Source organism: Balaenoptera ricei, chromosome 12 (assembly GCF_028023285.1).
Source record: "Balaenoptera ricei isolate mBalRic1 chromosome 12, mBalRic1.hap2, whole genome shotgun sequence".
Classification (NCBI taxonomy): domain Eukaryota; kingdom Metazoa; phylum Chordata; class Mammalia; order Artiodactyla; family Balaenopteridae; genus Balaenoptera; species Balaenoptera ricei.
This window is the reverse complement of record NC_082650.1, coordinates 41,223,963-41,296,051: the sequence shown is the minus strand read 5'-3', so window position 1 is coordinate 41,296,051 and position 72,089 is coordinate 41,223,963.

Genomic DNA, 72,089 nt, shown 5'->3' with positions numbered 1-72,089 from the left:
GCCAAAAGGTATATGAAAGATGCTCAACATCATTAATCATCAGGGAAATGCACATCAAAACCACAATGAGATATCACCTCATACTTGACAGGATGGCTCTTATCAAAAAAGTAAACATAGCAAGTGTTGGCAAAGATGTGGAGAAAAGGAAACCCTTGTACATTGTTGGTGGAAATATAAAATGATGAAGCTGCTATAGAAAACAGTATAGACGGGCCTCAAAAATTAAAAATAGAACTATCATATCATCCTGAAATCCTACTTCTGGGTATATATACAAAAGAGTCAAAATCAGGATCTCAAATAGATATCTGCACACCCATATTCATTTCAGCATTATTCACAATAGCCAAGATCTGGAAATGACCTAAATGTCCTTCAGTGGATGAATGGATTAAGAAAAGTGGTATATATACACAATGGAATATTATTCAGCCTTAAAAAAAGGAGATCCTGCCATTTGCAACAACATGGATGAACCTGGAAGACATTATGCTAAATGAAATAAGCCAGTCACAGAAGGACAAATACATCATGATTCTACTTAGATGAGGTATCTAAAACAGTTAAACTCATAGAAATGGATAGTAGAATGGTCTTCTCCAGGGGGCTAGGGGGAAGAGGAAATGGGGAGTTGTTGTTCAACAGGTATAAAGTTTCAGCTTTGCACATGAAGAAATTCTAGAAATCTGCTGTACCACATTGTGCCTATAGTTAACAATTGTGTATTGTGCATTTAAAATTTTGTTAAGAGGGTAGATCTCATGTTAAGTGTTCTCGCAATAAAAAAAAAGTGAAATTGTGAAGATTAAAATACAGCGAAGTTCACCATGAAGTAATAGAGTTTAGGAACAAAGCTCAAAAAAGAGTATTCTACTTACTTTTTCTCTTATATTTTTGTTAAACGCTATAAATTTTATGGAAAAAAATTCTGTTAAGAAATAATTAATGGTAAAAGCTCTAATTGTAACTAATTACTAAAATTAAGGTAGTTTTCCACCAATATTTTCTTCCTTATAAGTCTTTCTTCAGTACTGGCAGATACAAGGGAAAAAACAAGCAATGATATTAAAATTCTATACTTAGAATACTCACTATTATAAACGGACAGGATAATTTCCTTTCTATTACCATTGGTTATCTAAGATCTCCAACTCAAACATGGAATTGGGATTTAATAACAGTCTGACATTGCTTAGTCCCACTTTCTTATAGTTATTTCTTGTTGACCTCAAATAACAAAAAGCGAGAGTATTGAATCTGCAGGCTTGCCCTATAAGTGAATGTGTGGAATAAAGCAACTTTTTTCAAGGGACCAAATGTATTCTTCATTTTCATGACAAGGTTTCTTGGAAATAAATCAGCATCATAAGACAAGGCAAAAAAGCAAAATAAAACTAAGATGAATGCTTTGCTGCGACAGCACTGACCTTAGATCTGGACAAGTAGCGCTCCTCCTGTGCCTCGCACTTCAGGATACCCCCATGTGGCAAAGACGAGACACCTAAAGACATTTTTATTCATCTCATAAGTGGATTTTTGTTTTGTATTGTTTGCTTTTCCAGGGTTGGTTTGTTTGGTTAAGTAACTGGCTAATAGATTGAGAGGGTTACTAGAGCTGAAGTGAGTCCCCAGGCCAGAGAATGCAAGGGCGAGCACCTGAATGCAAGGGTAAGGTGTGTGGGGAGAAAATCACAAGTTCTGCCCTGGAAAACTGGGGAATTTATATAAAGTTAGTCCTCAGAATCATCAAATTATGGGTCTCAGACTGGGTTCTGCCAACAACCAGACAATTGTGGCCCCCCAGTTTTCTCCTTTGATGGTCTAGTTTGGGGAGGACAACCTGGAAATCCTGAGCTAGAAAAGAGAAGTGAGTGGATGGTAAATACACTGACCTTGGCTTCTTGGGAAGTTTGCTCTATCTTGCAGCCAAAATTCAGGTGGGTTGAGATCTGAGTCTCAGCCCAGCTTTGCTTTGTCTTGTCCCAGCAGATCCAGTTCATTCAGACAGGGCAGGAAAGAGCACCTTTGGGCTCCTGGTTACAAGGACCATCACTAGGGAGTAGGCTGGGACTCCTGGGTAGGAACATGAACAGGGGCATTTATATAAATTGATGTACAGCATTCAAATATTTAGGAGTCTGATACAGTGGTCACAGACTCCTCTGTACTTTCACTGTGTACATGGATGAGCATATTCTGCATTCCGCTGGCAGTTTAAGGCAGATGCTGCAGTTTGTCTCTGTCCAACTGTTGTACTTTTCCTACATTCTGATTTCCCATAGTCTTTTTTCCCCCAAAATTAATGAATAGTTTTCTATTTTTTATTCTAATAACTTTTCCCAGCCTACTGTAAAATTTTCCCCACCAAAAAAAGAAAAAAATTATATATGTATTATATATATTTTTTATTTATATATATATATATATATTTCTTTTCCACTGTGCCCTTGGCAGTGTCCTGTTCCGTGCAAAAGGTACTAGTCTTCTGGAAATGCCTTTGAATTGTTGGAGATGCTGAGGAAGTCTCAACGGGACATGCCTAAGCTGCTTAGACTCCACTCCTCTGTGGGTACTAAACACATATCAGAAAGTCTCAGGCTATTTGTGAGTGGAAGGGTAAGAGCTGGCAGCCTCAATGCCTGTAGTCTCTGACTGGGCACTTCAACCACAGCCTCTCCCTCCATTGCATAGGAAATCTCATAGCAACTTATAGTTACTTCAACTTAGAAGACGCTGCTGACTCAGACTTTGTACTTTGGCTGATAGTATGTCACCATTTTATCCTTTCTTCCTTATCACATCCTTTTAGATATTTATTGTATTTCTACTTATTTCATTTTCAGTAAAAATGCAGGCAGGAAGCAACACTAAAAGCACTGTAAATTATGGGGATATGCAGTGAACTGGGAGCTCAGCAGAGAGATTAAACTTGAATTTTCTAAGAGAGAATTCTTGTCAAAATCCTGACTGACAGAAGAAATAGTTAACGTTTGCTTAATGGGAGTAAACACGTACCTATGTGACATTCTTCCATCAAATTAGGATAAGAACATGGCCTGCTTAGAGCTTATCAGCTTAATTTCTACAGAAACTCTTCAAATGGGTGTTTTTGTTTGTTTGTTTTTAATTGAAGTTTCAGTGTAATACAATATTATATTAGTTTCAGGAGTACAACATAGTGATTCAAAATTTTTATAGATTGTGCACCAAAGTTATTATAACATTACTGACTATATTCCTTGTGCTGTACATTACATCCTGTGACTTATTATATAACTGGTAGTTTGTACCTCTTAATCTCCTTTAACCATTTTGTCCATCCCCCCCACCCCCTTCCTCTCTGGCAACCACTAGTGTGTTCTCTGTATCTGTAAGTCTGTTTCTTTTTGCTATATTTTAAAATTCTAAGCTCCAAATAGGAAGCAGTCAGATGAATTAAAAAGTCCATATTTTCTGTAAAAATATGTTTGCAAGGATCAAGAAACACATTCTTCCATGAAGAAATGGCTGAGAATTTCCATATTCTTTTAACTTCTAGGAAGCACAGAAAAATACTTAAACTTAAACATTTAAAATTATATTAGTTTTGGTGGTAAGTGCATTTATTTTTATTATGTGATTAGCATATTTATCAATTTTAAATTGTTTTATATTATCTAAGTGGCTTTACTGATGAAACATATCAAATCACATTTAAAGGCATATGGGCTATAAATATTTAACTTATTTTAAATTGTTTTGAATAATAAATAATTTGTTAAAACTATAAGCTTCATATTTATTTTCCATTTATTTATTTCTTATGTTACTCATAATAAACCTGTCAGGTAGACATTTTCATAGATAAAGAAAGTCAAATTCAGAGGGTTTAAATGACTTGTCCTAGATTACTTAGTAATAGCAGATAATCAAATCTCCAACATCCAGTTTTCTTTAAATCTAGATTTCAAATAATAATACCATCAATATTAAAATCAAAAACAGAAGACATGGCTTTAGAATAAAATTTACCATCTGACATGTGTCAACGAACATGTCTGAGAGGTCAAGTTTTCTCAATTTTTTGCAAGTTTTTATTTTGTAGCCTAACAGAATCTAATTCAATGACTATATAACGTGTTTTATTTCTTATTTAATTAGTCCAACTAAAGAAATAAAATTAATAAAATACATTATGTGTATCTTGAATCTAGATGATGAAAATAATTATCATAATACTTTCCATTTTCTCAAATTTCTAAAATCCATGGTTTTAAAAAGCAACAAACTTTAAATTTTATTGTTTTATAAAGAAAAAGGTACTAATGACTTGCATATTATCATGTATACCGTATCTATTTATGTGTGGTAAATATGTGGTTCAGTAAAAGCAACCAGAACATGATTATTTTCTCTCATCAAGTAGTAAATATTTCTGGCTTTGGATAAACCTATCTTTAACCCCCAAGCAGTTACAGATGGCTGATTCTTGTTGAGACAAGTGAAAATCCTTTCTTTTTAGGAGAAAACTGACTTTTCTCCCTTCAGCATTTCCTAATCCAAAGCAAGTCATGGTGTTTATGCTCCCATACTACATATTAAATGAGATAAAAGAGGATTTATCTTCTTGTGTCACCTTTTTATGAAAACATATTTATAGTTTAGTAAGTGTTGTTAATATATCCTCATTAACCTAGTTGTGGAAGTTTTGATAACAATTTAAAAACTTTCATGAAGCTTTTTAAAAGTCTAATGTATCTGTTTACCCTTTATAACTTATCCTTTTCTTTCCTTCTTTTAAAAATTTTTTTCATGTATGTTTTATAATTTGCTAATATTTGACTTTATGACCATTCAAATACCACTTAGCCAAATCTTTTCATATAACTTACAAATATTTTTCAAACTCTTTAACTATATGTGTTTTGGTTTGGAATGCTATAATAAATATAAAATTCTGGAAAACATTTAATCATATAAAGACTTTCGACTTGTGAAATAGTATAGTTTTGCACCATCATAACATGAGCATCACTATTGACCAAATAAAGTTTGTTTCAAAACATGCATCATATGTATCTACGTGGAGGTGAACACATCAGACAATTTTATTTGGCTTAGAAACTGGATTCCAAGTATCTCGAAGAGAGAAGGTGAAAAAAATCTAATGCTGTTAAAATCCAACACTATGTTTCTGCTATGTGTCATTCACTTTCCTAACTACACGCATTGATATCAGTTGCAAGGGCAGGCCTTAGGCAAATAGAGAAGTGGCTGTTTTTTGATGTCGTTGCCCTCCCACATGCCCTCTCAGGCTGCTCCATTGCCTCAAATCTACTTCAGCTAGTCTCCATCTGGCGCCTTTATTTGCTCCCTTGTGTGGGAACTTACATGTCCTACAGCACACATTCAGGGTCTAAGAAGTCAGCTAGTAAATTAGCTTAATTCATTAGATTTTACTAAAGGTCATTTGGAGAAATATTCTCATGAATTATACATATATAAGCAGTATACTTTCATTTTAACTTGGTCTCCTACAGATACTATCCACATATTTAATATTTACTGACGACTAAAGATTTCAGCAACCTTAAAGAAAATCTAATTCTGGGTCTGGCAGTGGGAGCTTAACTTTGTTGTTCTGTACATTTCCTTTCAGTCTTTCCTCCCAAAAACTGCCCACAAAGGCTGAAAATTCTAAAGTGGGTTTATTTGCATTTGTACAAGCTATCATTTATGTATCTAAACATAATGAAAGTCAACAAAATGACCTGCAACTTGGTTACTTCCTGAAGCTAAAGACCATGTAACTTATCTCTGTAACCTCACTACCTAGCATAATACCTGAGGCACAATGGATGCTTGATATAGTTTTGTTGAATGAATGAATAAGTAAACGTACGAATGAGTAAATGAATAAATGAAGAGGCATTATAATCTATGGATATAGAAAGTATGTCTGTGGTCTATAATATATCCAATAGCTTACATTACTAGGAACTTATTTACCTACAGCTGAATATAATTTAAACCATATTTTTAAAAAAGGCCTTGGTCACACATATTTTTTGGATGGGGAAATGGCCCCTCAAATTTCATACACATTTTGAAGAGGTCATCAGAAAACACTGATGTGTTCAATCACCCTTGATCATATCTAATAAATATTTTGCCAATTATCTACCCTCATTGCAGTGTTTAAACACTGAGAAAAAAATAATTTTTGTATAAATGCATATGCATTAAATCTTTATACATATATATATATATATATATATATATTCAAGGTACATATTCAATAATGCATATATTCTAATTACTCTGTTAGTAATTAGAGAAATGAAATGGAATATTAATATCTCTCATTTAAAAAAACTATATAACAATAAGAAACTAAAGCTTAATTCCTCTCTTTCTACAGATAAAGAAACAAGAATTTAAATGGGTGAAGTGATTTCCACAGAGCTACACAGGTGAGTAACAGAGATCAATATGTTCCCTATTATCCTGAATCCCAAATCAGTGCCCTCTTAATTAAAAGATGATACTTAGCTCTATAGCAGTGTTCTAAAATTATTATGTAAGATAATTTTATTTATTTAAGAGAGGGCATTTTGGGAGTGAAATCCACAAGATGTCAACATACTACACTAATGATAGAGCCTAAGTGTGACAATCTTGAGTAAGTTGCATTAAAATTGTACCATTCCAGATATTCAATAATTCATTCATTTTAGTAAACATTTATTGACCCTACTTTGAGTTAGGCATTCAATATGGAAATGAATATGAAACTATCTTTTGCTTTAAATAACTCACACTTTAGTGAGATGGACATGTGTATCAACAGATAAATCATAGAACAATGTCATAAGAAATGAATATGAGTTACGAGCAGAATGGGGGAACAAAAGGTAAAATCTTATAAGATATCTTTATAATTCAGAGACGCTCTGCTCTTACAGAACTTAGCTGGATTTGGCCAAATTAAGAGTGAAGAGTACAGTTCTCCATATTGTTAAATCTAACCAAGACTTCTGACTCCAACTGCAAAGAGTGAGGGTCCAACTACAAAGTTAGAGAAAAGAGTCTACCAAAGACAACTCTCACTTCTGACATCAAATGCAAGTTTGATGGTTTCCCCAAAACACCCATAGGTTTGATAATTCCCTAGAAAGGCTCACAGAACTCAGTGAAACCTATTATACTCATAGACTACATTTATTGCAGGGAAAAGATATAAATTGGAATCAGGCAAAAGAAGATATGCATAGGCCAGAATCTAGGAGGATTCCAACACAAAGCTTCTGTCGTCCTCAAGAAACATTACCCTCTCACACTGATACGTGATAATATGTATGAAGTATTACCAACTCAAGAAGCTCTGGATGTCAGTGCTTGGTTGTCCAGAGCCTATACTGACTGACTGATTCATGGGATTGGACTCATCTCTAGAACCACACTCCAACTCCTCCAGGAGACCCAGGCTAACCTCACATGGTCCAAATCCCCAAACCTCTAATCATGTGATTGGTGTTTCTGGAATAGCCAGCCCCCTAAGAATATTGGTTGTGTATGGCCCCACCCTGAGTCATCTCTCTACTAGGTGTGGTCCCATCATGAACAACAGGAATAACAAAGACACTTGGGATACTTCCCAGGAGCTGAAAACACTTTACCTCCCAGAAACTGAAAACAAAGGAAAGACCTCTCTTTAGGCAAGACTAAATTAATTATGACTCAGAACTGTATGTAATTTATAGATAATCCAAAGCATTTTTCATTCTATAATCTGTGAAATCTAATCTCTAATTAAACATTTTATTCGTGAATCTGAGTAGGTAAAATTATTTTCATGGTGTGAAAGGAAAATCAAAATGAGGTTGGTATTGCTAAGAGAGCCCTCTAAAATGGAGCCAGGAGGCTGTTGAGGAAGTGTGACTCGTGCACATCTCAGCCTGAATGGAATCTGACATTTGACCACTTATTGTCTTAATGCAGGCATCCAGAACATCTATCTGCCCAATGTTACAGAAACTCAAGATACTTATTGGACCCTTACCCCAAATAATTTGACAATCTATCTCTTAAAGACAAATATTTCTTTTCTTGCTTCAGAGTCAATCATAATTCTCATCAGACAACTTTAGCAGCCATGTGATTTTTGCCTTTATAAGCCCCTGACTCTTTCTCTCCCCTGAAATACTCTTTCGGTTTTACCTGAATCTGTCTCCTGAATTGCAATTCCTAAGACCTCAAATAAACCCTTTCTTATTTGCAGTCTTCAATGTTTTCTTGCTCAACAATGGGATTCTTCTCATTTCTTTCAAAACATCGTCAAACGAAGGTGTTTCCAAATAGAGAAAGATGCAAAAACAGGAATGTCATATTAAGAAAAAGGATTTCCTAAAGACTAAATATTCAACATCTGAAAAATTATATGTAACAATAAATTCATTTACTGACTATCTCCTATGGTCAAGGCACTGTCCTAAATACTGGAGAGAGATTCACATAGATGACATTCTCCACCCTCAAACAGCACCCATTCTACTAATGGAAACAAACATAAGCATAAGTAACCACGGCATAGAAAGAGCACATTAAAGCACTCTGGCACAAGTGCAAAGGGCTATGGGACAAAAATATGGAAGAAAAGGTTGCACTGAGGCAATAGCACAATGGCAGTTAAACTTGAGTGAGGTCTTGAAGGGTAAGTAGATTTTAATAGGAGGACTATGGGGATAAGTGCATTTCTGTAAAAGATACAGTGAGAAAACTACAGTGTGTACTAGATGAATAGAAATGTATATGGAAAGAAGGGAACAAAGGATAATAGATGGAATATGTGGGTTTGGAACATCATTTGGGAAAGAAATTTAAGGTTAGACTGTGTGGGACTTTGAATTCCATGACAATGACTGTTGAACCTTTTTTGTAAACAGTCAGGAGATGTTTTGCTTACTGCAATGGCTTATCTGTAAGTAGAGTGGTGGTAGATTAATACTTTTCCCTTGAAAAAAATGATACAGTAATATACTCATATACCAACTTATTAAAGTAAGGTTTATCCAAGTAATAAAAATAGTGAAGGAAACATGCTACATCATAGAACATGAATATATGTAGTATGTTTCCTTTGCTATTTTTATTACTTGGGTAAACCATACTTCAGTAAGTTATGGTATAATTCATATCAATTTTCCATAATTATAGAAGAATTACTGAAGTGCAGAAATACACAGGAAATTTGAGGATATTTGGTCAAATCATGTACAGAGTCAATCAAGCTGTGTAATGTTTAGAAGAGTGTGTTCATGGACTTCTTCAAGATAGCATTTTCTGTTTTTTATTCTCTCTTACTAAACATTCCTGGAGGAAAGGAGATAATTTACTTTCTATTTGTATGGACTATAAACATTAAGAAGATGAGCCTTATACACATAAAAGGAAAGTGTTTGAAACAAGTGTTTGTGCTGCTCATTCAGAGTCCCTAATGATTTTCTTTCACAGGCTTCTTGACCTCTACTTCTAGAACTATTTCTATCTGAAAAAAAACTCTTTTCTCTCACGTATTTTTTACTTGTGTTTTTTTTCCCTACAGTATTGGTGTTGAGGAGAGTTCTAATAATAAAAAATTTACTCTTTCAATACATATAGGTAATGAGTACTTTTCAAATGAAGCAAGTTCAAGCATTTGTCCTGGGATTAACACATTGTCATTTATAAAATATTTCCTTTTCTCTCCTAAAGCTACCTTCCACTTTCACAGTAATTTTCTCAAAACTTTTGGATTAGAAGATTAAAAAATACTGTTTCATTTTAATATTTCTTGTCTTTTCTATTATCTGTACCTTGCCAAATTTACATAGTATTTGATTTACAAATTTATATTCTGCCTCATGATTGATCTACTCAAATGGCACCTCATCTTCAGATTAACTATCTCTATCTTGACTTACCAACTAATGCAAAATTAAAACAGTTTAATTTAGTGTGTATGATTAGGTTGACTGGACTTTATTCTATATTGTGTGTCAGAAAGAATTGAATCGCAAATCCAAATGTTTTTAGAATACTTACAAGGTAAATTACAAATGGAGAAAAATGGATGTTGTGATTATATTTTAAGAGGTCTGGGTAGGTGGTAAGATTTATGGTAACATTTTATTATTTACTTATAAAATATTAAGTACATTGTAATATAACATGAACCTTCTTATGAGTCACAAATTAAATAGCTTAGACACACCAGCAGCCTCTCTTTCTTCTTCCCTCTCCTCATTCTTTCTTCTGTACTCCTCAGGAAGAGCAGTCAGACAGGCAGCATTTATGTGTCAAGAGGATGTGGCTGTCTATTCGACAGACCAAATTATTAATAGTTATTTATATTTAAACTTTAGATGTCTAGTCATTTTCTATTTACCTTATGCTGTCTAGTACTTATGATTGAGAACTTCACAAATAGCACCTGAGAATCACAAATAAAGAAATCTCTCTGAGAAAGGATACCTAAAAGAAAATATCCAAAACAAAAATGGCTAAGTGAACAAGTATATCTCGTGTATTCTGAGGCCACATGGAAATGTAAAGGAGTGAGGCTGACTTGTACTAAAGAAATAACATTAATTTCAATTTCCCACTAACTGATAGATCATGATGTCAAGGTCATGCGATATTCGATGAAACTATTACTGCAAGTGCCGTATGGAACATATCACATGAGTGTAGCTGCAGTCCTCTGTTATTACAGATATGATTTGGAGTTTGTAATGACAGAAGGATCAAAGTAGATATATGAATTAAAATGACATGCTCATAAATTTGCAAAATACAAAGCTCATTAGAGTGTATTAACTACTTAGCACTCACAGGTCCCTGGAGTAGAAGGGGCAAAATTATTACTCCTTCAATAGAAAGAAATCTGGAAAGTTCAAGTGATTTTATAATAAATAAAATACAAATCAATGACAAGCACCCAGGGTTCCAACATCCAGGTACTATGACCTTTCTTCACCCCCACCCCTAATTTCCCAGAAATAACTAAGGCAATAGACTGCCTGACCATTTTTTTAGGTCCAAACTCTAGACACTGTGAGGGAAGCTCACCCTCATAAGTGGTCTTTATAAGCAACATTAAAAAGTAGAAATAACATTCTCCCTGGCATTCAGTCTGCCTGGAATTGAACTCCAGCACAGCCCTCTAGCAGCTATGTAGCCTTTAGCAAATTGTTTAATCTCTCTGAGCCTCAGTTTTGTAAAATAGGCCTGCCTTCACAGGATTTTGGTAAGGATTTGAGGAGGTGTAATTATTTTTGTATATTTGTTTTCAATGCAACTGCTATTAATTTTAAATGATCATTTAATTAGCCCTTTGAACAACCAAAGGAAGCAAATGATATTCTCCTAATTTTAGTGATATAGACACTGAAGCTTAGAAATGCCAAGTAACTTGTTCAAGATTACACTACTGGGCAGTGACAGGGCCAGTGTGCAACCCCCATATGTATAACTTCAAATCTCTTATTATTTTTTGACTTTAACATGGAAATTTCAGTCCTAACCAGGGAAATATGAAGGTCAAGAATAAACAAAAAGCAAAATGAGACTGGCCTGTTAATTTTAGCTTTCTTTCTTGACTTAAAACAACATTGTTAAAGGTTAAACCAATAAAGGAAACATTGATGAGGAATGGTATTTTTCCATAGTGCTGGGGTCTTATATATTGCTTAATGTTTAAAAGAGGAAAATATAACTTTACATTGGAAGAACAGGGCTGATAACCGTTGAACTGTGTGCGCTCTCTCAATGGATCACTAGGCATCAGACAACCAGACTTTATGGGGTCCTAATGATCACAGTGTCACATACAAAGGAGCATTCTTGTCAAAATGTTTAATCTGTGGTGGCACCCCATAAACACCTCCTCCCAGTAAAAAATCTCAGCAAGCTTTTAGTAGAAATTGCTAGGCTGATTCTAAAATTTATCTGGAAATACAAAGGACCTAGGATAGCCAAAACAATCTTGAAAAGAAAGTTGGAGGGTTCACATTGGCTGATTTCAAGGTTTTTTATAAGGTAACTTTTTTCAAGGAAATGCAGTATCTGTGTAAACAAAGAGAAATAAATCAGTCAAACAGAATGGAGAGTCCAGAAGGAGACATGCATATATGATGACTAAATTTCTTAAAAGATGCAGAAGCAATTCTCTAGAGAAAGTATTGTCTTTTTAATAAATGGTGATGGAATTATTGGATATTCTTATGTAAAAATACAACTATAACTTAGATCCATACCTCACACTGTTTATAACTGTTAATGGACTATATTTCTACAAGTGAAACCTAAAACTATGAAACTAATAGAAGAATACACAGAAGAAAATCTTTATAATTTTAGGTTAGGGAAAGGCTTCATAGAGACAACACGAAACACAATTCACAAAAGAAAAAACAAAAGATAAATTAGACTTCCTCAAAATTAAAACTTATACTCCTCAAAAGACATCATTAATGAAATTTTAAAAAGAACAACACAGACTGAGGGAGAAAAACAGAGACTGAGGAAAGAAAGTTGAAAATTATATGTTATAGAATTTGTATCTAGAATATATAAAGAATTCTTAAAGTAAGAAAACAACCCAGTTAAAAATGAACAAGATTCATAAATAAGCCTCAAATCAGGATTGAGATAACCTATATTTGGAGTTGTCTGTGTACATGTTGTGTGTGTGTGTGTGTATGTGTGTTATTTTCCAAAGGTTATTTTTTTTTAAAAAGATCACTCAGGGTAAGGATGTATTTTTCCCCTACCTTACTGCAGTAACAACACCCAACTTGCATTCCTTACCTCAGTAAAAGTGTCCTTCCTTCCAGGTGCATTGACTCAAAAATAATCCTTATTTTGTTCCCTTCCCTCTTCCTTCATTGCTAGATTCATTTAGTCACCAAATTCTGCAAACTATATCATCAAACTCTCCTTATTATTTATATACTGCCCCATATTTCTACTACCGTTGCACAGTTTTGGAATCCCTCTCATAGTTTCATCTCCTTATCTATAGTTTCTCCCCTCTACAATTCCTTTGACCAACTGCAGCAATATTAGTGTTCTAAAATAGGTAGGTGATCATGTAATTACTCTCTGCCTCTGAAATTTCAGGTTGTCTTCAATGTAAAGGGAATGCCTGGTGTTTAAAGCTGTTCATAAATTTTTATTTTTCCTTCCAACTTAGTTTCCTATAACACCTCACTTATTAAATGTATGCGTTAGTCACACGTCAATCTCCTTACAATTGCCTGAATATCTCTTATATATGGATCCTTCATCCAAACTGTATTCTCCAACTATCCATATCTCCAATCTATTATTCCCCAAAATTCCAGTTCAGAGTTCAGCTGTTATTCTCGAATAAGCTTTTGCACATTTCCTCTATTGAAACAAATCTTTCCTTCACATATAATACATTATGTAATGGCCATTATTATGTTAATATTAATTTTTAACAATGTGTATCTCTCTCATTGAATTGTAAATTCCTAGAGTTTAGGAATAATGTCTTTTGAATCTACATAACCTCCAAATACCCAATATTATACTTAGTAAATATTAAGCACTACATATATTTGTGGTAAATGCAATAACAAAACTAGGTTAGAATCAGCTGTATCCTATTTCTGCCCATCCGTTGTTCTCAGAATAAGGTAAATCCTCTTTCTAATAAGAGGTCCTGGAAGTAGATAGAATAACGTAGGAGCAATATAGACAACAACAACTGCATTTTGAAACTGCTAGAGCACACAAATGTCATTATTAGTAAAGGTATTCATAATATGTGCAATGTCTTCTGAATGTTCATTGTATCTTTAGAAAATTAAGAATATTTTAATAAAAATTATTTTATTACTCAGTTTTGACCATAAAGATATTGCATTACAAAAAAACCTTGTTTTCCCAAATCACATTTACTCCTAAGTAACAGTTTTCTCCAATTCTGTGAATTTTTACTTGAAAATCCAAAATATTAAATGATATATTCATTATTAATTGAACACCGCTCTACCAATAATTTGAGAAAAAAATCAAGAGTGATTATTAGTTACCTTGTTGTGGTTTTACCTGTGTCCAGATCATGGGTGATCTACCAGGACATGAGCTGAACACTGGCTGAACAGAGTAAGAGTGAAATTTCCAGCACAAGTACCTAATGGAACTGTGAAATGTTTTCAAATTTATTTTTCTCTGAAACTCTGTCAACCCCAAACATCTACACATAACATCTTCAGTGCAGTTGTAGACGTAGATAACTGAATGAAGTGAGCTGCCATTAACTCAGGAAAGAAGAATCTCTCTTAACCTGTCTTCACTCTAGGTGGTATATACAGATCTTTAGGCATTGTTGCACCCTAACTGTACAGCCCACAGTTTATATGAATATATGGATTATCTTTTTGAAAAAGAAGAGACATTTTTTATTCACTTGCAAATTGGAATGCTCAAACTGTCTCTCTCTGGATCATTTTTTTTTTTAATCAGATGCTTTCAATATGTTCTCTAAGGACCACAATGCAATAGAATCCAAGGTTATTGTATTCTGGTGTTGCTAAATATTTCACTGGAGGGGAGTAAGAGATATTGGTGAGAAAAAATAGAACAACATGTCTTTTGGATGGTGTGGCAATTGATGTATCATCTTAAAACTGTGCACAAATAAGAGACACTATAAGGTTATAAATAATAAAGGAACATTATCATTACTCCTGTGGTGGAAACAATCACTCAGTTAAACACCAGTAAAGAACATTAGATTTAAAGTACTTTGCACTGTTTTAATGTAATAGATTCTTTATACATAAGGTAGTAAAGGAATCCAATTTGTAAATAAATATTTTTACTAATAGAAATATTTTCTGTATGGTCTACTGCTATAATGCCATAATTTTGTCATCATAATGCAGACTATAGTGTTAATATGGTGATTCTGTCAGCATAATGGGAAAAGAAAATACTAAGATGACAGTATAAATGGAGGAAATCTTCAAAACTTATAGACCTTCCATCTCTCTTTCAAAGACTGTGTTTATTAGAAAGGTAAATTATAAATACACCTTGTAAAATGCCACACACTGTTGTCACGTCACATCAATAATACTTGGTTCACAAAAAATTTCACAGAAACTACAGTGTTAAAAAGTGATGTTAAGAGTATCTAATGACAAAAATGTTCCTATCTTATCCAGTTCTCACTTTCTCTTTTTATTATTGAAATGTGAATGGCATAATTATGCTAGAAGTGGAGGGCTTACGTGAACAAAGCAGGTTATTTGTAAATTATAAAGTAAGTTTATACAATCCCCTAGTAACATTGCCAAATGCAAATCACCAGATATAATTGGATAGCTTTTCTTTACCTCTATCTCTCTGGGTAATGACTGTGTATGTCTAAGAAGTCTAAGAGAAATTACTAGGGAGCTGAACTACTATTATATGGAATTGAACTACCTGAATTATGAGTTTGAAGATCCTGCCTTCCGTCCCTTTGGCATCCGCACAGGTCAGAATATAAACACCAAATACTCATGAGACAAAAACCTCATTTCGGAGGTGTTATAAACCATTTTGGAAAAATAGAAATAAAAAAGAAGAAATACAACGTCATCCAGGTAGATTGGAGTTTTAGTATGAACAATCTGGCTGTACATGCAGTAGTTTTGATAAATCATACAGTATTCAAGCAGAATTCCCTGTAGCTTACTGAATGTTTCAGAGTGTAAAAGCTCTAATGTACATTTGATGAATTTCATTTTATCACCAGGAGAAAAGCTGTCAAACTGCCATTAAACTGAGTTCCTCTCTAAAGTACACAAAAACAACACTTGAAAAATTTAAAAACCAGGCAAAGTAAGTTTCTCTACCACTCATAACATGAAAATGATATGAAGGAAATACTCTCAAGAAGAAGTAATGCCGATGGAGTAGCACAACAAATGTAATTGACTTTTTTTTTGTATTGTTAAAATATGTGTGTATGTGTTCATGTGTGTATCACTACCAAATCACCAAGGAAGAAATTTAAATACTTTTATGTTATCACATTCACTGTAAATTTCTTGCAATGCATTTTAATGCATTTTAGACCAACCTTGGGAACACACTAGTCTCTATGAAGAACAAATAAAATCATCAATTTATTAAAATTGATGATTTGCTTTAGGACTAGAAACTAGGTAAGGCAATTATATTACACCTAATTTTTTTTCTACTTGGAAAAGGATTGATGTGTTTTTGATTTTTTTTTAAAATGTATTTTCCCTATAGAATTTATTCCCTCATGATTTTCTCAAGGAGAAATGCCAAGATAATTGCAATTTAAATAAAATCATGAGAATTATGAATTACCCTAACACCAGTTTGGCGGCCAATAATTAATTAAACAAATCTCTATTAAGTACCTATCATGTGTCAAAGCCGTGTTCAATGTGTTGGTGATACAGTTGTGAAAAAGATAAGTAACATGTATATATAAACATATCTACAAAAACAAACAAGTGAATAAATAAAGACAGAAAATTATTCCTGCTTTGAAGAAAATAAAACAGGGAAATAGGAGAGGGAAAATTACTTCACCAAGGTGCTCAGGTCTTCTCTGAAATCAAAGACAAAAATAATGATAGACAGCTATGTAAGTATCTGGTAGAAGAGTGTTCCTGGTAGAGTAGAGAAAAAACAAAGATCCTTGGCAGGTATAAGTTGGCTAAATGTGAGGAACAGAAAAATATGCCAATAGAGTATAATGAAGGATGGAAAGAGAAGACTAGATCAAAGACATGGGCAGAGGCTGATTCTATAAAGACTTGAAAGGTATGATATAGAGATTGAGTTTTATTCAAATGTCAATGGCAAATTGATATAATTCTGATTTTTAAAAGATCATTATGGCAAATAGACATGACCAAACTGTACTGGGGAATCAATGAAACCAATTAAGAAGCTGTTGTGTCAGTCAAAAGAAGAGATGATGGTAGTTTGGACTGGAGAGATAACAGAAAAATAATGTCATCAAAGTTGACACATATTTTGGAGACAGAGATGACATAACTTTCTTATAGATTATATGAGATGGTGTTCATGACCCAAAGGAAGAACTAAAACACAGTTTTTAGGTTTGGAGATTGAACTACTGGATAGATATGATGCCATACATAGAAATGTGAAAGTTCCACTCCTGATAATGGTGAAGTAGTTCATATTATGTCAACCCTCCTTTAGACAATAAATGTAACTCTGGATAAAATTAAGAAAAATCAAGTATGTGAAAGTACTGGAACATGAACAAAATCAGAAAGAAAGTACGGGGAAATTGATAACTGGAAGAAATGGAACAGAATGAATTTTCCACTTTTATGGCTTTTTGGAAGGGGATACTCCCCAGTCAGTATCTTATGGGGACAGCCAAAACTCAGGGAGAATACTGTTAAGTTACTGGTTGAGGAATCAGAGGACAGAGTTTCAGGACAATTCAGAAGCTGGGAATTGGGACATCCATAAAAGAGAGAGCCACAAAGAGAGAACCTCATATACTGGATATAAGTTCTGAACAAAAGTATAGCAAATTCCTGAATTATATGTTAATGAGGTGAACTCAAAGCATCCCACTAAGGCTAGAAGAGCTAAGAGAAGTTTCAGCTGGTGCCAAAAGGAAGAGAGTTTGAAGTCTGACTTCAACTAACTTAAATGCTAAATAAATAAAAATTTTAAGTCACAACAATATTTAGAGAAACACAAGAGAATATAGAATCTTTGTATGTATAATTCACAATGTCCAGGATAAAATCCAAAGCAAAATAGACAATTAAAGAAAAGAGGAAATATGACTTCAATCAAGGGGAAAAGAGCAATTTATGGAGACTTAGAGATGACTAAGACAAGATTTTTGAATTATTAGAGAGGTTTTAAAGATGTTATTGTAAGCATGCACAGGAACATAAAGGAAAACACACACACAACAAATGAATAGATAGGGAATCTCAGAGGAGAGTGAGAAACTACAAAAAGGACCAAATTGGAATTCTAGTATGAATAAAAATATATGTAATATATAAAAAATACTGAATGGGTTAAACAAAACATTGGAAATAGAAGAAAGAGTCGGGTTCCTTGATAAGAAATCAATAGAAATTTTAAAATGCAAAAAAGGAGAAAAATGCAGAATAAATAAAAAGTCTTGGTAGCTTATTAAAAATACCAAATATTTTAACTTACGTGTAACCAGAGCTCTAGGAGATGATAAAAGAGAAAGTGAGGCAGAAAAAAATAGTTAAAAGAACAATAGCAGATAATTTCCAAAGTTGGTGAAAGAAAATTAAAATATGATTATCACACAAACACCAAGAAGGTATAAATATAAAGAAAGCCATACTGAGGCACATCATACTGAAACCCCTAAAAAACAAAGATAAAGTGAAAAGCTTGAAAGCAACCCCCAAAATATGTTACATTAAGTGAAAAAAATGATATGAAGAACTTCAGACTGCTATGGAATGATGACCTAAAAGTGCTGAATTTAAAACAAAAACGAACTGTCAATATTGAATTCTATATTCAGTGAAGGCATCCTTCAAAAATGAGGGCAAGATATCTTCATATAAACAAAGCCCAGTAGAATTTGTTGCCAGCAGAGCTGTATCATAAAAAATGTCAAAAGAAATTTTTCAGGATAAAATAAGACCAAATGAAAACTCAGATTCTTAGGAAGGAATGGAAAGTGCCAGAAGTGGTGAATGTATGTGGAAACATAAAGTATTATTATCTCAATTTCTTTAAAAAACCTTTGAATTTAAGAAAAATATATAACTTTATATTGTGAGGTTTATAGATGTAATACTTTAGCCTAAAAGATGTTTAAGGACTATATAAAACTAGTCATAATATTCTTAAATTTCATGTGAAATGGTACAAAATTAAGTCTAAATTAGAACTATGGAAAGTTATGAAAGTATATTTTAATCCCTAGAGCAGCCAGTAAAAGGAATGCAAATAGGTATATGTTAAAAAGCTGATAGGGAAATTAAATGCTAAAAATAATATATACAATAAAACAGAAGAAAAAAACTATGGGACAATAAAAAACCCAGAACAAAATGATACAATTAAGTAGAATCTACTCAATAATTGAATATCAGGAATCAGACTCTGCCTCCAAATTTGCATCAATTGAACAAGACAGTCTCCATGTTGAGATACCTTCAGTCAACAAAACCCAGTCATGTTATAGTGCCTTGGACTCAAATATGACAGACAACTAAAAATAACTAGATACTTGAGGGAAACCTCTAATTTTAAAGATAGTAATCAAAAACAATCAAAACAACAGCAACAAAGAGAGGAAGAAATTTGGAGGAAATTCAGAGAATGTAAGGAGAAAAATAAAAGATAAGAGAAAATGCATTCAGAGCAGAAAAAGGAAAATTCAAGAGGCTAAAATAAAAGTTGTACTCAAAGATTTGAAAGATAAAGTTGAAAAATCTCATGAAAAGCAGAACCTATAGAGATAGAAAAAAAAAAAAAAATATATATATATATATATATATAATTTCCAGAATGAGGAGACATTGTGGAACTTGAGAGAGGAAATTGTTCAAAAATAATGCAATACGCCAAATTTTAAAATCCTAGGAATTAAGGGAACAATTGGCCACATTTTAAGGAATTACTGCTGCTTAGCCCAATCTTTGTAAAAAGATTCACAACTCAGGATAAGACCATGAAATTAAAAAAAAAAAAAAAAATTCCAGGTAAAAATAGTATCCAAAAACCTGCCAGAGAGAAAGAGTGGAGAGAAAGGTCACATGACAAGTATTAGTAATCAGAATGGTGCCTGATATCACCACAGCAACACCAAATTCTATTTTTTTTAATGAAGCAATATCTTGACAATCGTAAGGAAGAATACCCAGACGAACTGTCAATCAAGTCTAAGGGTAGACTTTTCATATATGTCAGGACTCAAAATAGTTTCTTCTCATGAACCATTTCTCTGGAAGCAGCTAGAGGACCTCTTTTCCCAAATTGGAGAAAAAAAAACAAAGGAAATCTACTGAATGCTAAGTCCCATGTCTTTAGTTGTGAAGCAGGAGAAGAAATCAACCACCGCAGAACAAAGCAGAGTGGGAAGGTGATGAAAGGAAAACCTCCAAAAAGGAAGAAAAAAGAAGAAAAAGGAGGAGGTGAGCAAACTGAGATGTCTTGACATATTTGACCATATTGAGAAACTTTAAGGTTCAAGGGGAAAATTGGCATTGAAGTCATTAAATTAACTATAGGAAAAACCAAAAAGTTGAATAATAAAGGAAATGTAATCATACTATACAATATATGTTACTAAAAGCAATATTTTATTATATTAATAACACAAACACTAAATATTGATTTAAGAAGTTTGTATATATATACGAGTATGTGTGAACTGGCAGTATGTGAGAGAGCCAGATACTTATTTTCTAGTTTAAGAAGTGAAAAGTCATGTCCAAATTGAAATGTCAATACAGATCAATACAGAGAAGCATAAAATAATATAGGAATGGAGAAGAAAATAAAAGGATGGAAGCTCTTTTTAGAGCTTAGGAAAGTGTGAGTTCAGGTAGAGAGTATGGGGGGCAATGAATTACTGTTTTTCATTGTAAACCCTAAAATACTGTCTTAAAATACTTTTCGAATACTTTAAAAAAATAAGCACATATAATGTTTTCTTAGAAATATAAATTTTAACATTATATTTGATTCAGCATTTCCACTTCTGGGAATTTATCCTAAAAAAGATTATTTCAAAGTAGAGTTAACTGTCTATAACAGGAAAATTTGGAGGGCAACTTACATTACTAATAAAGTTTCAGTAAAATGCATTTTATTCAGCCCTTAAAAATAATGTCAGAAGATAATATTTAATGACATGGAAAATTCTTTATAAATATATATTATCATCATTTAAAATTATATATATACATATCTATAGCATTTTAAATCTTATATAATTTTATATATATATATACATATGTGTATATACACTCTCACAAATCATCATTTTCAATGTTTCAGACCTGTTCCACTCTCTTCAAAAGTCTGACTCCCCCCTTTGTCACTGAATTTTTTACAGACAAATTTGACTTCTATTCCACAAAGATAGTAGAAAATGTAAAATAAGCTACACCACCACATTTCCCAGCAAGTTAAGTCATCTTGGATCCTACCCATCCTCCTTTCCTATTACAGTGAACAGAATACCTTTCTCCAATGGAAGATTAATTCCTCCTGTGTCATCTGAATCCCATATCTTGTCATCTTTCTGAATTTCTACTCCCTATTTGATATTTCTTCTCTTTCTACAACTTCTTTTTAATCTTTACTGTGTCCTTCCAATAAGCATTCATACATGCTCTAATCTTTTCCATCTTACACAAACAAAACACACACACACACATACATATACCTTTCTGGTGCGAATTGAGGTATCACATATGCACCTCAAATTAGGTACCTAATTTGAGGTGCATGTGTGTGCATTTTGTGCACCCCTATGAAACTTGGCTCATCCAAGTTAAGGTTTCTGCATTCATCCAGTGCTTTTTCTGAATGAGATGGCACATAAACAAGTGAACATTCAGTAATGCTTAATTTTTTTTCTAACATATCCATCCTGATGGAACAAATTCACATTTTCCAGACAAGCATGAATTGACTGTACATTGCAATTTTTCTGTTACGGAATACCATTCTAAGTTTTAGTTTCAAATAAAGCATCAAATCTTAAATGTGAGTTAAGCTTGAAATTCAAAAATAATACTAAGAGTTTAATCAAACTAGATTGATAAAGAGAGATACGTTCCAGATTTGCATGAATTGGTTGGATACAATGTGCTTGAAAGGAACAAAAAATCAACCAACCAAACAACAAATAAAAAACAATAAAAAATGTCTTCTGACAAATATAATCCTCAATTATATACATAGAGATAATGCTGAAGCCTTTTTCTGTGCTAAAATGAATGGTTTTGAATCAAATGGAACCACTAAAACTAAAATGTTCAGAGAAATCCCAGATTACCTATCTTACTTTTCAATAATAAAAAAAGCTTATTTTGCATAGAGAAATTTTATGCAACATAAACTTAAATTGCCTAGAATCTGTGCAACAGAAAAAATAGGTGGTGTACAGCATGAAGCTTCCTCAGTTATCAACATCTTTGGAAATGAAGCTCCTCCAAGCATGCTGTAAATACCTGTTTTGTGAAATGCTTCCTTGCTATACAGTCAAAATGTCAATGTTGATGCTCAACAATATTATGGTGTGTATTTACTGCCTCGTAAAGTTAAACTAACTATGCGTTGGCCATGGCGATGATGGAAACTTATCTTAATGCAATTTATAGTGGTGCTAATTCTGCTGGGGTCCCATGCCACAACAGGATGAGGTAGTAATGCAGTCATTAATTAGAAGGATGGAACAGACTTTTCACATGTGGCTCAGAGCCCAACTTTAATTACCCTTTGGCGTCAAGGCCTCTAGTAGGATTATTTCTCCAAGTAGTTTCTTAGGTTGCTGACAGTGTCTTATATACTTGACAGACTCCGATAAGGCAATGGCAATGGTTTCACTACTTGTATTCTTAAATTTCATCTTAAGATAATGAGGAGTACTTAGCTGGCTGGTTGGAAATGATTTAAACTTTCGTTGGCAGCCTTACATGAGACACTGCAAATTATTTATAGACTTATATGTAAAATCAATTCTATGCTGTTATATTTTCTTCTGTAGTTGTGATATTGGTAGCCATCCATATTTATAGCATGAAAGGCTGATTTCAGAATACTAACTATCAAGCCTCAGTACTCATAAATCCTCCACCAATAAAACCCCAATCTGGTAATAATATTACTAGTAAATCTAATAATATGAATGGACATGTACTGAGGACTCACTATGTGCTAGGCAGTGTTCTATGTGTTTTAATATATTATGTCATTTATATCTCTGCCAACATCTGTTGGGGTAAGTTTTATTATCATCTCTATTTTAGAGATTCCCAGAGGCACAAAGAGGTTCAGTAACTTTCCCAAACTCTCACACCAATGGAGTAACAGGTCTGGCAGGCTTGAATTAGTCTGCACTCTCTTTTTCTGCACCTTTGGATCAGTTTTAAAATGTCCACGGAGACCTATATTCAATATCCTATGATAAACCATAATGGAAAAGAATATAAAAAAAAGAATGTATATATATGTATAACTGAATCACTTTGCTGTACAGCAGAAATTGAACCATTGTTAATCAACTATATTTCAATTTTAAAAAATGAAAAAATAAATACACACTGCTCTAAGGTGTCATTTCTTTTATGATTAGTCAGTGGGAAGAAACACACACACATAGTCACAGATTCATAATGATATCTGCAATAAAAATTCAATGCCACAATTAAACACATAAGAAAACATAGGGGAAAACTTCATGGCATTGGATTTGGCAATGCTTTCTTGGATTTGACACCAAAAGCACAGGCAACAAAAACAAAGATAGATAAACTGGACAACATCAAAATTATTAATAGTCATTTCTCCAAAGAAGATATACAAATGGCAAATAAGCACATGAAAAGAAGCTAAACATTACTAATCATAGAGAAACGCAAATCAAAACCGAAATGAGATACCACCTCACACCCCATTAGGGTGGCTACTGTCAAAAAAAGAGAAAGGAAAGGAAAGGAGAGGAGAGGAGAGGAGGGGAAAGGGAGAAAGAAAGAAGAAAGAAAAAGATAACAAGTGTTGACAAGGATGTTGAGAAATTGGAACAGTTGTGCTGTTGCTGGTGGAAATGTAAAATGGTGCAGCCACTGAGGAAAACAGGGTGGTGGTTCCTCAAAAATTAAAGAGAGGATTACTATGTGATGCAGCCATTCCACTTCTGGGAAATACTCAAATGAATTGAAAGCAGAGACCTGAACACCTGTGTTCACAGCAGCATTCTTCACAATAGCCAAAATGTGGAAACAACCCAAGTATCCATCAGTTAATGAATGGATTAAAAAATGTGAAATACATATATATATATATATATATATATATATACACACACACACACATATATATATATAATATGGATATTATTCAGCCTTAACAAAAAAGGAAATTCTGACACATTCTACAACATGAGGATGAACCTTGAAGTCATTAGGCTAAATTAAACAAGCTGGTCACAAAAGGACAGGTACTGTATAATTCCACTTATATGAGGTACCTAGAGTAGTCAAACTCGTAGAGACAGACAGTATAATGGTGTTTGCCAGAGGCTGGTGGTAGGGCAGAATAAGGAGTTATTATTTATTGAGTATGGAGTCTCAGTTTGGGAAGATGAAAGTTCTGGAGATGGATGGTGGTGATGGTTGCACAACAATGTGAATGTACTTAATGCACTGAACTGTACACTTAAAAATGTTTAAATATCAACATTTTTACACACTGCTGCATCCTATAATACACAAAAGTGTTTTGAAATTACATCTGTAGTACAAATAAAAACTAACCTACTAACTTAAGCTCAATTATTCTTGCACTTTTTTGTTCTATAAAATAATATGAAATATGAAACAGTGAACCAGTTAAAATACCAGGTTGACAAGATATTTGAATTAATTCATATTTATTTCTGTTTGTAAATAATTTTTTCTTAATTAATTTTTTTTTTAATATTTAAAATATCGTTAGAATGTAAAAGAAAAAACATATGGGAACTGACGCACAGAGAAGTCTTGCTGTCATCTCAATGCCTTCTACCCCATTCCCATCGCTCCTGTATCCTTTAAGCTTTTTCATTAGTTTCTGGTTTATCTATTGTTTTCTTTTTCTAAAAACAGGAAAACACACATATTTATTTGTGAACAATTTGGGATATAATTGGCAAATATAACTGATATACAATAAGCAGCATGCTTAAATTTGGTAAGTTTGACATAATATAAATTTGATGTATTTGGCACATTGGCTTATGAAATCATCACCATGATCAAGATAACAAATATGTTTATTGCCTCCAAAAGTTTCCTCATGTGACTTTATAATGCCTCCCTTTTGACCTTCTCCATTTACTACCCATCACAAGGCGACAACTGATTTGCTTTCTCTCTCACTATGGACGTGATGGGCAGGATACTAAAATGACATTCTTTGAGTGACGCCCTTTATAATCTTGTCTCCTGATGTGTGAGCAGAACCTGTGACTTGCTTCTAGCCAACAGCATATGGAAAAGGTGATGAGATAATCACTGCCTTGATTATGTTATGTTATGTAAGACAATACATCTTAGCAAAGTAGAGTGACTCTTTTGCTAGCTTTGAAGAAGTAAGCTGCTTCGTGGTATGTTTTAAGAGGGCCACATGATGAGAAACTTGGGGTGGGGTGTAGAGTATGAGAGCTCTAAGAACTGAGAGTGCCAAATAGAAGAATTTCAGTCTCACACCTATAAGGAAATGAATTTGGTCATCAACCAAGTGAGCTTGGAAGAGGACCCTGAGCCTCAGATGAGCCACTAGACCTTACTGATACCTTGATTACAATCTTGTGATATCTTAAACAGAGGATCAAGTTAAGCCATGTTAGAACTCCTGACACATGGAAACTGAGATAATAAATGTATGCTGTTTTAAGATGCTAAATTTGTGGTCATTTATCATTTATCAACAGAAAAGTTATGCATTTCATTTTGTAGAATTTTATATAAATGGAATCATATAGTATATACCAATTTCTGTCTGGCTTCTTTCACTCAGTATAACTATTTTGAAATCCATATGTTATTGCATGTATCAATAGTTCATTCCATTTTATTATTAAGTAATATTCCATTGAGTTACTACATCACAATTTGTTCATCCATTCACCTGTTGATGAACATTTGGGTTGCTCCAGTTTTTGGCTATTACAAACGAAGCTGCTACAAACTCTCATGCACAAGTCTTTATATGGACAATGTTTTCTTTTTCCTTGGGTAGAAACCAAGAAGCGAAATGGCTAGATGATATGGTAGTGTATATTTGTTAAAGTGGTTGTACTAGTTTATATTCCCACCAACAGTGTGTGAGAGGTTCAGCTCCTCTGCACTACCACCAACACTTGATATGGTCAATCTTTTAAATTTCAGCCATTCTAATAGGTGTATATGGATATCTCATTATTGTTTTAATGTGTTTCCCCAATGACTTATGATGTTTAATTTTGTTTGAATTTTCAGTTCACACTTCTGTTAGTCTATGCTCTTCAGTGTCTCCATAGCTTCTCTCACATAGCAGTTTATATAGATGTTTTTATACTAATAATTATAGTGGTTTCATATTTACTTTAGCTGTTTTTTTACTTCTTCTATTCCTTTCTATCCTGGGGCTTCCTTAAACAACAAGAATTATTTCCACTTATATAGCACTAGCACACAATATGAGATAAATAAATTATATCATTGGATATTATTATTTATTTTAATTTATTTATTTTACTTTCTGAAACATAATTATTATTCAAGAAAATAAGATTTTTATACTGTTTGCAACTCCTAGCACAATCCTTGAGTGGAAATTGTTTACGTGATGGCCTTAAAAGGCTGAATGAATCGTTTACAAAATTTTTAAAATTAATACAATCGATCATAGTGTTAAGACTCATTATATTTCCCTATCCCTGAAAAAACAACTTTTAAGTAGTACTATTTAGTAGTACTATTAATAGTACTACTATTTAATCACTATACAATAAAAAAATTCCCTCCCTATAGCTGGATAAAATCTTTACTACATTTGATTAAAAATATAAAATGAAACAAAATGTATTGTGTTTATATTGGATCACTGAAAATCCTTGAGGATCTTTTGCTGAAGTACTCAATGATTCTTTAAACTAGTATGTCTGTCTGTTAGGAAAGAAGATAAAAATATAAATGTTTTGCACTGCTGATTTATAATTCTGGGCAAATTTGTTGTGTTGCTAAATACGGTGGCCTAGTTTACAGAAAAACAGAAGCTGTTTATAAGTTGTCAAATTAACAGATCTAAATTAAACCTTCCAAAGACACTAATAACATCTGTGCTTTTAAATATTTTTTTGAGCCATTGCACTCTGCATAGAAACATGTGGTGTGGCAGCTAGTGCAGTGAGTTCTATATAGGATGACTTTAGGAAAAAAAAAGGAAGGGGTTGTTATGTTTTTAACTTGAAACTAAATATTTATGAAGGTATTATATGAGATGGGGTGCTGAGATATATTTAGGAAGTGTCATGACCCTTACATTTAAGTGAGAGATGTATTTATATCAACCTTATTATTGTATTATAACACTTTGTGTAGCACGTTATGGATAATTGTGGAGCAACCAACTTAAAACATTTTCTTTCTTTTTTTTTTTTTTTTTAGAAATTTCATGTAATGTCTGAAACATTTATATTAACATGTTTCCATACAAATAACCCAATGAAAGTTTAGTATTAGTTGTTTTGTTTGTTTTTTTATACTGCAGGTTCTTATTAGGCATCAATTTTATACACATCAGTGTATACATGTCAGTCCCAATCGCCCAATTCAGCACAGCACCATCCCCACCCCACCGCAGTTTTCCCCCCTTGGTGTCCATATGTCCATTCTCTACATCTGTGTCTCAACTTCTGCCCTGCAAACTGGCTCATCTGTACCATTTTTCTAGGTTCCACATACATGCATTAATATACGATATTTGTTTTTCTCTTTCTGACTTACTTCACTCTGTATGACAGTCTCTAGATCCATCCACGTCTCAACAAATGACTCAATTTCGTTCCTTTTTATGGCTGAGTAATATTCCATTGTATATATGTACCACAACTTCTTTATCCATTCGTCTGTTGATGGGCATTTAGGTTGCTTCCATGACCTGGCTATTGTAAATAGTGCTGCAATGAACATTCGGGTGCATGTGTCTTTTTGAATTACGGTTTTCTCTGGGTATATGCCCAGTAATGGGATTGCTGGGTCATATGGTAATTCTATTTTTAGTTTTTTAAGGAACCTCCATATTGTTCTCCATAGTGGCTGTATCAATTTACATTCCCACCAACAGTGCAAGAGGGTTCCCTTTTCACCACACCCTCTCCAGCATTTGTTGTTTGTAGATTTTCTGATGATGCCCATTCTAACAGGAGTGAGGTGATACCTCATTGTAGTTTTGATTTGCATTTCTCTAATAATTAGTGATGTTGAGCATCTTTTCATGTGCTTCGTGGCCATCTGTATGTCTTCTTTGGAGAAATGTCTATTTAGGTCTTCTGCCCATTTTTGGATTGGGGTGTTTGTTTCTTTGATATTGAGCTGAATGAGCTGTTTATATATTTTGGAGATTAATCCTTTGTCCGTTGATTCATTTGCAAATATTTTCTCCCATTCTGAGGGTTGTCTTTTCGTCTTGTTTATGGTTTCCTTTGCTGTGCAAAAGCTTTGAAGTTTCATTAGGTCCCACTTGTTTATTTTTGTTTTTATTTCCATTACTCTAGGAGGTGGATCAAAAAAGATCTTGCTGTGATTTATGTCAAAGAGTGTTCTTCCTATGTTTTCCTCTAAGAGTTTTATAGTGTCCAGTCTTATATTTAGGTCTCTAATCCATTTTGAGTTTATTTTTGTGTGTGGTGTTAGGGAGTATTCTAATTTCATTCTTTTACATGTAGCTGTCCAGTTTTCCCAGCACCACTTATTGAAGAGACTGTCTTTTCTCCATTGTATATCTTTGCCTCCTTTGTCATAGATTAGTTGACCATAGGTGCGTGGGTTAATGTCTGGGCTTTCTATCTTGTTCCATTGATCTATGTTTCTGTTTTTGTGCCAGTACCATATTGTCTTGATTACTGTAGCTTTGTAGTATAGTCTGAAGTCAGGGAGTCTGATTCCTCCAGCTCCATTTTTTTGCCTCAAGACTGCTTTGGCTATTCGGGGTCTTTTGTGTCTCCATACAAATTTTAAGATGATTTGTTCTAGCTCCGTAAAAAATGCCATTGGTAATTTGATAGGGATTGCATTGAATCTGTAGATTGCTTTGGGTAGTATACTCATTTTCACAATGTTGATTCTTCCAATCCAAGAACATGGTATATCTCTCCATCTGTTGGTATCATCTTTAATTTCTTTCATCAGTGTCTTATAGTTTTCTGCATACAGGTCTTTTGTCTCCCTAGGTAGGTTTATTCCTAGGTATTTTATTCTTTTTGTTGCAATGGTAAATGGGAGTGTTTCCATAATTTCTCTTTCAGATTTTTCATCATTAGTGTATAGGAATGCAAGAGATTTCTGTGCATTAATTTTGTATCCTGCAACTTTACCATATTCATTAATTAGCTCTAGCAGTTTTCTGGTGGCAGTTTTAGGATTCTCTATGTATAGTATCATGTCATCCGCAAACAGTGACAGTTTTACTTCTTCTTTTCCAATTTGTATTCCTTTTATTTCTTTTTCTTCTCTGATTGCCGTGGCTAGGACTTCCAAAACTATGTTGAATAATAGTGGTGAGAGTGGACATCCTTGTCTCGTTCCTGATCTTAGAGGAAATGCTTTCAGTTTTTCACCATTGAGAATGATGTTTGCTGTGGGTTTGTCATATATGGCCTTTATTATGTTGAGGTAGGTTCCCTCTATGCCCACTTTCTGGAGAGTTTTTATCAGAAATGGGTGTTGAATTTTGTCAAAAGCTTTTTCTGCATCTATTGAGATGATCATATGGTTTTTATTCTTCAATTTGTTAATATGGTGTATCACATTGATTGATTTGCGTATATTGAAGAATCCTTGCATCCCTGGGATAAATCCCACTTGATCGTGGTGTATGATCCTTTTAATGTGTTGTTGGATTCTGTTTGCTAGTATTTTGTTGAGGATTTTTGCATCTATATTCATCAGTGATATTGGTCTGTAATTTTCTTTTTTTGTAGTGTCTTTGTCTGGTTTTGGTATCAGGGTGATGGTGGCCTCATAGAATGAGTTTGGGAGTGTTCCTTCCTCTGCAATTTTTTGGAAGAGTTTGAGAAGGATGGGTGTTAGCTCTTCTCTAAATGTTTGATAGAATTCACCTGTGAAGCCATCTGGTCCTGGACTTTTGTTTGTTGGAAGATTTTTAATCACAGTTTCAATTTCATTACTTGTGATTGGTCTGTTCATATTTTCTATTTCTTCCTGGTTCAGTCTTGGAAGGTTATACCTTTCTAAGAATTTGTCCATTTCTTCCAGGTTGTCCATTTTATTGGCATAAAGTTGCTTGTAGTAGTCTCTTAGGATGCTTTGTATTTCTGCGGTGTCTGTTGTAACTTCTCCTTTTTCATTTCTGATTTTATTGATTTGAGTCCTCTCCCTCTTTTTCTTGATGAGTCTGGCTAATGGCTTATCAATTTTGTTTATCTTCTCAAAGAACCAGCTTTTAGTTTTATTGATCTTTGCTATTGTTTTCTTTGTTTCTATTTCATTTATTTCTGCTCTGATCTTTATGATTTCTTTCCTTCTGCTAACTTTGGGTTTTGTTTGTTCTTCTTTCTCTAGTTTCTTTAGGTGTAAGGTTAGATTGTTTACTTGAGCTTTTTCTTGTTTCTTTAGGTAGGCTTGTATAGCTATAAACTTCCCTCTTAGAACTGCTTTTGCTGCATCCCATAGGTTTTGGGTCGTCGTGTTTTCATTGTCATTTGTCTCTAGGTATTTTTTGATTTCCTCTTTGATTTCTTCAGTGATCTCTTGGTTATTTAGTAACGTATTGTTTAGCCTCCATGTGTTTGTCCTTTTTACGTTTTTTTCCCTGTAATTCATTTCTAATCTCATAGCGTTGTGGTCAGAAAAGATGCTTGATATGATTTCAATTTTCTTAAATTTACTGAGGCTTGATTTGTGACCCAAGATGTGATCTATCTTGGAGAATGTTCCGTGCGCACTTGAGAAGAACGTGTAATCTGCTGTTTTTGGATGGAATGTCCGATATATATCAATTAAATCTATCTGGTCTATTGTGTCATTTAAAGCTTCTGTTTCCTTATTTATTTTCATTTTGGATGATCTGTCCATTGGTGTAAGTGAGGTGTTAAAGTCCCCCACTATTATTGTGTTACTGTCGATTTCCTCTTTTATAGCTGTTAGCAGTTGCCTTATGTATTGAGGTGCTCCTATGTTGGGTGCATATATATTTATAATTGTTATATCTTCTTCTTGGATTGATCCCTGGATCATTATGTAGTGTCCTTCCTTGTCTCTTGTAACATTCTTTATTTTAAAGTCTATTTTATCTGATATGAGTATAGCTACTCCAGCTTTCTTTTGATTTCCATTTGCATGGAATATCTTTTTCCATCCCCTCAGTTTCAGTCTGTATGTGTCCCTAGGTCTAAAGTGGGTCTCTTGTAGACAGCATATAGATGGGTCTTGTTTTTGTATCCATTCAGCCAGTCTATGTCTTTTGGTTGGGGCATTTAATCTATTCACGTTTAAGGTAATAATCGATATGTATGTTCCTATGACCATTTTCTTAATTGTTTTGGGTTTGTTTTTGTAGGTCCTTTTCTTCTCTTGTGTTTCCCACTTAGAGAAGTTCCTTTAGCATTTGTTGTAGAGCTGGTTTGGTGGTGCTGAATTCTCTTAGCTTTTGCTTGTCTGTAAAGCTTTTGATTTCTCCATCAAATCTAAATGAGATCCTTGCCGGGTAGAGTAATCTTGGTTGTAGGTTCTTCCCTTTCATCACTTTAAGTATATCATGCCACTCCCTTCTGGCTTGCAGAGTTTCTGCTGAGAAATCAGCTGTTAACCTTATGGGAGTTCCCTTGTATGTTATTTGTCGTTTTTCCCTTGCTGCTTTCAATAATTTTTCTTTGTCTTTAATTTTTGCCACTTTGATTACTATGTGTCTCGGCGTGTTTCTCCTTGGGTTTATCCTGTATGGGACTCTCTGCGCTTCCTGGACTTGGGTGGCTATTTCCTTTCCCATGTTAGGGAAGTTTTCGACTATAATCTCTTCAAATATTTTCTCTGGTCCTTTCTCTCTCTCTTCTCCTTCTGGGACCCCTATAATGCGAATGTTGTTGCGTTTAATGTTGTCCCAGAGGTCTCTTAGGCTGTCTTCATTTCTTTTCATTCTTTTTTCTTTAGTCTGTTCCGCAGCAGTGAATTCCATCATTCTGTCTTCCAGGTCACTTATCCGTTCTTCTGCCTCAGTTATTCTGCTATTGATTCCTTCTAGTGTAGTTTTCATTTCAGTTATTGTATTGGTCATCTCTGTTTGTTTGTTCTTTAATTCTTCTAGGTCTTTGTTAATCATTTCTTGCATCTTCTCAATCTTTGCCTCCATTCTTATTCCAAGGTCCTGGATCATCTTCACTATCATTATTCTGAATTCTTTTTCTGGAAGGTTGCCTATCTCCACTTCATTTAGTTGTTTTTCTGGGGTTTTTTCTTGTTCCTTCATCTGGTACATAGCCCTCTGCCTTTTCATCTTCTCTATCTTTCTGTAACTGTGGTTTTTGGTCCACAGGCTGCAGGATTATAGTTTTTCTTGCTTCTGTTGTCTGCCCTCTGGTGGTTGAGGCTATCTAAGAGGCTTGATGGGAGGCTCTGGTGGTGGGTAGCAAAACATTTTCAAGAGGAAATTTACATTCTGAATTTCTACATTGCTAGTAGTAAATTAATCTAAAATAAATAAATGTCTGTAGAGTGTACTTAAATCATCACATAGTTTACTTACTTATAATGCTTTCTGAAAGTAACACAGACTCTCCTCCAGTTGACCATTAATGAGGGGAGGCTTAATAAAGCTGAAAGCAGTGACTCCTATTAGTAGAGTAAGAGCTGAAATCAGTTTAAGACACTGTTCAGTTTATTTTAAAAGTATGTTTGATTGAAGTGTCTTAACTGATTATATTATTGGGTTGGCCAAAAAGTTCGTTCGGGTTTTTCCTTAACTCCTTAACGGAAAAACCCAAACAAACTTTTTGGCCAACCCAATACTATTGTACAGACAATTCCATTGTCACTGTAGTAAACCTGTATCTTTCACTTTGCTTAGTTATAAATATATGCTTTTTCCTTTCATCTGTTACTTATTACAGGTCATTTGTATTTGACAATTATGAGAACACAGGTAACAATATATGCCCATATTCACTATATACGTAAAATACTAATCATAATTTTCTTTTTCTTTTTGGAAATTTTTTCTTTTGTCTTGGTGTATCATGTAAAAAATGCAATATAAATAATTTTTTTTATTTGGAGAGAAAGGGCCAAAAAATGTAAAAGCCTGTGCATTATGTTTTCTAGTTATTTTGTATTTTTATAATTTTTTAATTTTCCTCAAACTTGAGAATAAGATGTATTAAATGTAACATAATTGCCAGTAGATCTCAAATTCTTTTTAAGGCAAGTAAAATGTACTAAATATAATAACTATGATTAAGTTATGCCATTATTACAGGTTGTGAAATGTAATACAATCTAACTTAATTTCAACACTACCTTTTGTTCAAGGTAGTATGCCACTTGACATAAATTAGAGAATCAGGGAAAACATTTGCATTATTCTAGAGTCTATACACTAATTCTCCATAACTTAAAGAATCACATTAAGAATAGCAATAAATCCAAAAAGTGCAAAGCAATGAAGGAAGCATTTTTAAAACCTTAGTTCTTCAATCATTTTAGCTTGAATAAATTTAAGGCATTGTTGGCTGAAGCCTCTTATTTGTCCGCAAGTCTACACTTAATACAAAATTACTCACTCAAATATGCATATAAATGTACCAGAGAAAATGACACATTAATTGTAATTTTATAGGTTAACGAAATATCTGGAATAATTTCAGAAATGCAGATTATTTGGAGGTTTCTTTTGGATATCTGGTTCCTGCTGAGTGCTTTGCGAGGAAAAAAGTGATTTACATGCCTTCATGCTATCTTCTAATTAAATCTAAATTGGAACTCCCATGATTAATCAAAATTAGAATTATTTTATATTTTTACATGGTAACATATCTTACAATTATATATTATAAAACAGATGATCTGTTTTAGAAACTCTGCATTTTGTTGTATTTCTTTGGAGAGTGTTGAGTTTATTCTTAACAGGTAGTGAAATTATTGACAGATCTTGACTTTCTAGAGGCTTAGTATGGGGTTTCATTTGGGAGTGTTGACTGGCCTTCCCTTTTTATTTTTTGTTCCGTCCAAGTTCAGATTTTATATCAATTTTATGTTCGTCTCAGATTATGAAGAGTATTTCCACTCCTATCCTCTGAAATGTGTATAAAAGAGTGAAATAAACCTTACCTTGAATGTTTGATAGAACTGACTATAATTTCATCTGGACCTTGTGATTACTTATGGAATGATTTTCTCTTCTGATTCAACTTCTGGAATTGTTAGAGTGACAATAAAAATTTTGTTTAATTATACATCTATATTATTATGACAATTTCCTTTAACTTTTCTAGTTTGTTATAGAATTTTGTTATTCTTTTTAATCTCTGCTTTATATGTACTTATTACCCTATTCTTTTTCTAACCATTTTTTGCTTGAGGTATAGTTTTTTGTTTTGTTTGTTTGTTTGTTTTGGCTGTGCCACACAGCTTGTAGGATCTTAGTTCCCCTACCAGGGATTGAACCCGGGCTCTCAGCAGTGAGAGCGCAGACTCCTAACCACTGGACCGCCAGGGAATTCCCTGAAGTATAGTTAATTTACAATGTTTTGTTTGTTTCAGGTGTACAGTAAAGTGATTCAGTTATGTGTATATGTTCTTTTTCAGATTTGTTTCCATTACAGGTTATTACAAGATATTGTATATACTTCCCTGTGCTATGCAGTAGGTCCTTGTTGTTTATCTATTTTATATGTAGTAGTGTGTATATGTTAATCCCAAATTCCTAATTTAACTCCCCCCCTCCCCCTATTCCCTTTGGTAACCATAAGTTTGTTTTCTATATCTGTGAGTCTATTTCTGCTTTGTCAATAAGTTCATTTGTGTCATTTTTTTTAGATACCACATATAGGTGACATCATGATATTTGTCTTTGTCTGACTTACTTCACTTAGTATGATAATCTCTAGATCCATCCATGTTGCTGCAAATGAAATTCTTTTTTATTGCTGAGTAATATTCCATTATATATATGTATCACTTCTTTATCCATTCCTCTGTCAATGACATTTAGGTTGCTTCCATGTCTTGGCTATTGTAAATAGTGATGTAATGAACACTGGGGTGCATGCATCTTTTCAAATCATGGTTTTCTCTGGATATATGCCCAGGAGTGGGGTTGCTGGATCATATGATAGTTCTGTTTTTAGTTTTTTAAGGAACCTCCATACTGTTACCCTTAGTGGTTGTACCAATGTACATTCCCACCAACAGTGTAGGAGGGTTCCCTTTTTACTGCACCTCTCCAGCATTTATTGTTTGTAGACTTTTTGATGATGGCCGTTCTGACCGGTGTGAGGTGACACCTCATTGTGGTTTTGATTTGCATTTTTCTAATAATTAGTGATATTGAGCATCTTTTCATGTGCCTGTTGGCTGTCTCTATGTCTTCTTTGGAGAAATGTCTATTTAGGTCTTCTGTCCCTTTTTTTGATTAGGTTGTTTTTTTTTGATATTGAGCTGTATGGGCTGTCTGTATATTTTGGAAAGTAATCCCTTGTTGGTAGCATCGTTTGCAAATATTTTCTCCCATTCTGTAGGTTGTCTTCTTGTTTTGTTGATGGTTTCCATTGTTGTGCCAAAGCTTTTAAGTTTAATTAGGTACCATTTGTTTGTTTTTGTTTTTATTTCCATTATTCTAGGAGATGGATCCAAAAGATACTGCTGTGATTTATGTCAAAGAGTGTTCTGCCTGTTTTCCTCTAGGAGTTTTAGAGTATCCAGTCTTAAATTTAGGCCTTTAATCCATTTTGAGTTTATTTTTATATATGGTGTTAGAGAATGTTCTAATTAATTTCATTCTTTTACATGTAGCTGTCCAGTTTTCCCAGCACCACTTATTGAAGAGACTGTCTCTTCTCCATTGTATATTCTTGCCTCCATTGCCATAGATTAATTGACCATAAGTGTGTAGGTTTATTTCTGCACTTTCTATCCTGTTCCATTGATCTAAATGTCTGTTTTTGTGCCAGTACCATACTGTTTTGATTAATGTAGCTCTGTAGCAGAGTCTGAAGTCAGGGAGTATGATTCCTCCAGCTCCATTCTTTCTCAAGATTGTTTTGGCTATTTGGGGTCTTTTGTGTTTCCATACAAATTTTTTAAAAAATTGTTCTAATTCCAGGAAAAATGTCATTGGTAATTTGATAGGGATTGCACTGAATCTGTAGATTGCCTTGGGTAGTATGGTATTTTAACAATATTGATTCTTTCAATTCAAGAACACAGTATATCTCTCCATCTGTTTGTGTCATCTTCAAGTTCTTTCATCAGTATCTTATAGTTTTCAGAGTACAGGTCTTTTGCCTCCTTAGATAGGTTTATTCCTAGGTATTTTATTCCTTCTGATGTGGTGGTAAATGGGATTGTTTCCTTAATTTCTCTTTCTTATATTTCATTGTTAGTGTACAGAAATGCAACTGATTTTTCTATATTGATTTTGTATCCAGCAACTTTACCGAATTCATTGATGAGCTCTAGTAGTTTTCTGGTAGCATCTTTATGGTTTTCTATGTATAGTATCATGTCATCTGCAAACAGAGAGTTTTACTACTTCCTTTTCAATTTGGTTCCTTTTATTTCTTTTTCTTCTCTGATTACTGTGACTAGGACTTCCAAAACTATGTTGAATAAAAGTGGCAAGAGTGGGCATCCTTGTCTTGTTCCTGATCTTAGAGGAAATGCTTTCAGCTTTTCACTGTTGAATATATTGTTAGCTGTGGGTTTTTCATGTATGGCCTTTATTATGTTGAGGTATGTTCCCTCTATGCTCACTTTCTGAAGAGTTTTTATCATAAATGGGTTTTGACTTTTGTCAAAAGCTTTTTCTGCATCTATTGAGATGATCATATGGTTTTTATTTTTCAATTTGTTAATGTGTTCTATCACATTGATTGATTTACAGATACTGAAAAATCTTTGCATCCCTGGAATAAACCCCACTTGATCATGGTGTATGATCCTTTTAATGTATTGTTGGAGTCTGTTTGCTAGTATTTTGTTGAGGAATTTTGCATATATGTTTATCAGTGATATTGGTCTGTAATTTTCTCTTTTTGTGATATTTTTGTCTGGTTTTGGTATCAGGGTGATGGTGGCCTCATAGAATGAGTTTGGAAGTGTTCCTTCCTCTGCAATTTTTTGGAATAGTTTCAGAAAGATAGGTGTTAACTCTTCTCTGAATATTTTTTAGGATTTACCTCTGAACCATCTGGTCCTGGACTTTTGGGAGTTTTTAAATTACTGATTCAATTTCAGTACTGGTAATTGATCTGTTCTTATTTTCTATTTCTTCCTGGTTCAGTCTTGGGAGATTGTACTTTTCTAAGAAAATTTCCATTTCTTCTAGGTTGCCCATTTTGTTGGCATATAATTGCTTGTAGTAGTGTCTTATGATCTTTTGTATTTCTGTGGTGTTGGTTGTAACTTCTCCTTTTTCATTTCTGATTTTATTGATTTGGGCCCTCTCTCCTTTTTTTTTCTTGATGAATCAGGCTAAATGTTTATCAATTTTGTTTATCTTTTCAAAGAACCAGCTTTTAGTTTCATTGACCATTTCTACTGTTTTTTTAGTCTCTATTTCATATATTTCTGCTCCAATCTTTATGATTTCTTTCTTTCTACTAACTTTGGGTTTTGTTTGTTTTTCTTTCTCTAGTTGCTCTGTTACCCCATTCTTAATATTATTTATTTATATTTTCTCTTTTATTCTTCATCATTTCACCAGAGGATTTTCTACTCTAAGTACATTCCATGGGAATGCTGGAGCAGAATAGTGTGCAATAAAGGAGTTAGAGATATGTCTGCCAAGGTATGGATGCCCTCATACCCTCATACCTTGGAGACTACAAGGGCCAGCAGCAATGAAACATCTGTCTTTGAACCTTGAACTGCCTTATTAGTTAACCCCTGAGTTTTGTACTATGACATAATTTTTTAGATGTGTCAAGAACCAAAAATATTTGGGAAGGACTAGTTTATTTTATTATTTTTTCAAGAACAAAATTTTGGATTTGTTGCTTACAATATAAGATATATACAAATACCAAATAAACACTTGAAAATATGTTCAACTCTTCACTCTTCAGAGAAAAAAAATACAAATATATACCAATATGTATTCTTTAGAATGGCTAAATTTAAAAAAAAGGGCTTCCCTGGTGGCGCAGTGGTTGAGAATCTGCCTGCCAATGCAGGGGACACGGGTTCAAGCCCTGGTCTGGGAAGATCCCACATGCCGCGGAGCAACTAGGCCCGTGAGCCACAACTACTGAGCCTGCGCGTCTGGAGCTTGTGGTCTGCAACAAGAGAGGCCGCGATAGTGAGAGGCCCGTGCACCGCGATGAAGAGTGGCCCCCACTTGCCGCAACTAGAAAAAGCCCTCGCACAGAAACGAAGACCCAACACAGCCAAAAATAAATTAATTAAAAAAAAAAACCCTGAAAATACTAAATGCTGATGAAGATGTGGAACAGCTCAGATTTTCATACAATGATGGTGAAGTGTTTAAAATTCCACAACAACATTTTAAAACATTTTGAAAGTTTTTATAATGCTAACTTAACTTATGCCATAGCCTACTAATTACATTCCTACATATTTACTCAAGATAAGTGAAACATATGTCAAAAAAAACTACTTGTACAAAAATCTTCTCAGCAACTTTATTTATATTAATCATAAACTGGGAAAAATACCCATCAGGAAGTGAATGTATAAACAAATTGTGATATATGCATATAAGAAAAACACTAAATAAAAACAACTATCTGGTATTCTTCAAAACATAAGTGAATCTCAAAAATATTGTGTTAAGCACAGATACAAAAGTATATATGTTGTATGATTCTCTTTGTATGATGTATGAGAACAGTGAGGTAATTCAGAACTGTGGTTGCATCTAGTATGCAAGGTTTGATGGGATAGAATGTAAGAGATCTTTCTGGAGTGAGTGAAATGTTTGAATGGGATGATAGTTACACAGATGTAAATACAGGCAGTTCTCACTTTGTACAATAATGTGGGACCATTCAAGCTGAAACGGTATAAAGCAATCTTAACATTCAATGGGAAAATTGTTTTATTGTTCTGTGACCTTTAAAATTTTTTGTCAAAATGTTAGAAACTTTTTTATTGCCAATTATAAATTTGTAGGAAAATGGAAATAAAACTAGTATTTATTTAGTACACTGTGATTTAAAACATTAGAAACGTTGAGAATAAAAGTGTTTTATTTCTTTGTAAAAAGGGAGGGAGACGCAAGAGGGAAGACATATGGGGATATATGTATATGTATAGCTGATTCACTTTGTTATAAAGCAGAAATTAACACACCATTGTAAAGCAATTATACTCCAATAAAGATGTTAAAAAAAATAATGTATTGAGTAGTTTGAAGTTTGAATGGTACTTGCCTTCCTATTTTATTCATATAACTTATAGAATGAGACTCTTTTCTGTACCTAAGTGAGAATTATACTCTTTCTAAGTTTGAAACAGCTTCCAAGATTTTATCCCTTGTGCTTTTAATATCATGAAGTATCTCTGTGAGATTTATTAACGTGAAGTTTTACCGGCTTCACTTCCTCTGGGACATCTTCATCCTTTTTGAAACAAACTATTTATTTATGTCAATATGTTCACCTTCACTAAGATATGGCTTCATATCTAGAGTTTGTTGAGTGGAGGTAGTGCCAACATTCCTACAGTCAGCTATTTCTTCTATAACTCTATTTATGTTCTATTCAAATTTCACTTCCAGCATTATCAGTTTTTCTTTTTTGCTGCATCTTCATCTTTGTTGGCTAATGTCCTCTCTTAATCACCCATATTTGTAAAATGTCACATGGGTTTCATTGAGAGAACAGGAGGCAATACAACTACATGTTTTACTGTCTGTTTATGATTTGAATAATAGACTGCAGCAACCAATCACTGACATATTTTGAAAGAAGTGATGTGAATGGTCAGTAATCATGATGTTCATTTGTTATTTAAATAGGGATTTGTGGACTAAAGAAATAGCAGGTGGTTTCCTGATAGCTTCCTTTCTTGCTGGCCTGGTGGTAAGAAGACCAAGGAATGGACTAGGGAAATAGTACATTGGTAATTACAAGGGTAATGTTAATAATATTCTAATTTGTAACCTTGACCATGAAGCAGAACACACAGTGGAGTAAGCAGGACAGGAGCAAGTAGAGATTTTTTGTTTTTTACATAGAATGGGAGAATAATGTGCTTTCATGCTTATGTAGGGACAGAGAAATTCATGAGAGAACAGAGAGAAGGTGGATTATGCAGAAACAAAATTTTCCGAAAGGTGAAAGAGCATGGGACTCAGAGCCCAAGTACATAGGCTGGTCTTTGTAAGGGACAGGAACATCCACTCATAAAAGCAGAGAGAACAAAGGCTAAAGATACAAATATTTCTGGGTTGACTTGTTTGGTAGGTAAAAGATAAGGGAGCTCAAGATCTTCAGCTGGTGGTGAGGAGACAAAATAATGTGAGTTAAGAGAGAAAAAGTTATGAAATAGTCTAAAATAGAAGGGCAAATTTCTTACTTGTGTACCCTGTGTATTTGTGGCCCAAAAACCTATCATATTAATTGAAGGTCCCAGGAAACTACCCTCTGGGAGAAGCAACCAAAAATACAACTGTGGGACTAACAAAACAGCATGAAATTCCCTACTGCATGAGGCCTTTGACACAAATCATCAAGACTTACAAGCTACCATTCTAACTTTATTTCAGTCAGAGTTATACAGATGAATACAGTTGTAAAGTCTAAGGAAATTTTGCCAATGGAAATATTTATAGTTTCTCTTTCTGAATTGTAATTTCTCATTGTCATTGCAAAATAAAGCCATTTTATATTTTTCAATGATAAAAGAAAATAAAAAGTATGTTTTAGAACTCCAGTTATTAAATTAAATTCCAGAAAAAATTAAACCCTCTAACATTGTTATTTGCAGGTTTTGCTTTGTAACTAGCATTACTTAAAAGGAACTGAGCAGCTGACAATCACAATAGTAACTAGAAAGGAAGAGTACTGGCGTGGATTTTCAGTGTAAGTGAGGTATTTACAATTGCTGTGTTAAAATAAGTGTTCTCCCTCAAAAATTCTGAGGAGAGATAAATACCTATATCAAGATATTTCTATTTCATGCACAAGCTTACAAATATGGTTGATTTTGTGGGTTTTTAAAAAATTGTCTTTGGTGCTAGATTTCCAAGTCATGAAGAAAATCAAAGTCTTTATAGACTTTAGACTTTAATATGGGTCCTACAAACTCAGAAAACCAAAACATGTGTTAACCAGTGCATCTCTCAGCTACTAGAATGCATGTGCTCTTTCTCCTATAAAAAAAACTAAGGCTCAATCAAATTTCTTTAGCCAGGCAAGTGCGTAACTTTTAAGTGTTCTGCCTTAGGAGAATGTCTCACTTTAACTTTCCCCTTTAAAGGGACTTATCCCAGGGCATAATCTTTCCTTGATGAACTATCCTGCGTCAGATTTCTATCCCTCTCAATGCTCTGGCCCCTCACATAGGCCTCCCAAGTGCACCCACAAGCCTGTGTGTAACCTGCCACAATACAGTCACACCTTGATGTCAGATAAATGCGGCATTATTCAACTAACTAACTATTTGTTCACTGCATCCACTTAATGTTTGTTCAAAAATTATGGTTTACCTTTTAGATAAATTTGACACTATAAGAATATCAATATTTCAAAGCGCTTCAGCTTCTGTAAACAGGTCAAAAGCAACAACATGATATTTTGAATGTTCTTAAAAGGGACTACTTCATAGATTGCAATGCTAATATTCATGTTTGTGTTTATATGTTAATCCATTACAGAATAGTCAAACCTATCAGTGTACCCCTATCTATATAAAAATATATATGGAATCTGTACTTCAGTGGTATTTGTTGACTTTTTCCTACTTTGTTTTAATTTTTAAATTTTTGATTGTTTCTTTTCCCTGGAAGTGTATTCCTATAATTGCCCCCTCATTGTTGTACTGTATCCACAGTGTATTACACAGTGCCAAGCATTATAAGCATTATTAAAAGTAGCTATATGATTTTAATATTAATATTTAAATTATTGAAACTAGAACATTGCTTAGAAATGTCTAGACATCTAGAAATCTTTTTGAATATTAGTTAAAATAAGTGAATATAATATTCGCAAATTGCTTATAATTTCATCACCCTGTGATACTCTGATCAAAAAGAAAGGATCTGTTAGTGAAATGAAAGTAGGGAAAAAATACCATATCATTTAAAGTGATGGTAGAAGAAAACTAAGCACACTGAAAAACAAAAAGCAAAACTGGCATGTTTTCTCAACGTGGTCCTTCAATGGCCTGTGAAATTTTAAGGAATGTTTCACATACAAAGGACAACAGCAAAGGAAAGACCGAAAGGAGCTAACACTAACAAAATTACCTACATTTGAGACCGACTCACACTTAGGAAATAGAAGTTACTTTTTCTTTTTCTTACCTGCTTCGTCCCTAACACAAGGAAATAGTGTTGGCCACGTACTAGGACATTAATGGCATTAAACCTGAAGTGGCCAAGTGATGATGCAATAAAAATAAAATGCAGAAGTATGTCTCTGAGATGTAGAAAAAATCTTTATACAGTAAAATAGCAGACCCCTGAATATTGATGTCTTTCCCCAGCTCCATCCCTGCTAACAAATCTAAAATTGTAAAAATGCATTAAGCCCAAGTGTTACCCTCTCTTAACCTGAGAGATTCCTCACTCCTTGAAGGCCACTGTTTTGGGACTTGCTTCCATGAGGCATCGAGGAAGCAATAGAGAGCCTCCTCGTGATAGAAATCTTGACTTCCTGTATATTCTTCACATTGATGGTTGAGTAACAAAATGAGCAAAGTAAGCAAAAGATTAAATTGTTATTATCACTGTTTCTCAAACCTGGGCAAATGTTTTACAGTCTGGTCTAGTGAAAAAAGAGAGGAGTATATGCTTAATAAATTTCAGATCTGAATTTTGATCATAAGCAACTTTCTCTTATTGAAGATAAAAGGCAATATACTAATATTTGTTTAAAAAAAACTCTCTGATAAATTGATATTTTAAATTTATACACAAATAAGAGCTAAACAATTGTAGACATGGAATCATAATCACTAATTCAATAAAAAAATAAGCCATACTATTCCAATTTTATTTAAAAGCAAACTCAACTGGAAGAACAAGAAATATGATAGCAACTGAAATATGATTTCAGTAAGAATTGTGAAAGTTTCTCCCTTAAGACCTAAATGTAGAAGTTGGAAATAAAACTGATAGAGAAGTTAGTTCTCAGTTAGACAGTTTTTCAGTACAAGTAATAGAATGACTAAAGTGGCTTAAACAGTAGGGGTTTATTTATTTATTTTTGTTATCTTTTTAAAAAATTTTGTTTTATTTTTGGCTGCCTTGGGTCTTCGTTGCTGTGCGCGGGCTTCCTCTAGTTCCGGCGGGCAGGGGCTACTCTTTGTTGCGGTGTGCGGGCTTCTTATTGCAGTGGCTTCTCTTGTTGCAGAGCATGGGCTCTAGGCACATGAGCTTCAGTAGTTGCAGCGTGTGGGCTCAGTAGTTGTGGCTCACAGGCTCTAGAGCGCAGGCTCAGTAGTTGTGGCACACAGACTTAGTTGCCCCGTGGCGTGTGGGATCTTCCCGGACCAGGGATCGAACCTCTGTCCCCTGCACTGGCAGGCAGATTCTTAACCACTGCACCGCCAAGGGAAGTCCCAGTAGGGGTTTATTTATTTATTTATTTATTTATTTATTTATTTTTAAAATTATTTATTTATTTATTTATTTATTTATGGCTGTGTTGGGTCTTCGTTTCTGTTCGAGGGCTTTCTCCAGTCGTGGCAAGTGGGGGCCACTCTTCATCGTGGTGCACGGGCCTCTCACCATTGCGGCCTCTCTCGCTGCGGAGCACAGGCTCCAGACGCACAGGCTCAGTAACTGTGGCTCACGGGCCTAGCCGCTCCGCGGCATGCGGGATCCTCCCAGACCAGGGCTCGAACCCGTGTTCCCTGCATTGGCAGGCAGATTCTCAACCACTGCACCACCAGGGAAGCCCCCAGTAGGGGTTTATTCATGGATCTTACCTACCAGGCTTTCTGGAGATAGATGGTCCCAACATTGATTAACTCAGTGGCTCAGTGTGTTAGGACTCTGCACTTCTCATTCATATTCATTCTCTCTCTCTCCTCCTCCTCCTCTTCCTCCTCATCCCCCTCCTCCCTCTCTCTCTCTCTCCTTTACAATCACAAAATGGCTGCCAAAATTCCATGCAACATGATGCCCTGCAACAATGTCCAAGGAAGAAAGGAGGTAAGCAGGATTAAGCAGAGGAAGAAGTCCAGCTATAATGTAAGTACAGTGACAGCCTCAACTGACTCCATGGGGAGCCGATATTACCCCAGAGTTGGCTGATACGGACAGGCCTTTATACTCCCTCACTGATCACTTATTAGATGTATACCTCCTCTGCAAAGGATGTCATGACCTTGGGCAAGGCAGCTTTCTGCAGTAGGGGCAATGCCTCTACCTAATGAGGCTGGCGGCTAAATAAATAAATGGAGAGATGTCATGTTTGTGAATTGGAAGACTCAATATTAAGTATGTTAATTATCTTCAAATCAATCTTTGTAATCAGCACAATTGTATTTTAAAATTCCAGAAAGTATTTTTATGAAAATTGGTGAGTTTCAACTATAATTTATATGAAAATACAAAGGGTTAAGAAGGTAGTAGACAAGGTAATCTTAAGAAAGAAAAATAAAGCTGGAGGACTTACAGCATCAAATATCAAGACCCATTTTAAAACTATAGCCATTACACCAATATGGAATCAATGCAAGGACAAACAGAGACCAATGGAACAGAATACAAAGTCCAGAAACCATTCATATATGTTCTTTTGATTTATGACAAAGTTTACACTTCAGTGCAGTGGGGAATGGATGATTTCTTCAATAAATATTTGTTGGGTCAACTAGATATCCATGCAGAGAAACTGAATCCTAAAACTCCTACCTCATGCCATTTGCAGAATCAAGCCCAGATGGATAGGATAGGGAAAATATGAAAGGCAAAAAAAATAAAAATAAAAATTTTAGAAGAAAACATAGGTGAATGTCATAAGAGCAAATAAGGTAAAGATTTCTAAGACAGGACACAAAAACTACTATCATGGATATATTTGAATATATTAAGAACTTCTGTTCATCAAAATATATCACGGGGCTTCCCTGGTGGCGCAGTGGTTAAGAGTCTGCCTGCCAGTGCAGGGGACACGGGTTCAAGCCCTGGTCTGGGAAGATTCCACATGCCGCGGAGCAACTAGGTCCGTGAGCCACAACTACTGAGCCTGTGCGTCTGGAGCCTGTGCCCCGTAACAGGAGAGGCCGCGGTAGTGAGGGGCCCGTGCACCGCGATGAGGAGTGGCCCCCGCTTCCCGCAACTGGAGGAAGCCCTCGCACAGAATCGAAGACCCAACACAGCCAAAAATAAAAATAAATAAATAAATAAATTTAAAAGAGGGATTGCACAATCAAAGGGTATATGTGTTTAAAAAAAAAAAAAAAATATATATATATATATATATATATATATATATATATATATATATATATATATCACTAAGAGGTTAAAAAGACAATTCAGAGGATGAAATAAACATTTGCAATACAAATATCCTAGAAAGGAGTTGTTGCCAGAATATAAAAAGAACTCCTATAATCAATAACAAAAAGTTGAAAATACAATTTAAAGATGAGAACTGAACAATGACTCATACATTTACCAAAAACAAAAGTAAACAAAGCAAAACCCAATTTCATTAGTCATTAGGAAAATGCAAATTAACTCCATAATAGGTTACCACTACTAGCAGAATGGCTAAAATTTCAAAGATGAATGCATGAATACTGACTGACAGTTCTACTTATTATTGCTGAAGATGTGGAACAACTAGAACTCTCAGTATCTATTAAATCTGAATATATTCCTCACTACAAGCTTGTAATTTTCTCCTATATATGTGAATATACATGTATATAAACATATACATATATTCACCAAAACAAAATATCTAGAATGTTCAAAGCAGCACTATTCAGACAATACAGATTATTCAGATAATATAGGCCAATCTCATAAACATAATATTAAGAAGCAGAAGAAAAACACAAAAAAGAACATTGTATTATTCCATTTATGTAAAGTTCAAACACAGACAGAACTAAGTCATGATGTGAGAGGTTGAAGAGTGCTTAGTTTTGGGGTGGGGAGTGACTAGAAGGGGGCAAAAGGAGGCATTTTGGAATACTGGTAGCATTTTATTTTTTGAGCAGAGCCCTTGTTTCAAAGGTGTGTTCACTTTGTGAAAATCCATCAAGCTTTACACTCATAATTTGTGCACTCTTGAGTATAGAATATATTTAATAAAAAATTAAAGTAATAAAATCCATTCAATTATTCATCTTTCAGTCATAATACCTCTTAGGCTGATGCTACTTTTTTTCACATGTTCCTAAAGTGCTTTGATTGAATGACTTTAACTAGACTGTCTAGGATTTCTTCAAAGTTCTTTTTGCCTTCATCTCCTGATTTCTCTCCCTGCTTTCTTTATTTTGACAGTCTCTGTACTTCTCACTTCATTACTGTATTTTAAAGTCTTGTGATTCTGATGGGAACCATCACTTTTTCTTGGCCCTCCTCATTTCTTAATTTTCCTAGAAGTTCTCTTCTCTCCATCCTCTGTGTTTTGTAGATCTCAGAGGAACCTGTCCTTGAGGTAGGGCTTCTCTGCTCCTTTAATTAACAGGGCCCATCAGTATTGATAAATTCTTTTTTGACACCCAACTTTTGCACACAAGCTGAAACTATAGATTTATAGTTGAGTTTGCTCTTCAGCCTGACATTCATTATTCTGAATAACAGGCCAAAATATGTGTCTTCTAAACTACAGAAATAGTAAGCAGAAGCAATTATATTTTCTTAAATATTAATTTTAATTCTTTTAATTGTATTTTATTTAACTATAAATATTTGTTGGCCACAAAATCCAATTTTATCATGTTAACATGTTAGATTCTTTTTACTTAAATATAAGTTTTGAACATGTATCAATAAAAGAGTTATGAGTATTTAATTTCCCTGAAATAGCTGTAAAATTAGGTAGGTACTTCTGGTATCTTTGATTTAATAAACATAGGATTTTTAGGTACTCTTTTGATCACCAGAGGTAGCTTATATAGTATTACTGAAATTACAGTGTGAAGCAATATAAAATTAATTTTAGATAAAGAAATACAGGGAATTTAAATTGTAAAATACGTTAAATCTCTTGTGCATGTCAGAGTCCATGGTAAGTAGAGATTTTTGTTAAAGTCATGTTTGGTTTACAGAAAGACCATTGATTTAAATAAAAAGTGAAAACCTCATGTATTTCATATGACTTGACTTCATAAAATTGGATATCAGAAAAATATTAATTGACTTATTGTTTAGCATAGGAAATATAGATCATTGATTATGATATCAAATAACAATTAGTTTGAGGTCACAAGTATAGAGAAATATGTAGAAAAAATACAGCAAGGTAAAATGAAATGTAACATCATTTAAAGTAGAAAGAAGTAGGAATTATACACAGAATGAGGACTACACGGTAAAGTGCTAACCTAGCAAGGAAAAATGTCACAATCACTCCAGATTGTAGTCTGAATCAGCAGGACTGATAAGAAAGGAAACAAACTGCATGGATTAGAGAAACTGCATTCTCTAACTATACTATTCATCTAAAGCTCAGCACAGATGCTGAATTTTGAAAAGGATTAGAAAATAGAACATTTAGGAAATGATAAACAAGTTCAGGTGATACAGCACAGTGAAAAGAACAGTTGGTAGTGAAGGCAGGTGTGTCCCCGAGGTTACAGCAAGGTCACCAGTTCACAGAGGCCACAGTCAAGTCATTTCATGTCCCTTAGCCTTGCTGTCCTCTTTTGTCAAATGAAAAAATTTAGAAAATCACCTCACAGTTCCCATGCAGGTCTCAGATTTTACTATGATATGAATTAAGAATACATGGGCAATTGAGAGACTACTCATATAGTGGATTTTAAATAGGTATAAAGGTATTCTATAAAAGTTGATACACTATTTACTACATTCACTGATGACAGAAATGGAACAAATGGACTTAATCAGAAGGAAGAACAACATAGTTTAGGCCAATGGTTCTCAATTCTCACTGCCTTACATTCAACTGGGGATCTCTTTACAAAATACAGACAGTAGTCTTTACCCCCAGGATTCTCTTTCAAATGGCTTGGGGTGAATCCAGGCATCAGCATATCTTAACAGTCCCCCTAAATGTTTCTAATTTTCATCCAGGTTTGGAAACCTCTGGATCAGACATAATAAAATATTACCTGCCAACGAAAGATTACAGATATCTTTCTCTAGAGCCTATAAATAGTATAAAATCCATTTATTAACTGCAAAATGAACACTATAATCACAATAATAATTAATATCTATTTATACCATATTTACTAGACAATTTTCTAGGTACCTTGAATACATGAATTAATCCTCTCAACAGTGTTATGTATTTACTTATATTTTCTTGTTTTTAAAGATGAGGACAGAGTCATAGAGAGTTCATAAATTGAGGAGTTCTGTACACACATTATGCTAGATCCTATATGATTTTACCTTCAGCTAGAGCTTCATTTGCCTTCAGTTCAATACCATACTGTTGTAGTTATGACTAAAACTAAAGGAACAGAAGAATGACAGTTCTTTTACTATGCCCTATCTTCTCCCCAAAGCATTCCATTAATATAAAATGCCTATTTAGTGATTTCAATATACAACATGGCTTAGTTTTCCCACAAAATCCATATCTCCAAATTAAACTCTTTCAAATGTATATTTTCTTTGAGAAAATATCATTTGTATTTTAATTATTTGCATTACTTTAGATTTCCCATTGAGTTTGGTGTTCTAGTAACTAGGACATAAAATTGCCATGTTCTTTTTCAAAGTTTCTGTTGAAGTCAGTATTATGACTTTCACTATATCAGAAATTCTCTCCTCTCTGTTGTTTCAGGCAGTCCCTGTGTTGTGGGCATTTTATGACTTTTTAAGATTAAGATATCTCAAACCTCAGTGGTTATATGTTTCCACTGGGATATTGGAAACAGTCTTTACAGTCTCCACAATGTGATTTTTAAAATAAAATTCCATAAATTAAGGCTCTTATAAACCTTTGGAAATGCTGTTGTTGTGAACAGCTGTTTTGTTGCATTTGATTGCCACACTAAGGTAGAGTTCATGGAGATATGGTATTTAAACCTGGACTGCCCTTCATTAGCATGAAGGTCTTGTGAAAAGATTATGCCTTGGCAAAGAGCTTATGCCTATTAAAAAATTTCAGACAGAAGATCAATATGTAATAACCACCTGAAATATACTAATCAGAATACACTACCTTGAAGAAATTATCAACTGTACCTGTTTACAACACAGCTAAAGGCCTGGCAGTAGAGGGAGGCTAAAACTGGGTTAGGGTCAATGAAGAAATTCAAGCTTCAGTTTCCATCCCACAAAATAAAATATACAATATAAAAAAAATCTTTTCAAGGGATACACATTGACAGCATTGGAATCACTCAATCCAAGGGACCTTAATGTTGTAAATTTCGCATTTGAGCTATGAGTACCTAAATGAATAGGAACTCACATTTATGGATTTGTTTCAATTTCATATACCTTCAGCAAGAAATAGCAGACAAGAGGAGACCTCCTATGAATCAGGATATAGACAAGGACAGTGATGATTAGGGGATGATTCTGAAAAATTTGCTATTTTTACTATTGTTTTCTTTGTGTCTCTATGGGAATCAGGAATAATACTTTCAAATGACTTCTAAGTAAAAGCCAAATTTTTTATGGCATTATTGTATCCTGTCAAAATTCATATATTTAAATCTTAACCCCCAAGATGATGATATTAGGAGGTGGGGCGTTTGAAAGATACTTAGGTCAGGAGGGTAGATCCTCCATAAATGGGATTTCTGCCTTATAAAAGAGACCCCAGAAAGCTAGCGTGCCCCTTCCACTAAGTGAGGATCCAGTGAGAAGTCAGCAATCTGCAACCTGAAAGAGGCCCTTAACCAGAATCCCACCATGCTGGCATTCTGATCTTGCACTTTCAGCCTACAGAACTGTGAGAAATAAATTTCCATTGTTTATAAGCCACCCAGTCTGTGATATTTTGTTATAGCAGCCCAGACAGACTAAGACAAGCAACCTGCAAAGCTTTCAAAAATGTGTGCTCCTTCCACACATTTCTGAAGTGTGTGAAAGGAGCACTTACAACTTTGACCTTTCTCAGCAAATGTCTCCCCTCCCTCTGCCCCAATCACACAGGCTGACCACACCAGGAAAACTCCCTCTGCAGGATCTTTGCACCCACTGTTTCCTCTGCCTGGCTTGTCCTCGTTCTCTCCCTCCCTTCAAGTTTTAACCCAAAGTCTTCTTAGTGAGGTTGTTCCAGATCCCCCTATCTAAACTGCAAACAACCGTTAACCACCTACAAACTTCGTGGATACCACCCTCTTATTTTTTAAATCACATTATATATTTTAAATATTTATCTTGTTAATTCTCTGTCCCCTTCCTTCCTCACATGTAATTTGGATTAGGGTAAGAATTTTTGTTTATTGTTCACTTCTGTAACACTAGAACAGTGCTAGTCATATAGCAGATACTCAATAATTGTTGACTAAGTGAAAGAACTTTTGAATTATGCTTTTTATTTTCTTTCATGTGTGGAGACAATAAGGAAAGTCAAATTTAGGGAGAATATGGCTGACTCTAACTAGACTTGAGGGGGACTGACTCTAAGAGAAAAAAGAGGTGGATAGCAGTATTAAAAAGGAAAAGAAGGAAGTGAAGTTAAGCTGAGTCCTATACTTTTCAATCAGCTAACTTCCCCCTAAGACTTTCAACCTGCACCAAGAAGAGTAAGCTCAATTTTTCCTCTCTCCTCTCTACTTCTCCACAATAAGGGTTAAGCCCTCGACCTTATCTCAAACAGTTTATTTTTCCTGACGCTATGCAATGTCTCCATATTTGGCCTTTCGTTGCATTACAACAGCTGTGGACATCAGTTACTATTTTTCTAATACCAATTTCTGGAACTTGTTGCTTCCAACTCATCCTAATGATAACCACATCTGATACAGCTCAGTTCCTAGTCCCTCCCATGGAGCCCTATGTCACAAGACATTCATTTTGCACTAGTTGTGATCATGAGTTAGAAAGTCAACAAATAAAATGGAAATTCTCCCTTTCTATTTAGTGGTGAAGATTCTGTATCAAGCTCTGTTGGTTCTGTCCTATGGAAGGAAAAGAGACCAATTTATGATGAGATTAGGAAACAGTAACTGCAAATCTAGGGCGAAGATTCTTCCCTGTCGATACCTCTGTCTTGTTTATAGGTAGAATGTGCTCTCCTCTCTACTTTTCCAGAAATAAAAGTAATACTTTATCAGAGCAAGAAAGCTATGATTAAGTGAACTTTCAAATCTCAACAGTGGGGATAGTATCTCAGAAAATTTAGAGCTTTGGGTTTGAAAATACTTGTCTGGTCACTTTTTATATGAGATACAATCAGTCTGGAGTTCCACAGAATGGGATGAGAGAGCCATTTGGGGCTATGTACCATGACACATGCTTTGTTAAGGAAAATTATTTACTAAATACACTGATAATCTCAGGAGGGAAGCATATATAATTATTTTATCCATAAGAGAAATAAAATTTATCCATGTTTTATTTATCTTCCTATTATCAATATACAGCATTGAGCCTTAGCTAACATTTACCAGTCTCTTACTGGGCGACAGGCACTTTGTAAAATGTATATTATTCCACTTAATCCTCATAAAAGGTCTGTAATATAGATTCTACTATTATTCTATGTAGAGGATACTAAAGCCAAAATAGTTCAGGTAATTTCCCTAAGATTATACAGCTAAGTGCAGAAGTGGGACTTCTACCCAAATGTCTAAACTACAGAAGCCCCTGATATAACCACTGGCTGATGTAAGGTATTACACATACACGTAAAATCAGACATTTAAATGGAAACTTCAATTGATTTTTAAAGGGTATATTTCCTGTTTCTGATAGGTTCCCTTGTTTTGGAAAATGTGCTTTAAAACCTGCACTACCACCAACCTAAACAACTAGGCCATTATCATCCTGTACCTGGAGCTGACCTAACTCTTATTTCTTCCACTCTTGCCCCCAACTGAAATCATGTCTTTTCCTTCCTTAAAACTCTTCAGTGGCATCCAAACACATTTGGAATTCCACCATGACCATAAAACTAGCTCTAGATTATTTTACACTCATTTTGAGCCACTCTTCCCCTCCTTCTTTAAGCTCAAGTTACATGGTATTGTTTTTCTCTTCCTTCAACTTTCAAATGGCTTTCCTTCCTTATGGTCTTTACAAAACTTTCCATCTCCCTATACACTGCATCTTTTCAGGTAGTATGGCTAATTTATTCTTATCCTCTAGATTTCAGTTTATATATCACCTCTTCAGGCAGGCCTTCGGTGTCCACTCATCTAAAATACATGTGCTGTTATTTACAAAACAGAAACAGACTCACAGACATAGAAAACTCATGGTAAACTTATGGTTACCAAGGGGGAAAGGTAGGAGGGAGGGACAAAACAGGAGTTTGGGATTAACAGATATACACTACTATATATAAAATAGATAAACAATAAGGTCCTACTGTATAGCACAGTAGGCATTCACTGTATTCAATACCTTGTAATAACCTATTTTGGAAAAGTATCTGAAGATGAATATATATATATGTATTCAATTATACTGAATCACTTTGCTGTACACCAAAAACTATCACAAAATTGTAAATCAACTATACTTCAATACAAATAAAATGAAATACATGTACTGTTCTTCTGTTCTAAGTTATTTTCTATATCAATACTCTGTCTTCCTTATGATAATTATTATAATTCATACTCATTTTGCTTGTTTAGTTACTGTTTTGTTTTTTAACTTATTATAATGCCAACTCCATGAGAATAGTGATTGTGCCCATCTTTTCATTACTGATCCATTGATATTTCATCATTCATCCAATATCTAGATTGGAGCCTATAGTAGCCCAGTAATTTTATTTGAGTATATTATTTTGTTCCCCAAGTTAAAATGAAAATGACTTTCAATTTCAGATAAGACTGAATTTCAAATTCCTTAGCCCAGCATTCAAGGTTCAGCCAAGCCTTTACTTGGTTCTCTTTTCTCCTAAATCTATTGTAAACATTCTACAAACCAGCATGTCAAATCCATCCAATGTTTTCTTATCTGGACATCTTTACTCACAACATTCTTTTTCTTGAATGTCTTCTACTTTTCCAAATTGTGCAAATTTCAAGATAGGAAGCCTATTTTCTTTTCCCATTATTCCCTTTCCTCTATTAAGAAAATTAATTGACTATAATCTGAATTTCCTTTGGACTTTGAAATATTCTGTATATAGAGGAGTGCTTTCAAGTACTGAAGCAGGAGAAACCTAGTTGCCCTAGTTGCCCACCTTACTCCACCATTTACTATCTGGGAATCTTTGTTTCCTCATCTATAAAATTAAAATACTAGAGAATGGACTTGAGGATACGGGGAGGGGGAAGGGTAAGCTGGGACAAAGTGAGAGAGTGGCATGGACATATATACACTATCAAATGTAAAATAGATGGCTAGTGGGAAGCAGCCACATAGCACAGGGAGATCAGCTTGGTGCTTTGTGACCACCTAGAGGGGAGAGTGGGAGGGAGGAAGAATCAAGAGGGAAGAGATATGGGGACATATTTATAACTAATTCACTTTGTTATAAAGCAGAAACTAACACACCATTGTAAAGCAATTATACTCCAATAAAGATGTTTAAAATAAATAAATAAATAATAAAAAATAAAATTACAATAAAATTTATATCTATAGCATCATTTATATTTTTTTATACTTTAAATTTTTTTTGTGTGGGATCTGCCTGGGCCAGGGCTCAAACGCATGACCCCTGCATTGGCAGGCAAAGTCTTAACCACTGCGCCACCAGGGAAACCCCCAACTGAGATTTTTTATTTTTTATTTTTTCCCAAAATTTCCAGTATTTTTGAGTAATCTTTCCTTTTTAATTTATTTATTTATTTATAATTTTTTTCAAGGTAACAGTAGTGTGTGTGTGTTTTTAATTGCACACGTCTATAAACCTAATAAATAGGTTTTTTCTATTATTTTTATACAGCAGGTTATTAGTCATCAATTTTATACACATCACTGTATACATGTCAATCCCAATCGCCCAATTCATCACAGCACCACCCCCACCACCCCCCGCGGCTTTCCCTCATTGGTGTCCATACGTTTATTCTCTACATCTGTGTCTCAAACACAAACCGGTTCATCTGTACCATTTTTCTAGGTTCCATGTATATGCGTTAATATACGATATTTGTTTTTCTTTCTGACTTACTTCACTCTGTATGACAGTCTCTAGATCCATCCACGTCTCAACAAATGACCCAATTTCGTTCCTTTTTATGGCTGAGTAATATTCCATTGTATATATGTACCACAACTTCTTTATCCATTCATCTGTCGATGGGCATTTAGGTTGCTTCCATAACCTGGCTATTGTAAATACTGCTGCAGTGAACATTGGGGTGCATGTGTCCTTCTGAATTGTGGTTTTCTCTGGGTATACGCCCAGTAGTGGGATTGCTGGATCATATGGTAATTCTACTTTTAGTTTTTTGAGGAACCTCCATACTGTTCTCCATAGTGGCTGTATCAATTTACATTCCCACCAAAAGTGCAACAGGGTTCCCTTTTCTCCACACCCTCACCAGCATCTGTTGTTTGTAGATTTTCTGATGAAGCCCATTCTAACTGGTGTGAGGTGATACCTCATTGTAGTTTTGATTTGCATTTCTCTAATAATTAATGATGTTGAGCAGCTTTTCATGTGCTTCTTGGTCATCTGTATGTCTTCTTTGGAGAAATGTCTATTTAAGTCTTCTGCCCATTTTTGGATTGGGCTGTTTGTTTTTTTAATATTGAGCTGCATGAGCTGTTTACATATTTTGGAGATTAATCCTTTCTCCATTGATTCATTTGCAAATATTTTCTCCCATTCTGAGGGTTTTCTTTTCATCTTGCTTATGGTTTCCTTTGCTGTGCAAAAGCTTTGAAGTTTCATTAGGTCCCATTTGTTTATTTTTGTTTTTATTTCTATTACTCTAGGAGGTGGATCAAAAAAGATCTTGCTGTGATTTACGTCAAAAAGTGTTCTTCCTACGTTTTCCTCCAAGAGTTTTATAGTGTCCGGTCTTATATTTAGGTCTCTAATCCACTTTGAGTTTATTTTCGTGTATGGTGTTAGGGAGTGTTCTAATTTCATTCTTTTACATGTAGCTGTCCAGTTTTCCCAGCACCACTTATTGAAGAGACTGTGTTTTCTCCATTGTATATCCTTGCCTCCTTTGTCATAAATTAGTTGACCATAGGTGCATGGGTTTACCTCTGGGCTTTCTATCTTGTTCCATTGATCTATGTTTCTGTTTTTGTGACAGTATCATATTGTCTTGATGACTGTAGCTTTGTAGTATAGTCTGAAGTCAGGGAATCTGATTCCTCCAGCTCCGTTTTTTTCCCTCAAGACTGCTTTGGCTATTCAGGGTCTCTTGTGTCTCCATACAAATTTTAAGATTTTTTGTTCTAGTTCAATAAAAAATGCCATTGGTAATTTGAAAGGGATTGCATTGAACCTGTAGATTGCTTTGGGTACTATAGTCATTTTCACAGTATTGATTCTTCCAATCCAAGAACATGGTATATCTCTCCATCTGTGTGTATCATCTTTAATTTCTTTCATCAGTGTCTTATAGTTTTCGGCATACAGATCTTTTGTCTCCTTAGGTAAGTTTATTCCTAGGTATATTATTCTTCTTGTTGCAATGGTAAATGGGAGTGTTTCCTTTATTTCTCTTTCAGATTTTTCATCATTAGTGTATAGGAATGCAAGATATTTCTGTGCATTAATTTTGTATCCTGCAACTTTACCAAATTCATTGATTAGCTCTAGCAGTTTTCTGGTGGCATCTTTAGGATTCTCTATGTATAGTATCATGTCATCTGCAAGCAGTGACAGTTTTACTTCTTCTTTTCCAATTTGTATTCCTTTTATTTCTTTTTCTTCTCTGATTGCCAAGGCTAGGAATTCCAAAACTATGTTGAATAATAGTGGTGAGAGTGGACATCTTGTCTTGTTCCTGATCTTAGAGGAAATGCTTTCAGTTTTTCACCATTGAGAATGATGTTTGCTCTGGGTTTGTCATATATGGCCTTTATTATGTTGAGGTAGGTTCCCTCTATTCCCACTTTCTGGAGAGTTTTTATCATAAATGGGTGTTGAATTTTGTCAAAAGCTTTTTCTGCATCGATTGAGATGATCATATGGTTTTTATTCTTCGGTTTGTTAATGTGGTGTATCACATTGATTGATTTGCGTATATTGAAGAATCCTTGCATCCCTGGGATAAATCCCACTTGATCATGGTGTATGATCCTTTTAATGTGTTGTTGGATTCTGTTTGCTAGTATTTTGTTGAGGATTTTTGCATCTATATTCATCGGTGATATTGGTCTGTAATTTTCTTTTTTTATAGTATCTTTGTCTGGTTTTGGTATCAGGGTGATGGTGGCCTCATAAAATGAGTTTGGAAGTGTTCCTTCCTCTGCAATTTTTTGGAAGAGTTTGAGAAGGATGGGTGTTAGCTCTTCTCTAAATGTTTGATAGAATTCACCTGTGAAGCCATCTGGTCCTGGACTTTTGTTTGTTGGAAGATTTTTAATCACAGTTTCAATTTCATTCCTTGTGATTGATCTGTTCATATTTTCTATTTCTACCTGGTTCAGTCTTGGAAGGTTATACCTTTCTAAGAATTTTTCCATTTCTTCCAGGTTGTCCATTTTATTGGCATAGAGTTGCTTGTAGTAGTCTCTTAGGATGCTTTGTATTTCTGTGGTGTCTGTTGTAACTTCTCCTTTTTCATTTCTAGTTTTATTGATTTGAGTCCTCTCCCTCTTTTTCTTGATGAGTCTAATGGTTTATCAATTTTGTTTATCTTCTCAAAGAACCAGCTTTTAGTTTTATTGATCTTTGCTATTGTTTTCTTTGTTTCTATTTCATTTATTTCTGCTCTGATCTTTATGATTTCTTTCCTTCTGCTAACTTTGGGTTTTGTTTGTTCTTCTTTCTCTAGTTCCTTTAGGTGTAAGGTTAGATTATTTATTTGAGATTTTTCTTGTTTCTTGAGGTAGGATTGTATTGCTATAAACTTCCCTCTTAGAACTGCTTTTGCTGCATCCCATAGGTTTTGGATTGTCGTGTTTTCATTGTCATTTGTCTCTAGGTATTTTTTTATTTCCTCTTTGATTTCTTCAGTGATCTCTTGGTTATTTAGTAACGTAGTGTTTAGCCTCCATGTGTTTGTCTTTTTTACTTTTTTCACCTGTAATTCATTTCTAACCTCATAGCGTTGTGGTCACAAAAGATGCTTGATATGATTTCAATTTTCTTAACTTTACTGAGGCTTGATTTGTGACCCAAGATGTGATCTATCCCGGAGAATGTTCCGTGCGCACTTGAGAAGGAAGTGTAATCTGCTGTTTTTGGATGGAATGTCCTATAAATATCAATTAAATCTATCTGGTCTATTGTGTTATTTAAAGCTTCTGTTTCATTATTTATTTTCATTTTGGATGATCTGTCCATTGGTGTCAGTGAGGTGTTAAAGGCCCCCAATATTATTGTGTTACTGTCGATTTCCTCTTTTACAGCTGTTAGCAGTTGTCTTATGTATTGAGGTGCTCCTATGTTGGGTGCATATATATTTATAATTGTTATATCTTCTTCTTGGATTCATCCCTTGATCATTATGTAGTGTCCTTCCATGTCTCTTGTAACATTCTTTATTTTAAAGTCTAATTTTTCTGATATGAGTATTGCTACTCCAGCTTTCTTCTGATTTCCATTTGCATGGAATATCTTTTTCCATCCCCTCACTTTCAGTCTGTATGGTCCCTAGGTCTGAAGTGGGTCTCTTGTAGACAGCATATAGATGGGTCTTGTTTGTGTATCCATTCAGCAAGCCTGTGTCTTTTGGTTGGAGCATTTAATCCAGTCATGTTTAAGGTAATTATCGATATGTATGTTCCTATGACCATTTTCTTAATTGTTTTGGGTTTGTTTGTTTGTTTTTTAATTAATTAATTAATTTATTTTTGGCTGTGTTGGGTCTTCGTTCCTGTGCAAGGGCTTTCTCCAGTTGTGGCAAGTGGGGGTCACTCTTCATCGCGGTGCGCAGGCCTCTCACTATCGTGGCCTCTCTTGTTGCAGAGCACAGGCTCCAGATGCGCAGGCTCAGAAGTTGTGGCTCACCGGTCTAGTTGCTCTGCGGCATGTGGGATCTTCCCAGACCAGGGCTCAAACCCGTGTCCCCTGCATTGGCAGGCAGATTCTCAACCACTGTGCCACCAGGGAATCCCTTTGGGTTTGTTTTTGTAGGTCCTTTTCTTCTCTTGTGTTTCCCACTTAGAGAAGTTCCTTTAGCATTTTTGTTGTAGAGCTGGTTTGGTGGTGCTGAATTTTCTTAGCTTTTGCTTCTCTGTAAAGCTTTTGATTTCTCCATCGAATCTGAATTAGATCCCTGCCAGGTAGAGTAATCTTGGTTTTACCTTCTTCCCTTTCATCACTTTAAGTATATCATGCCACTCCCTTCTGGCTTGCAGAGTTCTGCTGAGAAATCAGCTGTTAACCTTATGGGAGTTCCCTTATATGTTATTTGTCGTTTTTCCCTTGCTGCTTTCAATACTTTTTCTTTGTCTTTAATTTTTGCCAATTTAATTACTATGTGTCTCGGCATGTTTCTCTTTGGGTTTATGCTGTATGGGACTCGCTGTGCTTCCTGGGCTTGGGTGGCTATTTCCTTTCCCATGTTAGGGAAGTTTTTGACTATAATCTCTTCAAGTATTTTCTCGGGTCCTTTCTCTCTCTCTTCTCCTTCTGAGATCCCTATAATGCGAATGTTGTTGCGTTTAATGTTGTCCCGGAAGTCTTTGGGCTGTCTTCATTTCTTTTCATTCTTTTTTCTTTATTCTGTTCCACAGCAGTGAATTCTACCATTCTGTCTTCCAGGTCATTTATCCATTCTTCTGCCTCAGTTATTCTGCTATTGATTCCTTCTAGTGTAGTTTTCATTTCAGTTATTGTATTGTTCATCTCTGTTTGTTTGTTCTTTAATTCTTCTAGGTCTTTGTTAAACGTTTCTTGCATCTTCTCCATCTTTGCCTCCATTGTTTTTCTGAGATCCTGGATCATCTTCACAATCATTATTCTGAATTCTTTTTCTGGAAGGTTGCCTATCTCCACTTCATTTAGTTGTTTTTGTGGGGTTTTATCTTGTTCCTTCATCTGGTACAAATCCCTCTGCCTTTTCATCTTGTCTATCTTTCTGTGAATGTGGTTTTTGTTCCACAGGCTGCAGGATTGTAGTTCTTCTTGCTTCTCTATAGCATCATTTTAAAATTAAAGTTACAATACCTGTAATGCCCAGGTACAGTGATTACTATCATATACTAAGGACTCTATATAAGTGTTCATTATTCCAAACAGTAGAGTTTACATTTAGTTAGTATTACATTTATTTGGATATATGCCTTGGAACTACAAAGGGACTATAAACTTCCTAAAAATCTATTAAAATATATTATTCTGATCATGTTCCACAATCTTCTGTGTAAAGAAGGTATTCGATTAATATCTGTTGACTTGACTGATTGCATAGATTAAAGAACACTTTTTCAAAATGAAGCTTTGCCTGTAAGTATATTTCTTCCAAAAATAGGAAAATTGTAATTAGCTCTTATTGTGCAGAAAATTCATAAACCTGAATTGCTATGCAGTCCTTTTTCTTCTACAAGTATATGCTGTATATGATGCTTAAAAATCATTAGAAACCCTTTGGAGGTAATCAGCTTTCCTTCATACTCTATGTAGAATATTTTAAACAGCATTTGAGTGAATCTTGTGGTTTGAATTCTATATGATGTTAGTTTTCACTAGAAGCCCATATCTGATGGTTTTTCATTTAGAACAGTGGCTCCCACCTGCCACAGACTGGCTAAATTAGAATCACCTGTGGTGATTATTAGCCTCACAGCTTGCTGGCCTCCATGTTCAATCCACTCATCAGATTCTCTGGGGGTGAGGCCCTGGAAATTATACTTTATACAAACACCTTTAGAGATTCTGATGCATGGCCAGGTTTAAGAAGCTCTCCTCTAGAAAGCAGCTCAATGTTATCACCATGTACAAAATAAAAGGCAGTAGACTTTTATATTAACTATCATGCCTATTATGATCTGAAATGAGAGAAATTTCATGTTTTAGACTTTACTTTCACATAGAAGCCTAAATGAATATCCAGTATATTTTTTCTTACTACAAAATTAATGATAAATTTAAACTTATAGTTTCCCATTTTTAAACTGATAAAGGATTTTAAATATCCTGATGGGGCTATAATATTAAAAATGTGTACTTTATAGAACTAAAAGGGTATCATTACAGGATAAGTATCAATAAAATTTAAAAAATTATGCATGATTTTAGGATCATGATCTTTTAGGATGCCGCTTTTAGGATCTGACTGTGGCAGCAGATTTGAAAGTATATGTTCATTTTATTGCTAAGTAGTATTTATTTTATGAATATACCACATTTTGTTTATCCACTCACCAATTGATAGTCATTTGGACTGTTTTCTATTTTTGATTATTATATAATGCTGCTATAAATATTTAAGTATAAGTCTTTGTGTGGACATATGTTTATATTTCTCTAGAGTAGCTACATAGAAGTGAAATTGCTGGTCCATATGATAATTTCATGTTTTTAAGGTTTTAAGTGTCAAAATGTGTTTTTGCAAAGTGGCTTTACCAGTTTACATTTCCATCAGAAAAGTATGAAGTTACCTGTTTCTCCGCATACTCTCCAACACTTATTATCACATGCTACAACATTTATGAATCTCAAAAACATTATTCTATATGAATTGTCAGGTGCAAAATACCACATATTGTATGATTCCATTTATGAAATGTTTGGGAAAAAATCCATAGAGATAGAAAGTAAATCAGTGATTGCCTGAGAGTGGAAATAGAGGTTTTACTGCAAATTGTTATGATGTATATGGAATAATAAAATGGAACAAAATATTGGTTTTATAACTATGTAGATTTACTAAAAATGTATTAGTTTTATGATATACTAATAATACCCAACTAAGGATATCTATGTTTAGATGTAAATGCATGTGCAAGTATATGTGCATGTATACATATATATAGATATATTTATCGAACTGAATATACATTCAGTTCAATTTTTTCAAAATCCTTTTATTCCAATTACCAAGAAACAGACTTCTCTACTATACTGAATATAGTAAAGGAACATGAGAGCTCATGCAATTATCAACAAAGTTAGTGGTTATGTCAATTATCAATTTTTCTGTGTCTTTTTAAGTAGAGAATAATTTCTTGAAGAATGTGTAAAAGACAAAACCATGTATTCCAGAAATGCCTCTTCGACCAAAAAAAAAAAAAAAAGCCATTTTTTTTTTCAATACTCAATTTCCATTATAATATCTTCCTTGACTCATGAATTGTTTATAAGGGTGTTTTTAACTTTCAAATCTATAGTTACTATTGGTATCATCGTATTGTTAGTATTTTCAACCCTGTATTTTCAGTGTTGTAGTTTTTGTCTGAATGATATGCAGTCTTTAAAATTTTTGTGATCTGTTTGATTGCTCTAGTATCAGGTCAATCTTATAATTGTTCCATGAGTATTAAAAAAAAACTCTAAATCTTTTTAGTTCTCCAGTTATTGGGATAGTGTTGTTTCCACTTTTTCATAATTATAAACAAGACTTCTGAAAACATTTGCATAACTTTTGTGTGTATTTAAGTTTTCATTTTCATTCGGTAAATACCTAGGAGTGGGATTGTTGGACATAATGGTACTTTTATGTTTAAGTTTAAAACAAACTACCAAAATGTTTTCCAAATAATCTGTGCCATTTTTGTATTCCCATCAGCAATGTTTCAGAATTTTGAGTTGCTCTGCATCCTCAACACTTTTTATAGTCATTTCTTCAGTCATGCTATTATGTGTGTAGTTATCTCATTGTGGTTTAATTTGCATTTCCCTAATCACTGTGCTGTTGAGCTTTTTTTTTTTTTAAACCTCTATGCTTATTTCCAGTACACATGACTTCTTTAGTAAATAATTTCAAATTTTTTGCCCATTTTTATGGTTCTGATGAACCTAGGGGTAGGACAGGAATAAAGATGCAGATGTAGAGAATGGATTTGAGGACACGGGGTGGGAGGGGAGGGTAAGCTGAGACGAAGTGAGAGAGTAGCACTGACATATATACACTACCAAATGAAAAATAGATAGCTAGTGGGGAGCAGCGCATAGAACAGGGAGATCAGCTTGGTGCTTTGTGACCACCTAGAGGGGTGGGATAGGGACAGTGGGAGGGAGGCACAAGAGGGAGGGGATATGGGGATATATGTATACATAGCTGATTCACTTTGTTATACAGCAGAACTAACACAACATTGTAAAGCAGTTATACTCCAATTAAGATGTTAAAAAAATTTTTTGCCCATTTTTAATTAAGTTTGGTTTTTATTATTGAATTTTGAGAGCTCTTTATATATTTGAAACCTATTATTATATATTCTGGATACAAGTCCTTTCGGGGATATATGCATTAAATATATTTTCTCAGTCTGTGGCTTATCTTTTAATTATTTTAACATTGCCTTTCAAACTGTAGAAGTTCTTAATTTTGATAAACTAATTTTTTTTTTAATGAATCATGCATTTTGTGATACAATGAAGAAATCTTTGATTAACACAAAAATCACAAATGTTTTCTTCTTTGTTATCTTCCAGAAGTTTTATGGTTTTAAGTTTAAGTTTTACATTGAAGTCCATGATGGATTATTTTTGTATGTGGAGAAAGGTTTTGAATGAGGTTCTTTCTGGTGCATATGGTTGTGCAATTGTTAGAGCATCACTTGTTGAAAAGACTGCGCTTTCTGCATTTCTTTTCTTCTTTGCTTTGTTGGTAATTTGAATTATACTGATCGTCAAATGTTGAAGAAGCCTCAAATTTCTGGGATAATTCCCACTAGGTCATGGTATATTATTCTTTTTATATGTTGCCAGATTAGATTTTGTGATATTTAAGGGAAAAATTTTGTCTCTATGGTCATGAGAACTATTGTTTTGTGGTTTTCTTTTCTTGAAATGTCATTTTCTGTTTTCATATCAGGGCAAGGCTAGCCTTATAAAATGAGTTGAAAATTGTTCACTCCTCTTCTACTTTCTAGAGGGATTTGTGTAGAATCAGTATTATTATTTTTTTTTTCTTAAATGTTTGGTAGAACTTACCTGTGAACTTATCTGACTAGAGTGAGTTTTCCTCATATCTCTCTCTATATATGTATACACTATATACATACATATATATGTATATACATATATACACACTATAAATTTATTTATTTATTTATTTATTTATTTATTTATTTATTTATTTTAATTTTCATCTCTAAGCAATTATATTAAGAAAACACACTATAAATTTAAAATCTTTAATAATTATAGGACTATATGGGTTAGCTATTTCACCTTGAGTGATCTCTGGTGTCTTTCAAGGAATGGTCAAATTCATGTTTCATTTTATTGCTGAGTAGTTTTCTATTGTATAAATTTACTCTGATTTGTTTACCCATTTTCATGTTAAGATAGATCAGGACTTTTTTTAATGTAGTTTTTGGATTTTGTAATTAAAGCCACTATAAACCTTAATATACACATCTTTTGGGGGGACAATTTTCAATTCACTTAGGTAAGCTCCTAAGATTGGTATTGCTAAATAATGAGGTAGGGCATATTTAATTTTATAAGAGAATGCAAGAGCATTCTAAATGGTTTTGCCAATTTCACTGCCACCATGAAAGAATGTTCTATATCCTTACCAATATTCAGTGTTAAAAGTTTTTTCAATTTTATTCATTTTGATGATTGTAAAGTGGTATCTGGAGGTTACAACTTTCATTTTTATGATTACTAATGATGCTTACCAGTTTTTTTCATGTGCTTATTGGCCATTTGTATGCCATGTGTCTGCTCAATTCTATTGCACATTTTTTTAATTGGGTTGTTTGCCTTTTTATTGTTGAGTTGTAGAAGTTCATTTTATATCCTAGATACCAGCCCTTTCTCAGATATATGTTTATGAATCCTATTCTTCTGACACTTAGCTATGTATTTAACTGTCTTTAAATATGGATTTTTAGGACTTTTGTGGGAGATTTTATTGGGATATTTCATTCTTTGTATTACCTGATGTTAGGGAGGAAAACAATGTTATCTGTCAGTAGCTGTAATATATTTCTGTTAGCTATAAGAGAAAAGAGTTTGGGAGGATAAATTATTACATAATGCCTACCTCAATAGTATACACAAGAGGCACAATCAAATGCTTTATTGCTGAACAATATGAAGATGTATATAATTTAGGTCACATATATTAAATATGTAATATGTGCCCAACAGTATTCTGAGTTAATTTAATAAAATATGTCTATCTTTGAAAAATATACAGTCTAGATGAATACAAATAGATAATGTCATTAAACAGCCAAAAATGTACAAAAACTACAAGTGAACAAATAAATATACAATTGGGTCTGTTGGAGATAAGTGTGGTCATTATACACAGTAGCTAAAGTAGGCTAATGTAGGCATAGCCAGCAACATGAAATGGAAATGGACCCTAAAGAACAATTTGGATATAAAGAAAGAATATGAGTAAATTCACAGAGGTGGAGAGAATCATGACATGTTCATAGAGAATTGCATTGGGGACAGCAAAAAATGAAGTTGTAGCAGTCGAGTAGTACCATGTTATCAAGATCTTTGCAAGCTAAGCCAAAGTACAGGAATTTAATGCAATAGGTGAGAAAGAGTAACAAAAATTCTATATGTGTATGTATAAGCGGAATTTGGAGTGTTGCTAACAGGATGAAAGTGCTATTGTAAGCAGATTAATTGGGCTATACCACAGGTAGCAAAAATTAAGTGATAGAGACTGCAAAGAAATGAAAGTAGTTCAAACTTAATAGGAAAGAAGTCTTGTCCATGGTTAAGGCTGTAGAAAGAGAGAGGAATGCAAGGTAGTAAAGATAGTCCAAAAAACAATAACCAAGGTATTTAGTGACTGACAGGAAAAATGTATGAATGATGGTAAGTTGTCTTATTTAATGGAATAAAGTATTTTTTATATTGTTATTATTATTTTTAATTTTTTATTTATTTTTGGTTGTGTTGGGCCTTTGTTGCCACGCACGGGCTTTCTCTAGTTGCGGTGAGTTGGGGCTACTCTTTGCGGTCCACGGGCTTCTCATTGTGGTGGCTTCTTTTGTTGCGGAGCACGGGCTCTAGGCACGCAAGCTGCAGTAGCTGCAGCACACAGGCTCAGCAGTTGCGGCACATGGGTTCAGTAGCTCCACAGCATGTGGGATCTTCACGGACCAGGGATCGAACCCCAGTCCCCTGCATTGGCAGGCAGATTCTTAACCACTGCGCCGCCAGGGGAGTCCCGGAATATAATATTTTTTTAAAAAATCTCTAGGGTGGCTACAATAAAATCTTACATTTTAAACCAATTAAATAAATTGCCCAGTCCATGTAACTAGACATAAATTATATAAAATCATATGGGCATGCAATGTGAGTGATCTCACACCTGCTTGTTTGTCGCAGAAAGTGATTATTGAGAGTGCTATTTTGAGAAATTTAATTTGTAAATCTGAATTTGGGCATATTCTATAGAGGTATCTTTTGCTTTTCTTATTAGATGTGCTTCCTTTTTTTCACTGCTTATTGTCAACCCTCAGAGGTTTATCTCTACACCTGCTACACTCTTTGAAAGTTATTTTCCTGATTAGCATTTCTTATTTTAATACATGAACATCTGGTAAAGGTTTACTTTAGAAATCCCCTAGTCAGAGTTTATCTGCTTCTAATATTTTACTTTCTAACTTTACATTATCCTCCTGAGTTACAGGACAGTGACATTTTAGCCCCAGAAAACAATTATTTCTGATGACTCTTTAATATTCAAGATGATAATCAACAGGATTTACTGGGTACCAATTTTTTGCTCAATATTCTGATGAGCCCTGAGGAGGAGAAAGTTATATGACTTCATCCTTGTTCTGAAGGAATTTACAACCTGGTTGGGACAAAACACTAAAACTCAAACAGAGTGAACAGTACAAGGTAAGTGCATCATTAAAATGTTTATTTTGTGGTTTTACAGAGAGAAAGAGATGAGGGCTGAAGAAAAGAGAAAAGGTTTCATAGAGGAGATGTAACTTGAGCAAAGGATAGACTTTGGGAAGATAGAAGTTAAATTATACATTATTATAGCCAAGGGAAATACCAACTAATTTATCGTGTGGCAGTATTACTTACTTTTATTATTTTATTGAATTTTACCCCCAAGTTATTCTTGGTTTCCTTTTTTTATTAATATAACCTTTATCAAATTCCTTTAGTTAAATTATAGACTTAAAATGTTTGTGATCTTCCAGTCTTGATTAATAAGGACTTGATTTCTTAAGAGTGGTAGATGCTATTTTGCTCATGTGTTTCCTAGACCAAAGTTGGGGCTGTGGAGAAATTTTCTGCTGCTATGAAAATGTCTTACAACATTTTTACTAACTTTATTTTATTGGCTTTATTTGAGGCGATTAGGAAGAAAATATTTGGGCCTCTAAATCTAAGCTACAATTTTACTCTTTCACCCTAATAAAAATTTAGCTCATAAGATGTTCATCATTTTTATACAAAATAACAATTTCCCATTTTGTTGAGTACTTCTCCGTAAGGAAAATAAATCAGTGAACTTCACAAATATAGGATACAAACCAATTTTTATATTGATAAATCAATTTGTCCTTCTTGTTTCATAAAAGTAGTACTATAAATACAGGTTAAACAGTCGAGTATGTGTTTAAGGTAATTCTATGGCAATTTCTTCACCCAGCCAATAATTCACCATTTATGTATATCATAGCTGATATCTAAGTTGAGGTTTAAATTACACTGTTTAACACATAGGTGGAACTAATTTTAAGAGGATAATAATTCTCTCATTCATCTGAAGATTCTGTTTTAAAAAACATTGAAAAAAATAAAATCTTTCTTTTGGTCTACAAAAATAATATTGTTGCTGATTGTTGGACAGCCAAAGAAAAATATGGAGTACCCCCATATTCCAGCGTTTCATGTAAATCCTATGATTTTTGGCACTCAGAATGCTAAGAAGTAAATTCAAGACTCAGGAATTGCAGAAAATTAAGGAATAGAAAGAGTCAATTCTGCTATATATCCTCTTTCTCACTAATAATTTTTCAAAGATGTCATTTTAGAGCAATCCTAGAACTTGAGGCTTTAATTTAAGAGGGACATCCATCCATCCAATGCAGAATGATATGCTCATTGCCTGTTCTCTGGGGCCTATTTTATAATGATTTCAGAATGGCACATTTGCAAATATGTGGGACAAATATCTACTGAATCACTCACTTCTGAAACATGGAATATGTAAGTCATGGAGGACTTCTTCAGCATCCACACTGAATCAGTTATTCAATTCTATCGATGTTTCATCTTAAATACCTCAAATTTATTCTTTTTGAAACTATACTTCCATTTTGGTCTTGGTTCAGCATTAAATCGTCTTTTTTCACAGATTTTGGGCATAAGCAAATTGTCCTAAAATTGAGCATGTTTGCATGCTATTCTGGCAACAGAGGGAATTGACAGACAAACAGGTCTTTAAACAGATAAGGATCATCTCTCTCTGTATACACACTTGTGCGTGCACAAACACACACGCACACGCATGTGTGTGTATATACAAAAATCCAAATACACGTGTATGTGAATATTTGTTAAATAGAATTTACCAGTTTCCAAATTTCAGTCGTAGTGAAGGCTCGGGAATAAACAAGATCCTTCTTTATTTGTGCTGGTTCTGCGCTCCCTCTAATCCTTCTTGCCTATTTCTCCTTTCTATGCTGGACCACACTGCTCTATGGCAATACCAAAAATGATATGCTAATTGTAGAGAGTCTCTGAAAATGCGCCATAACTATTCCTTAAAATATAAAGACTTTATATCTTGAATACAGTTTTTGATCAACTGTATTTTATGGCTTTAGTTGTTCTTTTCCTATTTTGCTGTTTCACCTGCAGCAAGTCAAAAATCTCAAGATATGCAAAATCCACCTTAGATTCAAATGTGCTCTGAAAAATCCTTTCAGTCTTTGAATAACTTTTTCAAATATCTTTTGTTCTGCAGGTGAGATGGAAAGAATATTAAAGACTTTCTTGAATTTACAGGGAGAAATTATCTTCCAGGCTGTGTATTGCCTGGACAAATCTTGCCAACATTCCTAAGAAGTATTTTTTTTTTCTTTTCTTTCATTTTTTTCTTTCTTACCATTAGGCTCAGCGTTTCAGTTCCCTGTCCTCAAAACTCATATTTCCCATCTTGAAGTAATTAGTGGTAAATGCTTTAAAGATTCTTTAACATCCCTTGACATGAGAGAGTGGCATGGACATATATACACTACCAAATGTAAAATAGATAGCTAGTGGGAAGCAGCCGCATAGCACAGGGAGATCAGCTCGGTGCTTTGTGACCACTTAGAGGGCTGGGATAGGGAGGGTAGGAGGGAGACGCAAGAGGGAGGAGATATGGGGATATATGTATATGTATGGCTGATTCACTTTGTTATAAAGCAGAAACTAACACACTTGTAAAGCAATTATACTCCAATAAAGATGTTAAAAAAAAAAAAAAGATTCTTTAACATCCTTATATTTCACAATTACAAAGTTAAGAGGAGTTCTTTGTCCTGGAGTTAAAGGTTTAAATTATTGCTTAAGCTTGATTAATATAAATTGCGTTGGGCACTAACCTGAGTAATCAGTCTTCTAATTTTTTCATCATGTCTTCTTTTCCTTTAATTGAAAATACTGTTTTTGTGTACATGTAACTTATATTTGTTCTGTATTATAGTTCTTTCTTTACAGATGGCAACAGGTAAGTATATCTGCTCTTGAAAAGCACCAAGCGAACTATTGTCCCTGATATTCCCATAACCCAGGTGTAATCAGGATTTGCATTTGCATGTCCATTCTTTCAGGCCCTTTTCTCAAGACATCAGATCTCTCACCAGTAAATGTGACCAAACTGGAGTAACTATGACCTCACTGTACTTACTTTTATTAGATGTTTTTTAGTCATGTAGGTATTTTCTATGAATTTTTAAAAATTAACTCCTTTTAATCTATTTTCATCTATTTATTAAGATATGAGTACTTAGCTATCTGGACATTTTAGACAGCAGTATAAAAAACTGAGAGCATTGAGGAGGCCAACACAATTTTCCAGCTGATTGAATGGGAGTTTTAGTCTTTTATTGGATTCCACAGATATTTGCTGAACAATAGTGTTAGTCACACTGAAATGCTAAAATGGACCTCGGCCTCAAAGGTCCATTTTTTTTTACTGCAATATTTAAAATGAAATTCAGTCACAAGAAATAGAGGTAGGAAATAATTTTCCCTAGTATTGCATGTTTCCACATTTGTCTGAAATTCAATTTATTGGGGTGCAGAGGGTTGACAGAGGGAGAAAGAACCAAGTACATATAAATGCAAATTACCTAAACAAGAATCAATACTTATGAATGAAAAAGTACTGGCTACTATTTATCAAATCATTACATCATTAAACAATAGAAGAAAAGGACTTTAAATGAAAATGAATATATGATACATATATAAAATGTGTAATACCTGTAAAGTTATATTTTTAATATGCAGAAAATGTTCCCATGGTCCTAATTCCTGTGCTGCCTGGAAGACTAGGAATGTTCAAGAACTGCTACTGAAACATGAGAGACAGTAAGAGGTGCAGAGACAGAAGCAGACATTAGAAGAATTACAGGCAGTTCAGCATATAGAATAGTAAATAGGACTGTAAGAAATAAAGTGGGATGGTAAGTGGGAGCCAGAACCCCAATGACCAGAAAATTTGGACTTGATCCTAAGAACAATGGAAAATCCTTGAAAGTATTTAAAATCAAATGACATGACTAGATTCGTGTTTTGAACGGTCCTCTAGCTGCAGGGAAAAGAATGGATTTGAGGAGGTAAACCTAGAGGAAGGTGTTGTCATCATCTAGTAGAGAGGGAATGATGCCCTGAACCCTGACCGTGAAAATGCAGTCCTGTGTGGACAGCTCAACCATGGAATGAATCAACTACCTTTCCAATGGAATCTTAGTCTAAGTGGCAGAAAGTCTTCCACCTTGTGTTGGAAACAACTGCTATCACAGTGAATGGGAAAATAGGCTTCTGTGGAATGAGTCAGCTACAGCCTAAATCGACCAAATCTTTTCTCAGAATTTCCTAAGTTTTCTACTTATTGAGGATAGCAGACCACATGGATTAACTCCACATCTACCATGTTGTTTCAGTGTTGAGTCTTTGGGAAACTTAACCCCTCTATGTCTCAATCTTCTCATTCGCAACATAGGGGTAATAATAGTAGCTATCCAGTGGTGTGCTGGCAAATGTTTAACAACTGGCCCTTGGGGAAGAGGGTGGGGTGGGTAGCCATACTTTGTAGTGCTTATTGACTTCCATGGTGTAAATTATTCCACTATGGCCACTTTCAAACTACTACAACTTGATATCAACTAACTAACAAAATTCCTAAAAATTTAACTACTGGTTCTCATAAGCCAGTACAAATCTGCTCTGGCACATCTCTATTTACCTTATAAGACTATTGTTAGGACTGAACGTTCAAATACATGTGAAGTACTTACTGTACTGCCTATATAGTACTGCCATATTGAGAGCTCAATTATGTTTATTATTATATTGGTTCTGATGATTTTCATCCTCAATTCTATTCATGATTATGTAAAAAAATACAATTTGATTGCCTCATTTTAAAAATTATATTTTAGAAAGTCCTCAAGCTTTACAAATTTCTAAATAAACAATATTCATAAAATATCTCATTTCTTATGGTCTCCCAAAGTTACATAGTTTCATTCCAGTGAACTCTGGGAAGTTATTTCTGATTACTTATGAAAATTATTTCATTTTTCTCATTAGTTTTATTGAACTTAAATCAAGTTACCAGAGACAATTCACAATGAATTCTTATGAGGCCTTTTTTGAACATGACTTTACACTGCAGATAATGTTTGTTATACTTCAGAATAAGTGCCATATCTATAGAAATTCATCTTGAAAAATAGTAAGTATTGCTAGTATACACTTAAAAATTAATTCCTAAAGTACAGATTCTTACTACCAAAAATGAGGTACAAGTCACTATCCTTCATCAAATCATTATAGTATATCTTTATGTTTTTTTACTTTATTTTAAAAATCATTTTTATATAAAAGTAATATCACTGAGAAATTCATAACTTGGATATTAGTGTGCAACAACAGATATAATGAAATTCAGAAATGGAAAGAAATTAGTTCCACT